Genomic DNA, 72,089 nt, shown 5'->3' with positions numbered 1-72,089 from the left:
TCATTTTCAAAATTGACAAGGACCAAAACAGTATTTATACTAATATGTTATTCAAATTATTCGAGTTACTCGAATTGTAAAAATTCAATTCGACTCAAACTCGAAATCCAAAATTTCTTATTTGATTTGACTCGAATAACTCGATTCGATTAATTCGAAATTTGAATTTTTTTCTCGATTTTTCGAATAAAATCGAATTTTACTCACCTCTATTTAAAATAACAACATATTTCGGGTTTCAAATATTAAAAACGTGATATTTCAATAGTAAAATACAATTTATTCCTTCAATGGTTAGCAAAAAAATCATTACTAAAAATTAAAAAAAGCTTATAAAAAGAAAAGAGATTTTCAAATAAAAAATTAGTAGACCTATTCAAGATGAAATACAAATCTCATTTGATATTGATTTCTTTCTTTGACGGTAAACAAATCTAAAAAAGTTGAATGAGTTAGTTGTTGTATGGTTTAAGGTTTAGCTTTTGAAAGAAAAGGCGATTAATTTTTAATTAAGAATTTAAAATTTAAAATTTTTATGTATTTTCCATGTCTGAAATTGTGATGGTTTCATACATCATGTGTCAGCCACACATTGTTTATGTGTGCCACCTCATAAAAAAATTAACACCGTTAGTGTTTTGGGTAATTTGTGTAACAGTTGACCAGTTTAAGTACTGAATTGCATCAAAAAAAAGTTTAAGTACTGAATGAGGAAAAAAATACTAAGTTCAAGTACCAAATCTTATATTAAGCCTTCATTAAAAATTTAATTCTACACTTTAATACAACTGCCCACATTTTATACTTAAATAGTCTCTTCTTTTCCCTTGAAAAGACTATTAATGTTTTATGGGTTAGTTGCATCCCTTAAAAAAGATAACTAAGGTTAGTTGCACCAAATTCCCTTAAACCATGGGCTAAAATCATTCAAATCAAGTTTATTCAATAAAGTATCTGTTAATTTTCTCGGTAAATGTCTATTACTCACACATGTCACCTTCTAGTTGCAACATTTGTCCTTTTTTTTTTTCATACTTCACTTTTTATTCTTTTCTAATGTTTTTATTTTTATTTTTCTTTCATAGTAAATCAAAAGAGTTAATTACACCAAAATCTCTAAACTATGACCTTCATTCTAAATTGGTTCCTAAATTTCAAAACATTCTAACTACATCATTAAACTACCGATGCTATATCAATCAAGTCCTTCTATCACGGAAAATGCTAATTTAATTTATAAATGACACCTAAAATCTTATATAACATGATTTAAAATGAAAATTTTAAAGAAAAGTAAAATGTTGCCACATAACTTTTAAAAATAAAAACTAAAAAATAAAGTAAAACTAAAGAGAGAGGGAGTGTGTGTGTAAGTGAATGATAGTTTTTGTAAAAGCTTTGACAACCTTAAAACCAATATTTTTACAACATTCATTTTTACAATATTCATTTTTCTTTAAATTGTTTATTTTAAATTATGTCACATAAAATCTGACATCTCATTTTTACCATTGTCACCATTGTCATTTCCATCTTTCTGGTGGTCTCCCCACCATTGTCCGTCTCTTTAGGCTTGGAAGACTCAAACTTGTCTTTCCTTGGACCAAGCTCGATAAAGGATTTTGCCTTAGTGATGGATACAGTAAGCTTAGTGATACATTGTCAATGCAACTTTTACTTCGCCTAAGGCTTCAGCCCGTCTTTGAACCAGTAGAAAGTTTCTTTCTTAGTCAAGTCGGAGATTTGAATTATCAATTCACTAAAGCCTTTAACATACTCTCAAAAAGTACCTTATTGCATAAACTGACACAATTTTTCCCGAGTCTCCTCCTCAACATACTACGAGTTAAACTACTTCTTCAGTCCTTTTTGAAACTCCTCCCAAGTCCTAATTTCAGTACCACTTCGTTTCTCATCTGTGGACTTATGACACCATCATAAAATAGTGACATTAGTAAAATAAATTGTAGCAGTGTTTACCTTAGAGGCATCATCCTCGATGCTTATCGCATGGAAGTATTGTTCCATTCCCAAAGAAAATTATCCATATCTCTTATGGACATTATCCCCTTGAACTCTTTCAGCTTAGGGACATCCACTTTACGCTGCTTAGGGACTACAACCAACATCTATTTTCCCATGGTAGCTCTGCATAGAGTAAGCTTTCCTTCGAGCTCTTCAATTTTTGCCATCATGGCCTCAGTTTCCCCCATAAAATCCATGATCATCGCTTTGAGAGCATCATCCCTCTTAAAAAGCTTCTTGTCTAATCCTCCATGGCGAAATTGATGCCCTCTCTTATTGTACCCCGATTGGAACTAATAACCTCTGTCACAGAGTCCCTGAGTTGCTCTCTTATCAAGTCTAACTCACCGATGCATCCCTCAACTACCTCGAGTGTTTCCTTCACACCACCTATGGATTTCTCGAGATTGGTCACCCTACCTTCCAAAGCCGACAGCATATCCCTCAATCTGCTATTTTTCTTGGACCGCTTAAGAGTTTCTATCGGAACATTTTGCTCATCTCCTCCTTTCATCATCTTAATTGGTGCCTTTGAACACTGGCCTTAGGCGATTTCTTGGGTTCAAATCTTACCTAAGTCAGCCTACTTTTGAAAAATGAGAATTCTTGTAGAAATTCTCTAAGACACCGAAGCAAAGCGAAAGTAAACTCAAAAGACAAAAGAAGCTATGAACTAACAGACAAAGCCACAGAAAAATAGCGCACACCAAGTATTTGAGTAAATTCTCTCAATAATATTTAATTACTATGAAAGATTGCAAATGAGTGAATATAAATGAGGAGCAACACCTCTATTTTTAGTTGATTTCCCTCAAAACCAATGATACAAGTTTAGTTACATCGACTATCGAGATTAGAGTGTATCTACAATTGATTTACACTATTTACCCTGATAACTCTATTTGTTCTAGAGTGTTTCACTGCACTACCAAGGCTTCAAGTAGATGGGCTTCTGGAAACATGAAAATATATATACTTTTTCATGCCTTTTTTAACTCAAATTCATGCAGTTTCGTAATAATTCTTGTCGAAAAATATAATTATAAAATAATTAAATTGTACTTAAATTATTAACATATTTAATTTTGATTAATTTTATAATAAACTTTCATAAATTTTGATTTATTTTCAACATATTTGCACAAAGGGTGAAAATTGGCTTGGCAAACACTGCTAGAAGCTCAAAACCGTGAATATTAATACATAATATAATTAATTTTAATTTTTCAACATATTTGCACAAAGGTTGAACATTTTGATTTATTTTTAACATATTTGCATAAAGGGTGAAAATTGGCTCGGCAGACATATTTGCATTAAGGCAAATTACTTTTTCAGCCTAAGATGATCCAAATTATGAATATTAATACATAATATAATTAATTTTAATTTTTATCCAATTTATTTTAGGTTAAGTAATTATTATTAATTATATTATGGAAAGGAGACCCAGTTGTGCTCAAACGAAAGATTGATCCAACCGAGCAATCGAACTGTCCAAACCCGTCCTAAATACTGACCCAATCAGCTCAAATTAACTGATTTGTTGACTTACAAAATAGCCCTTAAAGTCTCCATGAAATCGCATTCAAACCCCTCCACTTATTATGCTTTTATAGATTTGCCCCTAACTAAATATAGCAAGTTGAAATCTTCAACTTGTGCATGAGTGGTGGCCGGCCATGGGGGGAGTTAATGGCTGCTAATTATTTTCTATTTTTAGCAGTCACTCCCACCTATAAACACCCCCTTCACCTATTCATTCAACACACCTTTCATTCCACACATCTCTCTCTCTCTTTTACTCACTTTCTCCTTCCAAAACCTCCATTTGTTTCCCATTTTTCCCTTCTATTTCCATTGCTAATTTCCCTATTGGAAAAGAGCCTTCAACCACCTTGGGTAGTAGCATTCAAGTGCTTATAGAAGCCATGGAACAACAAGAATGAGCAGAAAAGGAGAGGAGCAAACTAGTCTCACTTCAGAGAAACACAGGATTTGATTCTAGTTTCCTATCCTTTAACTTTCCTTGTTGTTGTTATGAATATTTTACGCTGTTATTCTAAATTTAATTAACATGGCTTAAATTTAATTCATGTCAGGTTGTTTGCATTTCGTCTACTTAAGTTATTAAAATCATGTTTATGTTATACTTGCATTACAGTTGTGAGGTAACTAATGAATTAATTATTAATCATATTGAAATTATAATTAATTGACACTACTTAATTAGTGCATGTTTAATCTTCTAAGGTAGCTGAAGGTTAAATTAGCAACGATATTAAACTGTACGTTAGCCTTGCACAACTTGCAAGATTATTGTGATTAAATTGTTTCAATATAGGAATATATCGTTACTCCACTTAATCGCTTACTTGCTTATTAAAATTGATTAATTGTTTGAATTGACATAATAATATGTTCAAGAGATTAGTTAATTTTGTAAGTTTGTATGTGCTATAGTTAACAAATTACTAAGATGCTGTGAATTTATTCGTAACAACATGAACATTGTTTTAGTAATATTAAGTTAAGAAATGTAATTGATCTAACACAATTATGTCATATTGATTAAACTTGTTTTTCAGCAATCGTGCATTAGAATTTCTACCTTTTAATTTTCTTAGTTAAAATCTAGTTTTATTAAACCCTTTTTCAAAACAAACGATTTTCCTTCACCAAAGTGTTTTTAATTGCATTTCATAAATATTTTCTTACACAGTTCCTGTGGGTATGATAACTCGACATTTACTTGTCATTTTATTACTTGTTGTGATTGTGTATGCTTGCACATTTCCATCGTTCCATCTTCTTCATGGGTTCGATGAGTCGAACCAATTTATGTGGGTCAAATGAGCACCACTTAATAAGTTGATCTCTCTAAGACATTCTGTGCGCAATGATCATGGGTGTTGTGGGCCAATTTTGCCCGGGGCCCATAAAGAATAAAACCTAATACAACCCCATTACAACCTAAACTAAACCAATTATAGACCCAACAAAAACCAGACAGCCCCAAAACCAAAATTTCTCAATTCAAGCCCAATTAGCCCAATACCCAAAAAATAGAAAAACAAAAAGAAACCCTAGCCCATGCCACCCGTAACTCCCCTAGGTCTGCCACCGCCTTTGCCACCTCTGTCAGCACCTCCTTCTGCTTGGACAGCCACCTGCAAAAACCAAAAGCAGAAGTGCCAGCAAATATACAAAAATAGATTAAAACTTTGTAAAATGGCTATATAAGCCATGAAAAACCATTGTAGTTTTTTCCACAAGATTTTTTCTTGAATACAACAAAAATAGATTCAAGTATACAAACAACAAAAAGAAACAAAGCAGATTAAAGAAAAACAAAGTTAGAAACGTGCAAAGGTCATTTTTATTTTCTTTATTTTCCTGTTTTTGAAACTATTTATATTCAAAAATTTCTATTTTCCTTTTGTTTTAAAAAATTGTATATATATCAAATATATAATAAAAAGGGGACGAAAACTTACCTGGGGCGTCTGACCACCGTCCACAGCGGAGGCACGACAGAGCCACGGCGGTCCTCCTTTGCCGAATTCTAGGCTTCGGCTAGAGGGAGAGGGGAGAGCTTTTCTAGTTTTTTTTTTTAAAACAAGGGCTAAATGATTTTTTTTGTCAAAAAAACTAACTTATATAGGTCCCCAAAATGACGTCGTTTTGAGACTAGCCTCAAACGCCCAAAACGACGTCGTTTTGGGGCGACCCGATTACTCGACCCATTAACCCCTAGGATCTGCGTGTTTTTTAATGAAAGGGCTAATTGCGCCTTTAGTCCTTCTGCATTTTTATTTTTTACAATTAAAGGTCTGTTTGATTGGCAGTAAAATGTTTTCCGTAAAATGATTTCTGGAAAATGTTTTACTTTTCTCGTAAAATGACTTCTTGGAAAATATTTTACGGTGTTTGATTGAATCTGTAAAATATTTTCATTGTTTGATGATTTCTGAAAATATTTTCCGAAAAAGTTGTTTTTACATATATTAATATATATTAATAAATTTTTATATTTTAAATTGTTTTTACATATATTGCAATGATTTATTTATAATAATAGTCAATAATAAGCTACAATATTGATCGTTATAAATTGGAAAAATATTATCCACAATGAGTACTAGTAAGAATATTGAATAATTATAATTTGCTTCAAAACCATAATGAGTACTAGAAATAATATTATCCAAATACATAATTAGTAGTACAAATACATAATTAGTAGTACACCACATAGTAACAACATTGTCAAAGTGCATAATATTACACCACATAAAAGTATCAATATCTTCGACCACGAGAAAATTTTTGAAGCCAAATTTTTCTATGCTTCTTACTTTTAACTAAAACATTTTGGCCTCGACTCATGACTCCTAGATAATCACACACGAACACAAGAAGTCATCATCAAATCCTTCTTCCTCCATCGACATCACTTGTTAAGTAAAGTCGTCTTTGTCTTGTCGTGATAAATTGTTTCAAAGCATTAGCAATTTCGCCAAGTTGCTCACCCACAAATTTAATTTGTTCATCAACGAAACTTTCTTGACCACTTTTTTTTTTATGTTTGGATGTGCCAGATGAAGATACATTTGTTCTTACCTCTTCAGCCTCTTAATTGTCGCATTCTACAGGCATTGAATCTTCATTACCATCATCCAAATCTATGTCAGCAAATTTTCTGGCAAAACTCCCTGTTGCCATATCTTTGCCAACAACCACAACCATTTCATCATAATGATCAATGCTTTTATTCAAAAATGGTTCATACTTCTTGTGTGCCTGTTGGATGCTTATACACAATTAGAATAACAAGTAAAAAACAATTGAAATATACTTAACATATATATACATATATTACCATCACTGTTGCATCGTATGTCGCTCTATCACATGTGATCATTTTCATGTTATCATCCCATCCAAAACCACTTTCACCTCGAATTTTGCATATAATCTGCCACTGGTTTTTTACTGTCCTCAAATGATTTTCCACGTGCTTCGTATCGCATTGGACTTGGAATCTAGAAGAAATGGCATCGGCAACTCGATTAATAGAAACTGATTTGAAAGTATTAGAAGGCTTATTTCCTTTTCGAGCCTCCTCTGCTAGAATTTTAAGGAAAACATGTTCCATCGGTTTTGTCCACCTGAATTGCTTGGAGGTCCCTTCTTTGTTGCCCTTACCCATTCTACATTAAATAATTGTCATTGTCAATAATTCAATATCCAACAAGCTTAAAACATAATAATCAATTCAATATCCAACAATGTTAAAACATAATCAATATCTAACAAATTCAAGACATATATCAAAATCCAACAATCTAAAATTTCAATATCATTATCCAACCAACATTTACTAAAACATACATAACATAGAAACAATAACCCTAAGCCCTAAATCTACCTAATATTTCTAGCCATATAATCAGTCCATATAGTTTGTGCAATTTCATCTCTCTTAGCAGACCATTCTCTTGCTTCTTGTCTTTCTTCTCGCTCCGTGAGAGTTTGTATTATCGAATCAGACTCAGACGCCTCGTATAATCCTTGGTTAAGTAAATCACTAGGATCAACTCCCATTATATGATTATGAATGATAGAACAAGCCAAAACTATATCTACTTGAGTTTGAAAATTCCAAAATGGTTCAGCATCTAATACACGAAACCGTTTCTTCAAAATCCCAAAAACACGTTCAACAGTGATCCGTAATGATGAATGGCGAAGATTAAAGAGTTCCTTTGCATTTTCAGGCCCTTCAGCAGCAAACTCTTTTAAATGATATCGGACACCACGATATGGGGTAATACATCCAATTCGGATTCCATATCCAGCATCAGCAAGATAATATTTACCTGCAATTTTACAATACATAATTAATACTAATAAACTATGAGCTTACTAGAACTATTTGTGATAAATATTACCTTCCGGAATTCTTAATCCTGTTGGGCGTGAAAGTGCATCATTTAAAATATGAGAATCATGTGCACTACCTTCCCAACCAGCTAGAACATAGGCAAATTTCAAATCAAATGTAATGGCAGCCAATACATTTTGTGTCGTCCCCCCTTTACGGCTACAAAATCTTCCTTGCATGCTAGGTGGAACGGATGCACGAATATGAGTTCCATCTAATGCTCCAATACAATCTTTAAAATAAGGATAAAACCTTGGATTGTTTCTAATTTCACTAGGAGTTGACTCATCAGGTAATCTAATAACTAGTCTATACAATTTCAAAATAGCTCTCAATACAACCCTAAAGTAACGGTGAACTGTCTGAGTTGATCTATAATATCTAGATCCAATCACTCGAAACCTTACATTATGACCAATTATATGTAAAAATATAACTACTTGCTCCCTAATATTGACAGATTTAGACGATTGTAACAAATTATTCCTACTAAGAATATCACATAAATTAAAAAAAGCGATCGGTCTCATCCTTATCACATCAATACAATGCTGGTCACCACTATATAAAATACTATTAATATAATTTTCTCTTTCATAATCTCGATTCACACGAGGGCGAGAAGCAATTTCCTTCCTAATTTCTAATTTTTTAATCCAAAGAGCCCCAAAAGCTAAAACTGAAGCCACGACTCCGGCAATTGCCATTTGATGTTGATTACAATCCATCTACACAAAATTATGGCACACAAATATATGATCATTACAAAAAAGATGCCAGATTTTCATAAGATCACATAAAGTTGCCATGACTATGCATACATGCATATCAAGCTAATTGCCATAATTAATACAAAACTTCAATAAATGATTTGGTTAATATAATACTTCAACATATTTGATAAGCATATGAAAATGAAAGCATGACAAATTAGTTTTATTGTAGGAAATTGCAATTGCTCCAAGATTTTGTTTTATATTATTAGGATTTCAACATCATGTATAATTAATTAATTAATCATGAATTTGAATGGGAAATTGCAATAGTGGATGGTAATGAGTTGAATAAACATGGAGTATTAGTCTTTGCCCATGATTATTGTAGTTCAATGATTACTATATAATATGTTGTCAATATTTAGGTATACTTGAATATTTTATATACATAATTAATGGTGAATGTATTAAGGAAGCGTGTTTATTATAACGATTTGATTAAATTAATTATTTATTATTAAATAAATTAATTTTATTTATATATTATTAAGAAGAATCAAATAAGTAAAATTGGAATAGAGTTAATATTTCTTGTTTAAAAATATCATTCATTAATTTAACAAAGTTAATATTTTTAAAAAGGATTTATGGTTACGTAAAAGAAATCTTTTGTTTGAAATGAATTGCAATCGGAAAAATAAATGTTAAGCTTATTACAAATTGGACTTATTTAACTTCTTTCTAATAATATAGAGATTAAATTAATTCATTTAATAATAAAAAATTAATTTGATTCGATTCCTATAATAGAAAACCTCCCAAATACTTAACCTAAAATCTTAAAATATTTTAGTTGACTTGTTATAATAATTTGAAACTTTTATATATTTGATTTTTTTTTAAATATAGTATCTTTTCATTAAATTAATTAAGGTTTGATGAATTTATGAGTAATTTGAAAACCGTATTAAATATATATATGCCTTTCTAATCCCCACAAGAATTTAAAAAATAAAATTCAGTCAAGCTTATTAAAACCTCCAATGGACTTCTGAGACAATTCAGTATCCTAAACACTTCAAGTCTGTAATTACAGCAGGCACTCTATATTAATCAAAACTCCCCACTTCCAAAAAGGTTTCAGTTAGAGTATTCTACAACAAAAAATCCCTATATAAAGCATCCATTAATTTTATGCCCTTCTAAAACTAAAGATTAACTCCTAACTACTTCACACAAATGAATTAACATAAAAAAAAAAGGTAGTTTCAAGTCTCAGCCACTACAAAAGTAGAACCTTATCAAACTGGACTTAACTTTCTCCACAAACTCATTATTCTTAAATCCAGCAAAAATTTGTTAATATATTTGGGAGATAAACATGTTCGGTTAACTTGAAAGGTAAAGAAATTCTGCTGATGATTGATCAGACCATCACCTACAATTGCTGCAGATTACCAGTAAGCTTGAATTACAATTTTTGACCAAATTTATTTAATACCTTAATTTGTTATGCATTATTTGTTACCCATTTTCAGGACCACGTGTAGTTTATATAGGAAAATAAAATTTGGGACCATTACCAGGAACAACAGAACAACAGGAATGGCATTGAATCTTTTTCAAGCAACAGGAACAACATTGAAAAAGATGAAATTAGGGTGTTAGGGTGCAATTTTTTTCAATTTTCCTTTCCATTTAACATTATTCACTCATGTAAATTTCTTTTGTTTTTTCCAGCATAATACGAACTGTAATCATAATCTTTGGACTCTTAAAAAGCCAAACATTTTGTTTTTTCAATTTTCCTTTCCATTTTGCAGGCAGAGATGAAGAAGCCAAACATTTTCTCTCTTAAAAAGAATCATCCTTTAGTAGCGAAAATTGAAAGAGAAGACATAACTATCTCTTTGCTAACTGATTTGGCCATGAAAGTATCCAAATTACCCATTTTCCAGTTAACCTAAAAACTGTTTGCAGAAAACTACCCATTTGCAGAAAACACATCTACAACAAAAACTTGCAATAAAACTTGCAGAAATCAACAGATCCCATAACATAGAGCTTGCAATTTTACCTTCGGTAAACCAGCAGAGGTGAACCGGCACGCTAACGAGGCAAGCAAAGAGAAGAGGTGAACTAGCAGAGAAGATGAGGCAGAGATGATGATGCTGCAATCGATAGGGTGAATAGAGGAGCTGTGGAAAGGGTGAAGAGAGGAGCTGTGGAAAATGTCTTACCGATTTCTAAGGGGTAAGACATTTTTCGGAAGGATGAGAGGATTTTACCCGTGTTGCGGAATTGACTTTCCAAAAGGAAAATATTTTCCTCCAATCAAACACCGGAAAATGGGGAAAACCAATTTCGAAAATGGTTTTCCCCTATCAAACAGACCCTAAGTTTCTTTCATTTTTAATTTTTGCCCTATAATTTATTTCGGCTTTCAATTTGGTCCACCTTGAAGCTGTGCATTTTGGAGGGTGGGCATTATTGCCCATTTTGGTCCCTCCTTGTTATTCGCGCATTCTACTTGGTCCTTGCCCTTTTTATTAATTTTTTATTTGCCCCAAATTTTTGTTTTAAAACTCAATTTAGCCTTTTTTTTGATATTTTTACTATTTTATTATTAAATTAATTAATTTAATATTATTACTACTATTATTATTTTCCTTTTTATTTATTTACTTGTTATTATTATCATATTATTAAATTAATTAGTTTTGCATTATTATTACTATTTTTTTCTTTTTATATTTATTTACCTAATATTTTAAATCGTCTATTCTATTTTATCATATTATATTTATTTATTCACATTCTTTTATATGACTACAAACCTTTGATTATTCATTATTTATTATTTTATTATCATTCATATTATTCTCATTATTATTAGTATTATTATTTTTAAAACCATTGTATATCCCATTTATTCATATGGTTGTTTTCTTTTTTTTATTTTATTTTTAGTTTGCTTGTTATCTTCTTTTATCTCGTAATTAGCTTGTTTGTTTTGTTAATTCATTCTCGCTCTCTCTGTTGTTTTTTAACGTATTTATGTTGTTACGCATATTATCATCGAGATTTATTTCACAACAAATTTGTGATACATTAATTTTACTCGATACATAATTTATGATTTTAAAATAACTAATACTTCGTATTTTGGGATTTGAAAGGTCGTACCCTAACTTACGGGGTTTTGATTTTCTTGATAAATCCAAATAAACGAACATTTAAAAAAAACTAAATTTTGAATAATCTCTGGAATAAAAAAATCGTGTTCTAACTTACGGAATATGATTTCTTTCTAAAACCGAGATAATCGAATATTTTTCAAATAAGTAAATTTTTTGGCTTTTATTCTCGTATCGAGAATTTAAGACATTGTGTCCTAACTTACGGTATGTAATTCTCTTTCTCGATTAACGTGAAATATGCTCCCTTTCTCGAAAAATTTTCAATATTTTAACAAAGGATCGTATTTTAAATCTCTTCAAGATTTTAAATTCTCGATATTAAAAAAATACGAAGTAATCAACTAGGTACCAATTTTGGGCGTTACGAGGGTGCCAATCCTTCCTCGTGCGTAGCCAACTCCCGAACCCGTCTTTCTAAATTTCGTAGACCAAAATCGTTGTTTTAATAAATCAAACTGTTTATTAAAGCCAACCACTTTTCGAGGTGACCCTATCCTACTTCATCAAAAAAGGATTGGTGGCAACTCTCATGTTCGTTTTTGTTTTCAAAATCAAAGTTGACCCATTTTACAAAAAAATGGTTTCGACAGCTTAGCGACTCCACTGGGGACCCAAAATAAGAGATTCAAGCCACGAGTTGATTACTTTTTGTCTTTTTGACGAAAATTAAAAACTTGGTTTAAATTTTTGATCCTTTCATTGCATTTCATTTGACTTTGTTGCGATCTTCATTATTTTGGTTTATAATTGCTTTACTGGGTTGAGTTTTTTATATATTTTTGCATATTGCTTCGCATAATCAGTCGATTTTACCTTTTTAAGTTGGAGTGACAAGTTATTCATTCGTAAGGTCTTCACTTCCGCATAGGATAATGGATTGCTTTCGGAATACATCCGTACCTATATCTTCGTAAGATTTTTATCTCCATATAGCCATAGGGAAATGTATTTCCTAGAACTGAACTCGGTCCATATGAGTCTTTAATGGGTGAGGATCGAGAAATCTACTGGTTTAGGTACCTTTAAGTTAGAACCGAACCCCATATAACAAGCCCTAAGAGCCCACCTTAGGTAGAGCCATACCAAACCCTAGTGGCTACCCGAGTAGGTGTTTTACTTATTATTCTTCGCTTGCTTTAAACTGTGTATGAAGTACTGACTTGTTTTACTTTTATTATAATTGTGTGGCATTTTCATCAAAAAAGCTGTTGATTCACATTCGATTGCTAAATAGATAACTTGTCATGGAAAAAGGGTTTCTTGATAAAGTGGAGGATAATGCGGCCGTCAGGATATGGGCTGAGACAACACAGCAAGAGAAGGGTGATAGTCTTATAGAGGGGTATATGTCAGAGTTGTGAGATTTTACTCGTACTAGCGTAACCCAAAATAATCTTCAAGAGATGAAAGAAATATGGGATCAATGGGATGACTAGATCGAACAACTATTCTACTGTAATTATGGTAATTTGCCCTATCTATTCTCTATCAAAGTTGACAAGTACTTATTCCGAGCTCTCGCCCAATATTGGAACCCTACTTATAGTTGTTTTACCTTTGGAAATGTGGATTTGGTACTTACTATGGAAGAGTATATGACTTTGCTCCGTTGCCCAAAGATTCAAATTGACAAGGCTTATTGTAGAGCTACCAACGTCCCAACGTTCTTAAAAAAGCTGATGAACATTACGAGAATGAGCGAACAGTGGGTTGCAGCCTGAATCAAGCAGAAAGGTGATAGTAAGTGCATTCCCTGGAGAAATTTGAAAGATTTGATCCTAGCACATCCCAATGTGAAGAAGAGGGTTGATGTCTTCGCGTTAAGAATTTACGGATTGGTTATCTTCCTTAAGGTTTTAGGGCATATAGACGAGGCAATCTCTGATTTATGTCACTAACTTGATAAAAGGGTCACACCCGTTCCCGCAATATTGGCCGAAACTTTCAGATCCTTGAACTCATGCTGAAGAGCGGGTGAAGGGAGATTCATCGGATGCGCACAACTCTGACTAGCATGGTTCCACAACCATTTTTGGAAAGAGTTAATAGCTATGCCGAGATGGGATGATATCACGAAGGAGAAATGGATGATAATTCTCTAAGATCTACGAGACGAAAACGTCGAGTGGAGAGCCCATTGGATGGTCCCTGACGAGATTTTATATCGGTGTGGAGATTTTGATTGGGTTCCCCTACTTGGAATATGGGGGCCTGTTAGGTATACTCCACTGCTCATGTTAAGATAATACACATCAAGACAGTTTACGCCAGTAACACAAGGATTAGCTCAATGTGAGTTTGTATACAAGGGAGATAATTACAAAAAGAAAGTTCTTGAAATATCGAACGCCTGGAACTGAACTCGTAGAATGAAAAGGTTTACTGCTAACCCGATGACTACCCCTAAGTATGATCGGTGGTGGGGCCAGAGAATCAACGACAACATCCCTACGTCAAACCAAGAAAACACTCGTTCAATAGAAGAAAACTTGTAGGTGATCCCATCTGAGCTAGAGATCATCAAACAAGATTTTGAGAGAAAGAGTTTGGAACTAGAAAAAATGATAGAGCAATTGGAGGAGGAGAAAATGTAGCTGGGACTGGATGTCAACGTCCAGAAACTAGAAGCTGAGAAGCTGAGAAAGGGGAAGAATAAAGCTGAAGAGGATTTGGATAGTTTAAAAATGGACTACAAGAAGTTGTGATTGTCAATAAGAACTGCTGGTCTGGGAAAAACGTCAGAACAATGCGGTAAGAAATTAAATAGGAAAATAGTAGACTCAGCCAATGGGAAAGGAAATTCTGAGATGCTCAAGCGCGAAAAGATGTTCTACAAGAGAGCTTGGTAAAAAGTCAAAATGAGAAGGTAGGGTTAAAAACTCGGGTGTCAGAGTTAGAAAGATCCCTACATCAGTATCATAGTCGTAACTCTATAATCGAGTTGAAGGCTAGCCGGAGCAAAATTGAATAGTTAAAATGAAAGATAGAAGAACTCAAAACTGTGCTACAAAACTACGAACTTCTAGTTGAACTCTTGGAAGTAAATAATGAGCAGTGGCAGGAGCAGCTTCATCAAACTCAAGATCAGGTCAGGGATAGGGATTACGTTATGGGTACAGCTTTGACTCAACTACGAAAGGTGGTTGATCATTTACAAATCTTAGTAGTCCAGGCTGATGTACTGAGCCTGAAATACGAGTCAGAGTTAGATTGAGGCCGAGAGTTATCTTTGCTTCTTAGGAAGGTCAAGGCCTTAAGTATTAGGGGGAGGTCTTATATGTGACCCGTTTTATGTAAAGAAATTTATTTTCTAAAAAAGTTATTCTAATGAAATTTAATCAGAAGCAATGCATTTTTTTGCATGCATTTCATGCATTAGCATTACATTGCATCATGTGCGTTAAAACTCACAAAGAGACTTTAAAATCATGGTAGTTACCCTGGAATATCGTCACGGTACACGAAGGAAAACTAAAGCAATGGACCAAAGATTGGAAAGATTAGAGCAAATGCAAAAAGAAATGCAAGATCAGCTGCAAATACAGATGCAAGAACAATTGGCCAAATTCAACAATACATGAAGGTTCAGATTCTAGAATCCCAAAAGAATATGATGAGCCAATTAACCCAGTTGCTGATTAGAGGGCTAGAAAAAGGACAGAGCCCTATGCTCAATTCCGGGAACGATAACGAGGACCCTGCTTATCCTCCAGGTTTTACCCCAACAAACACCCAAGCACAACTAAACGCATATCCACAAAGGGTGTACGTTAACATCAGGCCCCAATATCATACAAGTACCTCTGCACCGACAAGCTTCCCTATCAGTTCAGACTCTAACCCAGGAGACAATCCTGCAAATCTCGTTGTCCCTGATCTTGATGATATAAAAGAAAAAAAATGAGAGTGGAGCTCTCAAAGCAACTTAAAGACTGATGCAGATGGCTCGAAGAAAAATTCAAGGTATTGGAAAGCGCTGATTACCATGGTGGAATTGATGCTAAAGACTTGAGCCTGGTTTAAGACCCCGGAGTTTGAGAAATTTAATGGGACCAGCTGCCCCAAAGTTCACATTACGATGTTCTGTCAGAGGATGACAGGATATGTTAATAATGATCAATTGTTAATTCACTATTTCCAAGACAGCCTGACTGAGGCTGCGACCAAATGGTATAATCAGTTAAGCCGTGCCCAAATTAATTCATGGAAAGACCTGACACAGGCCTTCATAAAACAATATGGACACATAACAAATATGGCACCCGACAGAATCACACTACAAAACATGGAGAAAATCCAAGTGAGAGCTTCAAGCAATATGCTCAAATGTGGAAGGAAGTCGCCATGCAAGTCCAACCACCTCTACTAGAAAAGGAAACGACAATGCTCTTCATTAATACCCTGAAGGTTCCATTCATTAATCACATACTAGGAAGCACAACTAAGAGCTTCTCGGACATAGTAATGTCTGATGAGATGATACAAAATGCAATAAGGTGTGGAAAAATAGAAGCCAGAGAAAATGCTAAGAGAACGGCACCAAGAAAGAAGGAAAATGAGGGAAATAATGCAAGCGTGTATCACAAGGGTTATTCAAAGCCGAATACTATAAGCCAGCCAAGGGTAGTGGCTACTAACCATCAAGGCCCCCCAAGGTAAGAATCTAACACAAGGCAAAATACGGAGAAACTCTAGTTTACGCCCATCCTAATGACGTATAGCAAGTTGTACCAAAATTTGTTTGATGCATACGTAGTATCCCCTTTCTACCTAAAACCTATGCAACCTCCATTCCTCAAACGGTACGATGTGAACGCCCAATACGAATACCATGCAGGAACCACTGGACACTCGATCGAGAACTACACCGCTTTCAAAAAGTTAATCGAAAGACTCGTCAAAATGGGCTTTGTGGGATTCGATGATCCATTTGGTGTAGAGAATCCATTACCCAACAATTCTGACAAAAGGTTAAACTTGATAATCGAGAATGCGAGGCACAGAATCAAGATGAATATAGCAGAAATGAAAACCCAACTAAGAAGGGTTTGGAAAAAAAGGTAGAAAGTGGATTAATCACACAGAATTTAGGGGAGAAATCCCGACAAGCAAAGAACTACTGTGAGTTCCATTATAAAGAAGGTCATAAGATTCAAAGATGTAGTGAATTTAGGGCCCTAGTACAAGGTTTGATAGACAATAAGGAGCTAGAATTCTTTGAGTATACCAAAGGCCCAGAAGGAGAAGGTGTGTGCACCTCAGAAAAAAAATCGACAGAGAAGGTCTATAGGGCCAATCACCCGATGGTAATCATCTCACGACCAAGAATCAATAAATTCAGAGCACAAATTGCACTAAGGGTCACAATCCAAAAACCCGTAGCTATTTCCTATAAAGACACTAAAAGGGTTCCTTGGAATTATGACTGTAATGTAACGATTTCGGGGGAGGAGAACCCAATTAACACTTTGAAAGAAGGACAAGACGTGGGTTTCTATACACACAGTGGAAGACGCTATGATACCTTGAACATAAAAGTCAAACTTGTTAAAAGAAAATCATTGGCAATTGAACAGAAGAAAGAAAAGCCAGCCAGACTTGAATCGCCTGTTAATGAGCCGGTAACTGAGAAAGAAGTTGAGGAATTCTTAAAATTTGTAAAACACAACGAGTATAGTGTCATAGAACAACTACACAAAAAACCAGCTCGCATATCAGTACTAGTTTTACTCTTAAACTCATAGACACATCTAGCGCGCTGATGAAAGTATTAAACGAAACCTATGTCACTGATGATATCTCCATAAACAAGCTAGACCGTCTTGTCAATAACATAAGTGCCGATAATTTCATCTTTTTTAATGACGATGAAATACCGATAGGAGGCATGGGATCAACAAAGGCTCTACATATCACCACCCACTACAAGGGGTATTGATTGACAATGGATCTGCACTGAATGTCCTGCCCCTATCCACACTAAATAGGTTGCCTACGGACAGATCTTATATGAGGACGTGCCAAAACATAGTGAGAGCATTCGACTGTACCGAAAGAAAAGTAATGGGAAGGATTGAGATTCCTCTCTTGATCGGGCCAAACATGTACAAGGTAGACTTTTTGGTGATGGACATCAAGCCTTCTTACAATTGCTTATTGGGAAGGCCTTGGATTCACTCAGCAGGGGCAGTACCGTCATCACTACACCAAAAGCTAAAGTTGGTAACGAAGGGATGACTGGTAATGATAAATACGGAAGAAGATATTATTTCATATGTTACCAGTGATGTACCATACATAGAGGCAGATGAAGAAGCAATAGAATGTTCCTTTTGATCGCTAGAATTTGTTAATGCAACCTTCATCATCGAAGGAAATAAGATCCCAATGCCCAAAATATCCAAATTTACGAGGATGAGCTTACAACAGATGGTAGGAAAAGGAGCATTATCAAGAAGGAGACTTGGGAAATAACTCCAAAGAAGAGTCGAGGTACCAATCTTGACAGACAAACGGGATCGCTTTGGCTTGGGGGATAAGCCAAATGCGAAGCAAAGGAAGGAGTTAGAAAAGAAACAAGATAGGAGAATAGCATGATTAAGCGAGGCAGAGGTCAAATAGGAACCAATTACCTTTCCCCATATATCTAGAGCATTTGTGTCAGGAGAAATTATTTACCCTGAACAGAAGATGATAAGAAAAGAAACTACTGATGAAATGATAAGAAATTTAAACATCAATGTCATATCTAAAAAGGGAATTTGGGAAGGAAATTTATCGGGCATTTGCCCTTATGTACCTAAAAGTGTTCTGAACAATTGGATTGCGGAAGAGATTCCTATAGTTTTTAGAGCTAATTCAGATTAATGTTCAAAACATACTTGTTACTCTGAGCCTAGGAGTAATAAAAATCCTTTTGTGAAATAGGCATATGTCTAACATCTTTATTTCAATAAAATGCATCTTTGCGTATCGTTTTGAGAAAATATTCTTTTATTCCTTCATTTCATTCATAATCATACTATACAGATAGTTATTCTTATATTCTTTTATTCTTTAGATCTTCTTTCGTTCCTATAATAGGTCTCAAGATATCAAAGATATGAGCGACGCTGCTACTGACTCGGAATCTCCTTGTGAAAGAGATATGTGTTTAAAGGAACCTTAGGACTTTGGAGATGACAGAGATTGTAACATATCTCCTTATTTGTTAAGAATGGTAGAACAAGAGGAGAAACAGATTCTACCTCACAAAAAGTCAGTAGAAATTGTAAACTTGGGAGACGAACAAGAAAAAAAAGAAGTGAAGATCGAAGCTTGCATTACCATAAAGACAAAGCAAGACCTCATCGAGTTACTCCAAAAATTCAAAGATGTCTTCGCATAGTCGAATTAAGACATGACTGGTCTAAGTACGGATATCGTAGTACACTGGCTCCCCATGAAGGAAGAGTACAAGCCAGTTCAATAGAAACTCCGAAGGATGAGACTCGATGTTGTGATAAATATAAAAGAAGTCAAGAAGTAATTCGATGCTACTTTCTAACAAGTGGTTAAATACTCAAAATGGGTAGCCAATATTGTCCGTCCCTAAAAAGATAGAAAAGTACGAATGTGCGTAAACTACAGAGACTTAAAAAAGGCCAGAACAAAAGACAATTTCCCATTACCTTACATCGACGCCTTAGTGGATAATACGGCAGGTTACTCACCGTTCTCCTTCATGGATGGCTTCTCAGGATACAACCAGATAGAGATGTATCCTGAAGACATGGAAAAGACCACATTTGTAACCATGTGGGGAATATTTTGTTATAAAGTAATGCCATTTGGACTGAAAAATGCGAAAACGAATATTAGAGAGACATGGCAACCCTGTTCCATGATATGATGCACAAATAAATCGAAGTTTATGTCGATGATATGATTACCAAATCCCGAAAAAAAAGAGCATGTACAAGTTTTGAGGAAATTGTTCTTGAGATTGAGAAAATTCCATCTAAAGCTCAATCCAACAAAATGTACCTTCAGGGATAGGTTGGGAAAGTTGCTAGGCTTTGTAGTCAGCGAAAAGGGAATCGAAATTGACCCAGATAAAGTTAAAGCTATATATAGGAGTTGTCTCTGTCGAGCACTCAAAAAGAAGTCTGAGGTTTTCTAGGAAGACTAAAGTACATTTCCTGATTCATTTCACAACTGATCGAGAAATATGACCCCATATTCTGTCTTCTCAAGAAACAAATCCAGGTGTATGGGATGACAAATGCTAGAAAACTCTTGACAAGGTTAAACAATACCTGTCCAATGCCCTAAAGCTAACGCCACCTAGTCTGGATAAGCCATTGATACTGTATTTGGTAGTATTTAAGAATTTTATAGGATGTGTGCTTGGCCAACACGATGAGTCAGGAAGGAAAGAAAGGGCGATATACTACCTCAGTAAGAAGTTCATTGAATGTGAGACAAGGTACTCGCCGATTAAAAATTAATGTTGTGCCTTAATCTAGACAACTCGAAGACTGAGACAGTACATGTTGTACCACACAACTTGGCTCGTTTCAAAATTGGACCCTCTAAAGTACATGATGGAGTCGACTACTTTGAATGGAAGGATGACCCGATGGCAAATTCTCCTTTCCGAATTTGATATAATCTATGTGAATCAGGAAGCTGTAAAAGAGAGTGCAATAGCAGATTTTCTAGCCAGTAGAGCTTTAGAGGATTACGAGCCCTTAAACTTTGATTTCCCAAACGAAGATCTAATGTATGTTGTCACCACTGAAGAAGACTCTCAAGAAAGCCATCCTTGGAAATTAAACTTTGACGGAGCCTCAAATGCTGTGGGTAACGAAATTTGGGCAGTCTTGGTATCCCCAAATGGAGATCATAATCCCTTTACTAGTAAATTGGATTTTGATTGTACAAATAACATGGTGGAATACGAATCATGCATCATGGGTATCGTGCATCCATAGAATGCAAGATCAAAATACTGGAGGTATATGGGGACTCTCCGCTAGTGATTTTTCAACTTAAAGGTGAATGGGAGACAAGAGAACCCAAGTTGATCGATTATCGAAGGTTGGTCCTTGAATTAATTAAAAATTTTGATGAAATCACCTTCTGCTACCTCCTGCGAGAAGAAAATCAGATGGCTGACGCCCTAGCAATTTTAGCTTCCATGGTCAATGTGAACAAACAAGAGGATGTGAAACCTATCCAGGTAAGTATTTATGAAGCTCCAGCTCATTGTCACAACATCGAAGAAGAAGAAGAAGAAAAGGATGATTACCCTTGGTACCATGACATATTGCAATATGTGAAAAATCGTGAATATCCTAACCAAGCAACTAAGAATGATAAAAGAACGTTAAGAAGGCTAGCCAGTGATTACGTCTTAGATGGGGAGATCCTATACAAAAGAAGAAAATATCAGGTGCTACTAAGATGTGTAAACGCTGTCGAGGTTAAAAAAATCTTAGAGGAAGTCCATGAAGGTGTCTGCTGAACACATGCTAATGGGTTTACGATGTCCAGGAAAATCATGAGATTCGGGTATTCTTGGTCCACAATGGAAGGGGATTGCATCAGTCAAGTGCCATAAGTGCCAAATTTATGGGGACAAGATACATGTGCCCCCTTCACCTCTTCATGTTATGACTTCTCAATGGCCTTTCTCTATGTGGGACATGGATTTCATTGGGCCGATCTTTCCAAAAGCTTCTAATGGGCATCGATTCATCTTTGTGGTCATCGATTACTCCACCAAGTGGGTAGAGGCTGCTTCATACGCCAATGTCACAAAGTCGGTAGTCAACAAGCTCATAAAAAAGGAGCTCATATGTCGGTATGGCATGCCAGAAAGGATCATATCGAACAATGCATTGAAGTTGAACAACAGCATGATAGCAGAGCTCTACAGTCAGTTTAAAATTAAACACCACAACTCGTCACCATATCGCCCAAAAATGAATTGTGCAGTTGAGGGAACTAATAAGAATATCAAGAGGATTGTAAGAAAAATGACTGAGACATATATAGAGATTGGCATGAGAAGTTACCATTTTCTCTTCATGCTTATCAAACATTGGTCAGGACCTCTACCAGAGCAACTCTTTTTTCATTGGTTTATGGAATAGAAGCAATTTTACCCATTGAAGTTACAATTCCTTCCCTTCGAGTCTTGTCGGAGCTGAATTTGGATGAAGCAAAATGGGTCCAATCTCAATATGATCAGTTAAATTTGATTGAAGAGAAGAGGTTGAAAGTTATCCATCATGATCAAATGCACCAAAAACGAGTAATGCGGGCTTACAACAAAAAGGTTCGCCCTAGAGAATTCCATGAAAGGGACTTGGTATTAAAAAAGATCATTCTCATACAAAAGGACTTCAGAGGAAAATGGATGCCAAACTGGGATGGACCATATGTGGTAAAGGAGGCCTTTTCTGGAGGAGCATTGATATTGACCGAGATGAATGACAAGAACCTACCTAATCCAGTGAATTCGAACTCACTCAAGAAGTACTTCACCTAAAAAAAGGGAAAGGCCAAGACAGAAACTTGTAAAAGAGCACCTTGAGACCAAAGGGGTTTTGGATTGAAAACTCGTGAAAGGGCAATTCAAATTTTGATCAAGGATGAGGCATATGGTAGTCTTGCTTTCTCCGAATTAATAAGAAAGAGAGATGCTACATCTTGGGGCATCAACAAAGTACTCTAGACTCCCTAAACACATGTTGAACTCAAAATGGCCTTCAAGAAATTCGGGTAGAAAAGCTCATGCTGCGATATTTGGGGCACCTATTTCTTCTTACTCATGTTGCATTTCAGCAATGTTTACTTTCCTTGACTAGTTTATTCTTCTCAAATTTTGTTCTTGATAAATTTCAATTTTGTCTATCATTATGATCTTTTTCAAGCTTTTTGCGTTGAAATAATGATTAATGGGCTAAAAATACTTTCTTAAAAGGGTTTTGCATATTGCTCTGAAAAGTTTTCTAAATAGTACAAGAACCTTAAACAGGACCATTGGTCAGGACTACCCAAATTTAAGAGTTGGAAACATGTGGAGAAGAATAGCCTAAATTGCGATTATTTTTTTCGATTTCCTGACAAAGATACCAGCTGAGCAAGAAGGTAGCGTAATACGTCAGTGATAAAACCTCGATGAATAGCGAGCAATGTCAACCCAAGCATTAAAAGGTGATCATCCTCGAAAAATGACATTTTGCATTCATCATGCATACACATCTAGTTAGGAGCATTTGATTCATTCTGATCATAACATTCTAATCATTTGCCACGAAATAGGCCCATGAAATGAATTTTACAGGTCATGTTACCTAGAGAATGGTATAACAGATCAATGAAGTTACCCATACATTGAAGTTGCAGTGGGATGGATTAAAGTCATTATGGAAAATCTTATCTCCCTGAAGTTGCAGTAGAGCAGGTTGAAGTTACAAGTCTTATCTCCCTGAAGTTGCAGTGGAGCAAACTGAAGATAGCGAATCTTATTTCCCTAAAGTTGTAGTGGAACATATTAAAGCTACAAATTACAAATCGTATCTCCCTGAAGTTGTAGTGGAGCAGATTGAAATTATAGATCTTATCTCTCTGAAGTTGCAGTACAGCAGACTGAAGATAGTGAATTTTATTTCCCTAAAGTTGCAGCGGAACAGATTAAAGCTACAAATTACAAATCTTATCTCCCTGAAGTTGCAGTGGAGCATATTGAAGTTATCGATCTTATCTCTCTGAAGTTGCACTAGATTATATTAAAGCTATAAATCGTATCTCCCTGAAGTTACAGTGGAGTCTGAAGTTGCAGTGGATCAAACTAAAGGCTACAAATATTGTCTCCCTGAAGTTGTAGTGGAGCAGGTTGAAGTTATAGATCTTATCTCCCTGAAGTTGCAGTTGAGTAGATCGGAGATAGCAAAAATTATCTCTCTGAAGTTGCAGTAGAGTAGATTAAAGCTATAAACCTTATTTCCTTAAAGTTGTAGTGGAGCAGGTTAAAAATAAACAAACCTTATCTCCCTGAAGTTGCAGTAGAATAGATTGGAGAAAGCAAATCTTATCTCTCTGAAGTTGCAGTAGAGCAGATTAAAGCTATAAACCTTATCTCCTTGAAGTTGCAGTGGAGCAGGTTAAAAATAAACAAATCTTATCTCCCTGAAATTGCAGTGGAGCAGATTGAAGACAGGCTACAAATCTTATCTCCTTAAAGTTGCAGCGGAGCAGATTAAAGCCGCAAACCTTATCTCCCTAAAATTACAGTGGAGCAGGTTAAAAATAGCAAATCTTAACTTTTTGAAGTTGCAGCAGAGCAGATTAAAGCTACACACTTTATCTCCCTAAGGTCGTAGTGAAGCAGATAGAAAACACAAATCTCATCCCCCTGAAGTTGCAGCGGAGCAGATTAAAGCTATAAGTCTTATCTCCCTGAAGTTAGAGTGGAATGGATGGAAGCTACAAGTTTTATCTCCCTGAAGTTACAGTGGAGTGGATCAAAGCGACAATTCCTATACCCCTGAAGATACAGTGGGTTGGAATGAGGCTACCTGAAGAAGAGAAGCACCCAAAAAATTCAAGACTCGGCAAGACCAGGCAAAATTGGCCCTTCAAAAGTCTTTGCTCCATTCTCGTTACACGACAATAAGCAAAGAGGGGCAACTGTTGTGGGCCAATTCTACTCGGGGCCCATAAAGAATAAAACCCAATACAACCTCATTACAATCCAAACTAAACAAATTACAGACCCAACAAAAACCAGACATGCCCAAAACCAAAATTTCCCAATTCAAGCCCAATTAGCCCAATACCCAAAAAAATAGAAAAACAAAAAGAAACCTTAGCCCGTGCCGCCCCTAACTCCCTTAGATTTGCCACCGCCTCTGCCATTTCTGCCAGCACCGCCCTCCACTTGGACTGCCTCTTACAAAGACCAAAAGCAGAAGTGACAGCAAATATACAAAAATAGATTAAAACTTTGTACAATGGCTATATAAGCCATGAAAAACCATTGTAGTTTTTTCCCCGGGATTTTTTCTTGAATACAACAAAAACATATTCAAGTATACAAACAACAAAAAGCAACAAAGTAGATTAAAGAAAAAAACAAAGTTAGAAACGTGCAAAGGTCATTTTTATTTTCTTTATTTTCCTGTTTTTGAAACTGTTTATATTCAAAAATTTCTATTTTCCTTTTGTTTTAAAAAACTGTATATATATATATATATATATCAAATACATAATAAAAAGGGGACGGAAACTTACAGGGGCGTCGACCACCGCTCTGATAAAAGCGCGCAGAATACTGGCGGTCCTCCTTCATTTGGATTCAGGCTTGGTCAAAGGAGAGGGAGAGCTTTTCTAGTGTTTTTTTAAACAAGGGCTAAATGATTTTTTTTGTCAAAAAAATTAACTTATATAGGCCCCCAAAACGACGTCGTTTTGAGACTGGCCTCAAACGCCCAAAACGACGTCGTTTTGGGGCAACCCAATTACCCGACCCATTAACCCCTAATATCCGCGTGTTTTTTAACGGAAGGGCTAATTGTGCCTTTAGCCCTTCCGCTTTTTTATTGTTTACAATTAAGTTTATTTCATTTTTAATTTTTGCCCTATAATTTATTTCAGCTTTCAATTTGGTCCACCTTGAAGCTGTGCATTTTGGAGGGTGGGGATTATTGCCCATTTTGGCCTCTCCTTGTTATTCGCGCGTTCTATTTGGTCCCTGTCCTTTTTATTTATTTTTGATTTGCCCCAAATTTCTGTTTTAAAACTCAATTTAGCCCCTTTTTTATTATTTTTTCTATTTTATTATTAAATTAATTAATTTAATATTATTATTACTATTATTATTTTCCTTTTTATTTATTTACTTGTTATTATTATCATATTATTAAATTAATTAGTTTTGCATTATTATTTCTATTATATTTCTTTTTATATTTATTTACTTAATATTTTAAATACATCTCTTCTATTTTATCATATTATATTTATTTATTCACATTCTTTTATATGATTACAAACCGTAGATTATTCATTATTTATTATTTTATTATCATTCATATTATTCTCATTATTATTAGTATTATTATTTTTAAAACCCTTGTATATCCCATTTATTCATATGGTTGTTTACTTTTTTTTTTTAGTTTTCTTGTTATCTTTCTTTTATCTGTAATCGACTTGTTTGTTTCGTTAATTCATTCTCATCTTTTACATTGTTTTTAACGCGTTTATGTTGTTACGCATATTATCATCATGATTTATTTTCACAACAAATTTGTGATACATTAATTTTACTCGATACATAATTTATGATTTTAAAATAAGTAATACTTAGTATTTTGGGATTCGAAAGGTCATACCCTAACTTACGGAGTTTCAATTTTCTTAATAAATCCGAATAAACGAACATTTTTTAAAAAAAACTCAATTTTAAATATTCTCGAGAATTAAAAAAATCGTGTTCTAACTTACGGAATATGATTTCTTTCTAAAACCGAGATAATTGAATATCTTTCAAATAAGTAAATTTTTTGGTGTTTATTCTCGTATCAAGAATTTAAGACATTGTGTCCTAACTTACAGGACGTAATTCTCTTTCTCGATTAACGTGAAATATGCTCTATTTCTCGAAAAATTTTCAATATTTTAACAAAAGATCGTATTTTAAATCTCTTCAAGATTTTCAATTCTCGGCACTAAAAAAACACGAAGTAATCACCTAGGTACCAATTTTGGGCGTTACAAGGGTGCTAATCCTTCCTCGTGCGTAGCTGACTCCCGAACCCGTCTTTTAGAATTTCGTGAACCAAAATCGTTGTTTTAATAAATCAAACCGTTTATTAAAAACAACTACTTTTCGAGGTGACCCTATCCTACCTCATCAAAAAAGGATTGGTGGCGACTCCATGTTCCTTTTCGTTTTCAAAATCAAAGTCGACCCCTTTTACAAAAAATGGTTTCGACAATGGGCTTTGATCTGTGACCTGTGAAACTTACATGTATAAGTTCAAAATGCATATGTTATGACATTCTCATGAATACTGAAAAAAAAAAGTGACAGATTTTATCACCAATAAGGTTTGAGAATTTTTCGAACTTGGTATACGTACTTGTACATACACTTGTATCCTTGGTATCAAGATTCTTGTTCAGTAAGCTTCAATGACAATGGAGAAAGTTGTTTAATCCATATATATCTAATATATGTGTTGTGGCAGATATATTTTGGTTGTTGACGAAATGAACCTTTGTTGAGTTCAAATGTCAATATTGGCTCCCAGACATGGCTTGGTAGTGAATAGGTACGCATGATTTTTATGTGATTGATGTTGTCATTGCCCACAATGTTTGAAAAACATGAATATAATATAAAATAGTTTGATAATAACTTTTCATCAAGAAAGTTTCAATTATTGCTCTTCAGTAGTTATATATACAAATAATCAAGGGAACGAATAGGTTAGGTCCATGCTGAGGTTGAAGGATCGGGACGGCTAATCATCAAGAAATCTGGGTGAAATCGGGGAGCTGACTACGTGTCTAAGTTGGTATGTGTATTTATATCCTTGGTACCAATATTTTAGTTCACATAATATATATGAGATGTATTGTGGCAATGATATTTTGGTTGTAGACGAAATGAACTTTTGTTGAGTTCAAATGTTGGTGATATTTTGGTTGTTGACGAAATGAATCTTTGTTGAGTTCAAATGTCAGTATTACCTCTTGCATGTAACATAAGACATGGTAGTAAATAGCAGGGGTGAAGCTAAAAAAAAATTTTTAGAGAGTCGAAATTAAATTATATTTTTTACGATAGTAAAAATGAAATTTTATCATTTTAATAGTTTAAATTTTTTATAATTTTTAAAGAATTAAATTAATTTTTTATTATTTTTAGGGGGACAAAGTATAATTTTACCTTTACTAATTTAAATTTTTAAAAACTTAAAGAACCTAAATGAAAAATTTTCCATTTTAGGGGTTAAGACTCCTATCAACCCCTAACAACATCCCTGGTAAATAGGTACGCATGGTTTTCATGTGATTAATGAATGCTAGCATTGCCCACAATGTTTGAAGAAAAATGAAAGATAATCTAAAATAATTCTATAATAATTTACCATCAATGAAGGGTGTGTTTGATAAATCATTGAAAATTCATTTCATTGAAAATGAAAGTTTTCAACATTTAATACTTTAAATGTATTTGATAACCATTTTCTTATTTTTTAACTTAATATGATTTTTTTTAAAAGTGTTGAATAAGATAAGTAGATAGGTATATAATTATCACTTAATCTAAAAATATTAAGTTGATTTTATTTTATTAAAAATTGAAACAAATTATCCTTCTCTTAAAAGAAAGAGATATTTAAATTACTATATTTATCTCTTACCCAAAACTATCCAAAATATATAAAATAATATATTAATAAGATTAAAATTAAAACCAATATTTACTTTTATCTAACAATATAATTATATTTAATATTTATATTTACTAATTTATCAAACAATTTTCTAATATAAATTCAACTCAACAGTAAAAATTCAATACTTAACTTTTCTAACTCTTAAACTTTTCAATAGTTATAGATAAAAATATACAATAATTTGTTAAATCGAACGAGGGATAACTTTGAATGGTTGAGCTTTCTGTAAAATAAGACCGTAAGCTTCATCCATGTTTAAACTTTAAGGTGTGACTCCATCTTCAAGTTCCCAATCAAATGAATGAATAAGTGTACCCAACAATAAGGGCAACATTCTAATGGCCAATGGTAATCCAGGGCAAATTCGTCGCCCTCCCCCAAATGGAACCAATCCAAAGTTCGTTCCTTTAACATCAATTTCTGATTCTATGAACCTCTCTAAACGAAGTTGTGAATCTTGATATCTACTTCAGCTTTTCGAGGGAGTAAGAAAGGAAGTGGAGGATGCAATCTTGCAAATAAGGTAAACGAGTAACATTAGATTCCTCCACTACGTTCCCTTCGCCAATTATTTGTTGTAGTTCTCTTCGGACTTCCTGTAAAGCTTTTGGGTTATGAAGTAACTCCGCCATTGCCCATTCCAGTGTACTTGTAGTTGTATCCGTTCCTGCAGTGAACAAATCCTGTTTCACAAATTGTTACCGAGTTATGGACCAAAAAAAAAAGAAGAAGAAAACAATTGAGAGACTGAAGAGAGAAAAAAGTACAAAAAACAAATGTTTTATCAGATTTCTATCAAGCTCTTCGTTATCATCTTCACTGATTTGGAGAAGAGTATCCAAAAATTCTTGAGCTGGTATATAATCATTCATCTTTCTCAACTCCGACCGGTTATCAATCTCTTTATCAAAAATATTCATCATCTTCTTAGAATGAATTGCCATGCGACGCCTTATGCCTTGCAAGTCAAGTTTAGCAAGAGTAGGAAAAAGATCACCAAAATTGGCTTTTCCCAACTCTTCCTTGATAACCTGTAAATTTTCTCTGAATTCCAGGGCAGTATTAGAAGAAGGGTTGGCATAATCGACGTAGAAAATAGTATTGGATATAAGATTAAGCGTAGTTTTGAAAGCAACTGTGGATATCTCTATCGATTCTCCAATGCGGGAACTATCACCAACATCAGCAAGGAGTTGTTCTACTTTGTTACGCCGCAGGTGTTGGTTAGCGTCAAGTTTCTGAGTAGCGAAAATGTGCAAGTTGCAGATTTTCCTAAGATTTCTCCATGTGGTTGAAACAGGCATCCAAGCTATTCCGGCTTCGTGGTGTTGAAGGGTACGAAGGGCATCGGGAACGGTTCGATTACAAGATATTGCGTCATGCGTTTAGAGGATTTCTTTGGCCATGGTTTCAGATGACAAAACTATAGTAGTTGTTTGGCCAAATTTCAGAGTCATGATGTCCCAATGAACCTTTGCAAGTTCTGTAAGGGTCCTATGGGGTTTACCACCAAGCTGGAAGAGGTTTCCGAATATTGGAATTGCAGGAGGACCAGGTGGAAGCCTGTTGGTCCCCCCCAATTTCCTGTAGACTTGGAACAAGACCAAGAGCAAAACAAGGCACACTAACCAACTGAAAGTATCCATCCTTCGTTGTGGAAACCTAATCCGTAAGGAAAAGGTTACACTAATTTTTAAAATTGTAACTGCATTCTTTTATCTAAAGTGAAGTCATTTTATGTTATAGCAATTTTAAGCATCATCTCGACTATTTTATTTTTGAGTAGCCTTATTTGAAAGTTGAAACTGAATGAGTTCACTATTGCTAATTAGGGCCGAGCAAAATTCAATTCGATTCGAAAAAATAAAAAAAAATTCGAATTTTAAGTTAATCGAATCGAATTATTCGAGTCAACTCAAATAACTCAATTCGAGTTTCGAATTCGAGTCGAGTTGAATTTCACAATTCGAATAACTCGAATAATTCAAATAACAAATTGGAATAAATACCCTTTGGTCCCTGTTAACTTTGAAAATAAGCAAATTGATCTCTCTTTCCACAAAAATTACCAAAATAACTTAAAATAATTTTCAAAATTAAAAATTAATTTTTAAAATTCAAATTATTTATAAAAATTTCAAATTTTATATTTTTAAAAAATTTATGTGCTTTAACATGGAATTAATTATCTTGTAACAATATTTTTATTTGAAATGTTTATTTTTTTAATTTAACTCGAACAATTTTACTCGATTTGACTCGACTCGAATTTCATTTCACTCAACTCGATTTGAAAAAATTTCAAATTGAGTTAGGATGATAAATAGGACTCGTGAACTTGATTAACTCGAAATTTTTTTACTCGATTCAACTTGATTTGTAAAAATCTAGGTAAAGAGGGAAATATTAAAGAACTAAAATAACAATGATACTTTCTTTATATTTTCAAATCATGCCTTCTATACATATGAGAACGCCTATATATAGAGTTTCAAAAATAACTGCTCTTCAACAAACTAAGCAATTGTATTTGTACCCAATACAAACTAACTAACAGCTTCCTAAGCTACTCTCTAATATGCATCCATCTCCTCGACAGGCAAAACCCGAAGAAAACGTCGAAACCGAGTAAAAATCGATACTGACAGAGATTTAGTAAGAACATCAGCAACTTGATCACAGGCTGAAACCTCACCAACCACAACAGAGCCATCAACAACCTTTTCACAAACGAAAAACAAATTTAACTTAACATGCCTAAACTTTGAATGTAGCACAGGATTAGCTGCAACCGCAACTGCACCAGAACTATCACACCAAATATTTGGTGTAGCGATAGATTGAATCTGTAATTCTCGAAGTAACGATAATAACCACGTGACCTCACTCGTGACCGCAACAAGACTCCTATACTCAGCCTCAGCAGTGGACCGAGCAACCACTTGTTGTTTCTTTGTGCACCAATATACGGGAGTATTCCCAAAATAAACACAAAACCCGAAAGTGGATCGCCGATTATCAAAATCCAACCCCCAGTTGGCATCAGCATACCCAACTAACGTCAAACTAATGGTCGGGCGAAAAACAATGCCAAAATTAAGTGTGCTGGCTAAATATTACAAAATGCGCTTCAAGCTGGTCATATGAACAGTAGCGGGACTATGCATGAACTAACATATCCGATTGACAGCATATGTAACATCAAGTCTAGCAAAAGTAACATACTGTAATGCACCAGCAAGACTCTTATACTCGGTCGAATCCTCTAAACGATCACCATCATCTTTAGACATGACAGAGGAACTAATCATCTGTGTATGAACACTCTTTGCATTTTCCATCGAACATCGAACAAGAATACCTCGTATATAATGCGAGTGAAGACATCCTGATGAAGAAAGAGCAACCTCTATTCCAAGAAAATAATGAAGATCGCCCATGTCCTTAAGCGAGAACTCGTTGTTCAACAACTGAACAAACCACTCAATAACAGATGTCACACTATCGGTAATAATAATATCACCAACATACACAAGAACATACAGTGATGAATCTGGCGTGATCCTAACAAATAAGGATGCATCAGACTTCAATACAACAAACCCCAATAGATACTAGAAATCTCTTTAGCTTCTCAAACTAGGCACGTGGAGCCTGACGAAGTCCATATAACGCTTTCTTTAGTCGACACATCAAAGGTTTGCCATGTGAATCATACTGAACATAACCCGGAGGCTGTTGTATGAAAACTTCAGTCTCAAGATCTCTATTCAGAAAAGCATTATTGACATCCACTTGTCGAAGCGACCATCCCTTGAAAACAGCAACAGAAAAAATAACTCTAATAGTAGCTGGTTTAACCACTAGACTAAAAGTTTCCTTAAAATCACATCCCAGAACCTGAGAGTAACCTTTCGCTACTAACCGAGCCTTCTGACGAGAAATGGTACCATCAGAATTCCTTTTGATTTTGAACAACCACTTACATCCAATTATCTTACGATTAGGTGGAGCTGAAACCAGCTCACACGTAGAATTACGAATAAGAACATTATACTCATCTTGGGCTGCAGCTTTCCATTCATCAGTAGCCAGAGTTTCCTCAATTGTAGAAGATTCTACAACTTCATCAGTTAAGACCTTAGGCTTGAAAACTCATGTCACTAGTCGGACTATCAGAAGAGGACGAGACACCTTCAGATGTTCTTGTAATAGACCGAGCATTACCACTTGAAACATCTGGTGATTGCACTAAGTCAACATCAATCGATGTTATTGTGATAGACCGAGCATTACCACTTGAAACATCTGGTGATTGCACCAAGTCAACATCAGCCGAAGAAGTATTGGACTGAGATTGCACTAATTTAACATCTCGTAGAGAAGGTGACGACGTGAAAGGTTCAAGCGATTGAGAAGAAATAGGCCATACAAGAGGAATAATTGTCGTACTAATCTGTCTGGATAACAATACAGGTTTATCGGAGCTAGTCTCAGAAAATAAGAACCTCTGCTCATCAAATACCACATGTCGCGAAACAATAACCTTACCATTTGGTAAAAGACACTAATACCCTTTATGACGAGGGCTGTAACCCAAAAATGTAGACGGCTGAAAGTGAAACTCCAATTTATGACCTACAAACGGACGTAAATAAGGGTAATAGCAACAACCAAAAACCCAAAGATGATCATAAGTAGGATCATTTCTGTAAAGATCCTTAAATGGAGAACGGCCATGACAGACAACCGTAGGAAGTCGATTTATAAGATGAACTGTGCAACAAAACGCATATCCCCAGTACTCCATAGGTAAATTTGCTTGGGCTAATAGTGTAATGCCCATTTCAACAATATGTCTGTGTTTACGCTCAGCTACTCCATTTTGTTCGGAAGTATATGGACAAGTCAGTCGATGGATAATACCCTGAGAGGCTAAAACAGGTATAAGACCATGATATTCGTCACCTCAATCGCTCTGAAACTGCTTAATAGACTTACCAAACTGTGTCTTGATTAACTGATAAAACTAAATAAAACATTCCACTGCTTAAGATTTCTGTCGTAAAAGATAAATCCAGGTGAACCTAGTACTCATTTCAATAAACGAAATGTAATACCACTTATCATCACACGCAACAGATCCAGGTCCCCAAATATCAGAAATAATTAATTCAAAAGGAAGATAGTTAGTGGCCGAAATTGAGAAAGGCAACTTATGTGACCCTTATTTTTGACACGCAATACAAATACCATCAAAACAGTATTTATTTGAAACGACATTATATTGATCAAGAACAGTTTTAACCACAGAAGCAGACGGGTGGCCTAAACGATTATGCCATAAAGCAAACACCGGACAATCTAGAACTTTAGTTTGAACTTGTGAATGAGCAGCAAACGGAACACCATTAGACGAAGTAGACACCATTGGCACAGAAAATTGATATAACCCATCATGAATGTGGCCCTTCAGCAACGTCTCTCGGGTCACGACATCCTTAAGAATACAATGTGTAGAATGAAACTCAAAAAACACACCATTATCATGAGCAAATTGTGAAACCGATAAAAGATTTTTTCTTATACTCGGCACACATAGAACATTAGACAAGCGTAACGATTTAGACTGAGTAGGGAGAATAGCATTACCAATTGAGGAAATCACTACAGGAGTACCATCGCCCATTAAAAGAATCGACGTACCTGAATACAGCGTGACATAACGTAGTGCGGACACATCGAGACAGACATGATTACTCACACCAGAATCAAGATACAAGGAAGTGGTACCAACATGCACAGGAATATATGAACTATCATCACCACCATTGGACCTAGGTTGAATAGTTTTGACAGGAGAGTCAGAAAAATCAGAAGCATGCAAATCACCTAACCGAGGAAGTCCAATACATGGATCTGACCCAGTGTATACCCGAGCGCATGGTTTAGTAGATCGCAAAATCGGACCACCACCAATATGACCAATAGGTCATAGACCTAGACCACCATCAACCGGTCTATAGAAGCCAGATTCAACCTGGACGAAATTAGAAGATGGCATCACATTCGGTCCAGGAGAGACATTTTGCCTATGTCCAGTAACAAATTTATTTTGCCCATTTTTATCATAATCAGGCTGCCACGCTGACCCATTCTTCCATGGCCCATCATCAGGAACAAACTCACGCATAGTGGGCCTAGACGCGTTGGGAGCAAAATGGCCAAAATACCCATCTTGATTATAAAACATGGACGACCCACTTGCAGGAAACCCACTATTCATTCCACCAAACAAAGTTTAACCATCAGCACCATAATAGCCTAGACCAAAATCTTGACCAAAATTAACTCTTGGATTTTTCTTTTAACAAGCAAACTGCCCTTCACCATAACCATCAAAGATCGACGACGAGTATCCTTGATAGGAGATCGGAGGCACTGCCAACGAGCCAGTCGAGTCTTGATGGTACCGGTAGTAGCAGTTCTGAGCCACGTGACCAAAATGATTACAGATCTAGCATTGAATGTGAGATCGAAAACTCTAGCTGCGACCACGACTAGACACACGGCCACCGCGAACAGCGCCTTTATCGGACGGCGTATTTTCAACAAGATTTGCATGCAAAACAGCTTTCTAAAATAATCGCGTTTGACGAGTCTCACATTCAACAAGAGTATCAACCAAGCGCTGAAAAGAGAGAACGCCAGTCAACAACCGTGTGGAAGAAATAACCGCCTTGAACCCCAGCAGTAAACCCGCAAGTATCACCTCAATATTCTCCTCTTCCAAGATAAGAAAGCTAGAAGTCTCTAAAATAGCACACAAGTCTTTAATACGAGCAACATAAGCTTTAATAGAAAGGTTACCTTTCTTTAAAGAATGCAGCTCATGTCGAATCCTGGATTGCCTCACTCCAGTATCGGCCGCAAACAAATTAATCACCATAGTCTATATGTCACACGCTGTGCAAGCATCATTAAACGAAGATTGATGAGAAGGACTTATCGTGGATAGAAGCCAAGAAGTGAGAAGTCGATCTTGCTGCGTGAACACCAAAGCTGTCGGATTCGGAGCACGAGATCCATCGTGCAATTGAATAAACATTGATGGCGAAGGCAACGTACAATTTAAAAAACCAGTAAGTCCATATCCATCAACAATTAATTTTACCTGTTTATGCCATTGGAGATAAGTGCCATCATCTAGCTTAACCACCTCATGCCGAGGAAAAGCATTGGTGACAAGATTACCGGCAAACACAACAGAAACAGGTTCACCTGAAGCAGAATCAGCGGAAGTCATGATACAGGATCAACCTGCGAATGATACTATGTAAAGATCTAGGTGAAGAGAGAAATATTAAAGAACTAAAATAACAATGATACTTTTTTTATATTTTCAAATCATGCCTTCTGTACATATGAGAACGCCTATTTATAGAGTTTCAAAAATAACTGCTCTTCAACAAACTGAGCAACTGTATTTGTACCCAATACAAACTAACTAACAGCTTCCTAAGCTACTCTCTAATATGATTCGATCGAACGCTCACCCCTATTACCGACTATAAATTAGTTTATTTTCTAGCTTTAGTAACATTGGTTTTGAAAGTTTGACCCAATTATTCATGTGCAGTTATGGATGAGTAAAATTCAATTCGATTCAAAGAAAAATTTAAATTTAGAGTTAATTCAATCAAGTTATTTGAATTATTCAAGTCAACACAAATAAGTAATTTGAGTTTCGAGTTCGAATCAAGTTGAATTTTACAATTCGAATAACTCAAATAATTCGAATAACAGATTCGTGTAAATACCCTTTTGATCCATGTCAAATTTGAAAATAAACAATTTGGTCTCTCTCAACAAAAATTACAAAAAAATTAGAATAATTTTTAAAATAAAAATATTTATAAAAATTTCAAAAAAATATAACGAATATGTAAAGTAAGTTAAAAAATTAAAAATTTCTAGAATAATAATTTTGGGACTAAAATAAGTTAATTAATGATTCAAGTTTATCATACTAAAGTATTTTTTATTATTTTGCTTTGAAAAAGTTTTCAAATATATATGGTTTCAAATTTATGTACTCTAACATGGAATTAGTTATACTGTAACAAGATTTTAATTTGACATGTTTAATTTTTTAATTTAACTCTTAACAATTTCAGTCAATTCGACTCAACTCGATCTGAAAAACTTCAAATCGAGTTAGGATGATAAAATAAGCTAATTCTTCATTGTTTTACAAGCACATAGTTGTTGCAAGTGTTTATTTTCTTGTGTATGTTGGTGATATTATTGTTATAGGTGGTGGTTGTGCTAAGTTAGATGTTATTATCTCATATCTTGATCGTCAGTTCTCTCTTAAAGACTTAGAGGAGCTGAATTTTTTTCTTGGGCTTGAGGTGTTGAGATATAAAGATCGGATGCATGTGTATCAACAAAAATACGCTTGTGAGTTGCTAGAACACACAAACATGGCGAATGCCAAGCTAGTAAACACTCCTATGGTGAGTTATTTGACTCTTACATCCTTGGTCAGGTCACCATTGTCAGATGGTACACTTTATCGACAAGTTGTAGATAGTTTGCAATATTTGTGTTTAACTCGCCCTGATTTGTCATTTGTTGTCAATAAAGTTAGTCAATATATGCATAAACCTCATGATGTGCATTGGACAGTTGTAAAACATTTATTGCGGTATGTTGAGGGTACAATTGATTATGGGTAGTTGTTTCAAGTATCGAGTATGAGTTTAACTGGTTTTAGTGATGTTGATTGAGAGAGTTCACTTGAAGATCGTAAGTCTACTTCCAAGTTTTGCGTGTATATTGGTGATAATCTTGTTGGTTGGATGTCCAAGAAACAAAGTGTTGTATCTCGGTCTACTTTAGAAGCTTAATATAAAAGTTTAGCATGCGACATCCGAGTTGACATTTCATTCTTTGTTGAATGAGATAGGGTTAAATCTTACTGGTACACCTATTGGTGTGATAATTCTAGTGTTGTATCTTTACACTTTTTTTCTTTGGACAAAAATCTGTCCCTTTAAAATTGAACCATCCATAGATTTCAATAGCAAGAAACTAACAATAACAACTTTAAATCTTAAGAAACTAACAGAAGCAATTTTTTATCTCCTTTTCTTTGCCATTTTTCTTTACTTTTCAATTTTTCACTTTACAAACTACTTGTGCCCACACTTTCAGTCAAGCTCGAGCCTTGACATTCCTAAGATTGTCATCTAAAATTGTTGACTAAAATCTTCAAAAAATTTACATGCTAAACATGCTATCAGATGGATTGAAAATTTGAAAACGTTTTTGTTCTATATTAATCAGGCAATTACAAATTAAAAGTAATCCAAAGAGAGTGGGCATGTTTTGAATAACCAAAGCTTAGGATATAACAGTTGGTGATGGAAGAATTGCCACCAGTACAAGTGGAACCAAGAGTGGAACCTGAAGTGAAACATGAATGGCACTAAACATCTCTAACATGAACCATGTTCTAACTCAAGATCCAGGTCTGTACATACCTTCAGTTCCTCCAAGTTCATACACAACAATCTCTTGCTGCATTTTCGCTCGATAATCTCCGCCACATCGGGACTACTCATTTATTCTCTTTTTGTAACGATGTTTAAACTTCCATTGTAATCTATATAACCCACAATGAAATTGCCATCTTTCTTTTTGTTATTATTTTTATCCTCTTTGTCTGCCCATCTTTGTTAAGACTTGTCACACTCCTTCGCTACTCGGAAATGTGTCTACACCAAACACACCATTTACCCACACGTTGACTCCATCTGTAGTAACATCTAGGTTACCCACTCCCAACACCTTTGGGTAAGATCACTCGTTCTAGTTAGAGGGAACCACCCACCCGCTTTTAAGTATGAATGCTTTCCTAATGTGAACACACTTTTGATACGATAAGAAGTCCATTTAGGCACAATGACCTTGTATTGATAAGGCCTCCTGATATACACTTATGAATATTATTTACGCATTTAGTGTGACTGAATGTTTATTCAACAACATCACATCAATGGACAAAAGGACATTCTCTATAAATGCCCTAAGGAACGATGTGGAAGGAATCGATCTTTTAACTCCCTAAAATTATTTTGAGTAATTGTCTTTTCAATTAGTTTATCCTTTTGTTTTTGTTCCGGTTCTCGACCTCTTCAAATAAACCGACCTCCATTACTTCACTTTGTCCTTCTTTTTTATTGTACTCCATAATAACAAAACTGAAACTTAAAAAGTTTGAAATTAAAATGAAACTTGAGCCGTCCATCTTTGTTAAGACTAAAACTTGAAAAGTTTGAAAAAAAGCAAAGAAACTTGAGCAGCCCATCTTTGTTGAGACTGAAACTTCAGCGAAAGGAAAAAGAACACGACATTAGCAAAAAGCAAAACATAAAATTTAATTGTACACGTGGACTAATAACATTGGTGAGACATAGGTAGGGACAGGCAAAAGGGGCAGAATAATTTTTTTTATATTTAATAAGTATGGTATGCTTTGACCTCCTTTTGGCAATTTTTGAACTATACTCTACTATGGTTCCACAAGTAAATGAAGAGTTGGAAACTTCAAATTTTACAGCAACATGAAGGTGGAAACTCCAAATTTAGAGTCGGCATTTTTTTTCTTTTTAAAGGAAAAAATTTATTTAAATAATATTCAAGCTTCATTTCTAAATTAATTATCTTGTAAAATTTTATGATAATATTTAATGCACCGTCAATTTGTATGCACTATCAATACACCACAATTCACATCACTAATAAGCAAAATATTTTTTAAAAAATTGAAGAAATTTCTAATAAATACTTAAAATTTTATTTAAGCCTAATTAAAATTAATTATAATTCTCCCTTTCCTCCTTATGTATTAAGGTATAAAAGAAAAATGCTTTCTTAGAAAATTTATTGAAATTTATATGATTAAGGTTTGGGTTTGGAGTTTTTCTGCTGTGGACTATGGTTTATCTGGTTCAGCAGAAACCAACTCGTATATGAAAGAAGATACATGTCAGGAACTGAAATTGCAAGGAAAATTCGAAACTATATTACAGAACTAGAAGCAACAAAAGAGAACTAGAAGCAACAAAAGAGAAAAAACTTACTCTTCATTCTACTGGCAATATTCAACAGGTATTCAAAAGGGGAAGGGCCACAGTTCATTTTAACGCAGCCTTCAACCGTCAGTCGTTTAGATCGGCTTCAGGGCTAATAGTATGGAACGGAGAAGGGGAAATCCTTGCAACACAGGCAGTTATTCACTCCAAGATTGCAAATCCATTTACAGCAGAGGCATATGCAGGATTACAGGCAGTAAAACTAGGGATTAGTTTGGGAGTCAACAAAATAGAAGTTGTGGGAGATTTTAAAACTGTCACCAAGAAATGTCAAAGTTCTAATACTAATAAATCGGTCATTGGAGCAATCATCAGAGATATTCAAAACCAAAAAAATAGTTTCCAGGAGATTGAGTTTATTTTTGTCCCAAAAGCGAAAAATATCTACGCTCATGCTATTGCAACGGAGGCCCTAAAGAGAAGAGAAAGCTTTTACCTGGTGAGGGGAATCCTAGAAATGGTTCGTCACGCGTTGGATAAACTCTGGCCAAAACCTCCGGACTAAAGAAGTGAAGAGTTTTTTGCAACAAAATGTAGCAGAGATAAAGCATTTAATTGGAAACCTGCTATCATAAAGGATGGGACGGTTGATTTGAAAGGAAAAGACTATTGGCATACAGCTATTTGGATTTGACTGGTATAGGATAGGACTAAGTTTTATTTTTAATATAGTTTAATTTGAATGAGATGGGCTAGTTAGGCCCGATTTGTTTTCTGTTTTCTAGACTTTTCTTTTTGTGGCCCTAAGCCCAATTTTCTTATGTATTTCCTTATTATATGAATAAATCCAGTCAAATTATTTTAAAAAAAATGGTTTGGGTTTGGAGTTAAAATTGAATTGAAGTGAAGAATTAACTAAAATCCTAAAATTTTATTGAAATTTACATAAAATTTCATATATTAATTGAAGTGGGAGGTAATTATCTTTAACAATTCCTTTTTTCAAAGTCACAATTTTTTCAAAGAAGCTCATCTATAATATGAATATTAGAAGTTTTTTAAGTTAGTACCCCGTCATTAAAAGAGTTTAAACTTTAAAATATTTCTTAAATTTCTCAAAATCCATAATCATATAAACCAAGTTTAAACAGTGTAATAAAATCATATAATAAAATTGAATTGCACCAATAATAAGAAGAAGAAGAAAAGAAAAAGAGCCGTCTTTGATTGTTAGAACTCTAAGTTAAAACCTCGGTATTGTTATTAAGAGATAAAGATGAGAAATTATAATTAATTTTAATTACATTTCAATAAAATTTTAAGTATTTATTAGAAAAATCTTTCAATTTTTAATTTTTCCCTCGTTAATGATATGGAGAATTATAATGCATAAGATTTATGCACCAATTTATTATATTTAGTTTACTTAAAACAACTTTTGAAAATCCTTTAAAAAAACCGAACCACAAAATAAAATATCAACTCTTTTAAATGATAATCTATTTTAAAAAAAAAAAATTTAAAAATACCCAATAACGATACAATACTGACCAAATCCTCTGCAGTTCCCCCGTCCATGTGAAGGTTCAAAACATTAAGGTGTCGCGCGCTCACGCGTTGTGATTAAGTACTAATTGTTATGATGAAGTGGTGCATGTTCGTGACTGGGAGAAAACAAGGGACGAGAGTTTGTCATAACGCGGGCCCCCCCCCATAGGCTCTACTTGTCACGAGTCATGACCCGACAACCGCGTTTGTTTCTGCAAACACCTGCACAGCTCCTGACATGTCAGATGACTTTCAGTCTCACTTTCATCTCTATCCATCTCTCCAACATTTCTTTTAAACACAACTCGGGCGTGCTTGGTTTCTGTCATTCTTGCATTTGTCTCTTTTATAAGTCTCATGGCTTTTCCTTTTGTTACAGATACACATTTAGGAGGATACCCCATTACTCTGCCATCAACTGAATTTTTCTGACTTTAAAAAAATCTTTTAACCTTTACTGTTAATTCACTGTTTGTTGCAATTGCATCTTTTTGTTTGCCAATGAATTGTGCCCATACTCAAGAGATGGAGCCCCAAGACTCATCACCTCTCAAGACTGCAAATTTTTCAGACCTGGGTAAACTTTCTTTGTCCCTCTTGCTCTCACGCCCACATTACATCTTTTTCTCAATTTTTTTTTATTTTCAGGGATAGGACTTACAAATTTGGGTGATTCGTGGAACAAGGAGAGTAATAGATTGAGTGGAGGAGAAGGGTCACCTCCAATTGGGTTAGGTCTCGAGCTTGGATGTGGGTCCGGTCATATACCAACTGGGATCACCAAATCATGTGGGTTCACAGTCTTTCAACTCCAGGAGTTACAGCTTCAATCTCTCATCTACAAGTACATGGAAGCTGGCCTTCCTGTTCCCCATCATCTACTTCTTCCTATATGGAAAAGTGTTGCCGGTTCTCTTGGTGGCCTCCACGGCAGTCCTTATCAACTTTACTACGGTTGTAAGTACCCCCAAACAAACAAATATCTCTCTTGTCCCTACAGTATTTTTCTAGCACTAATAAAGTTTCCCTTTCTGGTCCAGTTTTGGGTTGTGGACCCTTGCAGTTGGGGTATAAGAATGGGGTAGATCCAGAGCCAGGAAGATGTAGACGAACAGATGGGAAGAAATGGAGATGTAGCAAAGAAGCCGTCCCAGATCACAAGTACTGCGAGAGACACATGCATAGAGGGCGTCAACGTTCAACAAAGCTTGTGGAAGCTTCTCAAGCAACTAGAACTAGTATTAGCCGCAACAATGCCAATACCAACCTCTCCATTTCTCTTCAAGTGGATAGCAGTAATAATAGTGGTAATGGCAGCAATCTCTCTTCCAGTTTTACTGGGTTTTCTCCGAACATTGCTCTGCTGCGAGGGGGTGATTCGAAAGCTGTACCTCATTCACTACAGTTTCAAGAATTATTATAGGAGGGGGAAAAAAAGATTTTAATATGACAGATTTTGATAGACATTTGTTTGTAGGTAAAATTTAAAGCTTTAGAAGATTTTGCCAGAGTTTGGTGATTTTGTTTTGATGTAATGCATTTTCAGATGTGAGAGACATTAATGGTGATTGTTATTAGTTTTGCTTGGTAGAGTTGTGAACCCACCTGGGTCCATGAAAATGGTAACTTGATCAAAGAAATTGGATCCACAGCTACAAATTCAACCTTGACTACTATTTTCTATTAATACGAGATCAAAAATAAGAAGCATATAAATTATTTTATAAGCTGATTTGATCAATTTTGGATAAGATAAAACATATGAATAAAATAATTTAATTAAATTTTAAGAAGATATTTAAAGAATCTAAAGCATGTGCTTAGACTGATAAAGACTAAAGAGCAAGATTTATAGGTTCTTCAAATTTCAAATGCTTGAACGTAAAGGTTTAACATAAAACTCATGATGATTAGACCTCTTTCGGCTAAAGCATGGGTCATGGATGATGAGCCTACACCCTTTGAATTTGATTGACCCTACCCTACTTTTTTTTTTTATCGTAAGTTTTAATAGTTTAGTTCAAAAAATTATAAAATGATTATTGAATCATTCGAAAGTTATTATTTAAGTCATTAAATTATTAGAAAGTTTTATTTAAGTCATTAAATTATTAAGTTTTTTTCTTAAAGTCCAAGTAGTCAACTTCAAGCAACAATTCAACAATCAGTCCGGTGAATTAATACTCATTGATGAATAGAAGAACATACCTTAGACCCAAGCCAATATGACTGTCAATGTTGGAGATCTGAGAATAAAGTTGTTTGGATTTTGGTTCGTAGGTTCATAACATTCAAAGCTATTTCGTGAAAAAACAAAAGAATTGTAGAAGAGAAAGGGAATGAGAGCTTTCAATTGGTGCAGGCGGTCTAAACAGAGAAGGCTATACAATAATGATTTTAAATAAAAAAACTTTCGAATAATTCAACAACTATTTTGTAACATTTTGAAGTTAAGTGACCAAAGTGCAAATTTACTAATAGTTTAGTGACATTGGATGTATTTTACCTTTTTTCTAAATTATCAAACTAATTGCCTTATACTTCATTATTTCTCACATTTATAAGTCAAAAAATTGGTGATGGGATGGAGGTAACACGATTTGAACTTGTACTAAACGGGTGCCTAACAATAATTTTAACTACCACTTTATACAAGTTAAAACATAAATAAAAAATTTAATCCTAGACTTTCCGATCATAATTAAAATATAAAAATAAGCAGTTCCTAATTAAGCATTAATTATTTCTAACAAAATATTATTAAACTATTGTTAATATTAAATAAATTAAAAATATGAATAATTATTTGGTAAATTTTCGGTGGAGTATTTTAATTTTAAAAGTAAGGAATGTATCTTTTATTGATATTTTTAAATAAAAAGTAAATAAATGAAGTATATAATTGTAACATCTCAACCCGGCCTAAACATTAGACTCGAATCTAGAAGACCACATCAACCATCGAGATGGCCTAACAGGGTTATTGGAGTTTTTAAAAAAAAGAGTTTTTTCAAAACATTTATTTAGTTTCATAGAAAATATTATATTCTCTTAAGTTTTTAATAAAAATCGAGGTTCATACATTATCAATTAATAGTAAAAATTTAATGTCCTAATTAAAATCATAATTAAATGTAATGCAACAATAAAAACAACCTAAGTTCTAAATCCCATGTCACAGATCAAATAAAACCTTACAATCTTTGAATGATAAAATAAAGCAAAAGATTACGCCTAAAATAACTGAAAATAAAATGGGTTGTGCTGAGACCATTTGGATTTCGTGCATGTGCCCTAACCTGATAAGTTATCTGTAAAGATGAAATTAAAAGGGAAGTGAATTTTGACGCCCAGTATGAATCCATTTACAACAAAATCAATGTGACACTCATTAAGACACATTTATTAACATTCCATAAAATAATCAAAAATAGCAATTCAGTTCATAATATCAGTTTTTCAAATGCAACCAGCACTAGTATATCAGAAATCATAACAATAGATTTCAGGATAATCAAATCATCATAATTGCCACAATAATCATATTCCATGCATATATAGACATATAAATATAGGTTCACGCATATGTATCATAACATAATTTTCAAATTTTTATGCACATGAGTTAAATTATGTCATACAATTTTAGGTTTTAAAAAGAATAATTTCTACCCCACCGCTACACCTCATAGTAGTAGTTCCCCATAACTCCTCTACATTTATGTCACATTGTGGATAAACCACTATTGGTTCGCAAATAACAACTATCATATCGATTGTGGACACACAGCAAGTCCTCGTGATTAGAATCCGTCTTTGGTTGTGGGTTCACAATAAAAATCCTGCAGATAAAACATACCTTTTTTTGTTGTAGATTCTACAACATAAACTTGCCGTTGAAATCGACCTTTGGCTATGGATTCACAACAGTACCCACAGATGGAATCTGTCATTTGGTTATGAATACACAACAATTTGCAAATAAGAACTGACGCATGGCTATGCTCTACACTTGCCATTTTACTTGCAGATAAACTAATTGATCTTCCTTCGCACATATGGTCCCTGCAAAACCCCCTAACCCCAAGCCGTCGCCGGAACAGGGTTACGAGACATTACCAGGCATTTCAGACAATTTACAAATAATTCTTAAATAAATAACAAACATATATAAAAGAATCATAAATTCATATAAAATTTATACTAATTGGCTTCATTTTTTTTTAATTTCAATATTACCTCTTTATAATTATTGAACATTCCCTGCAAATTTCAAATCGCAACCAAACCAATTCTAGTATTTCAACCAATACATTTATAATTATTGGTGTTTTTTGACATATTGACTTAACAACTTAATTAATGAAAACCCTATTAACATTTCTAATTAGTTCATCAACTATTCAAACCATTCCAATTCAATACCGATGCCATAAACAATTTCTACCATTTTACTAATTTAATCGTCAAAACATCAAATATCTTTCTTTACAACAAAATTATATAACATACTAAAATAACCATTATAATCCCTATGTACATGCCACTTTCACTTAAAGGAAGAAAACATCACCAAAATCTTTATGCTGGAGTCGGGATTGTCCTGAATACTGAACCAAGACTCTGACTCCTTTTTAACCTGCGCACGAAAACAACCGTACGCTGAGTATTTTATACTCAGTGGTATTACCGTAATACAAATTATAATAGCAATAAAGAAATAGAATTACCAAGCATGTAACTATCCATCTTCTTAATTATCAATTAATTCTTAAACTTTCATCAATTAGCAATAACAATAAAATTTATAGCTATTCTTCAATTTCAATCACATATCACATGTGACAATTTCAATCACTACTTGAACATTAAGTTCATGCCTTTTGTTTTCAATCTCAATTTCAATCCACAATTTTAAATTTCCTCATATTCAATACTACAATCGATCAAATTCATTTGATTTTCTCATTTCAATTATTCACCCTATTAACAATCTGGACTTTGACGGATACACGGATTTCAACTCAAACACACCAGTATGGCACATTGTGCCTAAAACGGTACATAGTACTTGATCAGTATACGACACATAAAGTGTCTGATGTATGACACATAAAGTGCATGATCAGCAAAGTCGATAAATCTCATACTCTTCCAAATCCTATGGTATGCCAACTATATCCAACTCAGTCCGACTAGTTAATAGGGTATTTCAATTTCACAATCCAATTTTCACCTTTATTTCAAGAATTCATTTTCAATATCAATTATACTTTTTCATTCACCAATCAAAACACAATTCAATACCAACACATACTTTTCAAATTCACATTTCAATTAAATTTTACTTTTCCATTTTCAAGTCAATATTCATTTCAATTCCACACATATATCCATTATTCAATTGAATTTCTGTCTACTTAATAATAATACTTACCTTATATTTCACTTACCTTGTTATTTGCTTACCATACACATAATTTAAATTTAACATTAAAATAATAAATAATTTGAATTATAGTAATACAAACCCGAATTTCACAGTTACTCCTCGACGACCTTCTCCTTCCCTTTTTGTGTCGATACCTCGAATTTTTTATTAGCTACGAAAATTAAATAATTAAATTATTAATTACAGCACAAGTTTTACAATAATAATAAATTTTCTATCTAATTTTATACTTTAATTCCAATTTAATCCTAACTAGATTTATCTACTTTTCTAATTTAATTCACACTCTATTTCTATTCAAATTTTATCTAAACTCAAATTTAACTACTAAAATTTCAGCATATTTCACTAATTTCGAATTTTCCTCAATTTAGTCCATACAACATAAAACTTATAGCTTACTTCACAATTTAATCCTTTTATCAATTCTAACTAGAAATTCTATCATTTAAATCCCTAATTCATTTTTTGTTCAACATGAATCATATTAAAAATCTAAGAACTTACAAATTTGAGCTTAAATTCAACAAAACTTTGTTCTAAGACTTCTAAAACATCAAAATTAAAAGAAAAGGACTTGATTGACTTACCAAATTAAAGCTTAAATCCTTAAACCCTAGTTTTTCCTTTTTCTTTTCTTTCTTTCTTTTCCTTCCCTGTTTCTAATGGTCTCTGTTTCTTTTCTTCTTTTGTTTCTTTTATTATTTTATTTTATTTCTTTTATGTATTAGTTAATAATAATAATAACAATATATAATAATAATATAATAATATTTAATTCACAAATATCTTTTACTTAAATTATAAGAAAATATTTTATTTTATTACAAGTGTGTTTTATATATTTTATACATGTATTATTTTTATTACCATACAATTGTCTATATCTTATTTATTTCCTATAATATAATATCTTAACTTTAATTAATATAATTTATAATATTTTAATTAAATAATAATTTTATAATATAAATCAAGAAAAATCTAAGATTTTTCCATGTTTTGCCGCCTAATCTTAAGCCATTGGTTTATTTACGTATTTGGTCCCTATTTCTTCCTTCTAATCTACAATTAAACTTTCTCTTCTTACTAATTACTCTAAATTAAGATAAATTTACTTAATTAAAACATAATTAGACACACCACTAGACTCATAAATATTTCTAATAATTATCTACAAGTTCAATTTTCTAAAACGGAGGCCCGATACTACTCTTTTTCAATGCTCGTAAATTTTGGTTCATTACAGTCCCAACCCATGCAATGCATTAAGACTTATTCAATATAATCTCATATAATGGCATTCGATATGCTAACACATGGAAAATCAATAGAAAATTCAGGTTTTCATGTACTCAATTTGACAATAATATAGGGCATGTCATCAATACGATGGCAAGTATATAGATACAAAGGTAACATATACTATTCATGATTCATGCAAATATTCATGAATATCACATTAAATCGACCAATTATGGATTCTAGCATATCTTATATCATCAGGGACCTATTTGCATAATTTAATTTACTAAAACTAGTTTAGAACTTATGTAGGGACTAATTTGATCAAAACATAAAGTTTTGCGTCAAAATTGTAAATCCTTGGTTCTAGGGGACACATGGCCATGTGATCGGACTGTGTGGGAAGCCTTGGGCCGTGTGGAAGGGGTACACAACCGTGTGGCTAGGCTGTGTGCCAATTCAAAAATTCACCCTACAAGGAGACACAGACATGTGGTAGGTTGTGTAAGGGGTTTTAGGCCGTGTGAGAAGCATAATCCTAGGGTTTCAGGGGTGGCATGGTTGTGTATGGGGTCATGTAGTCCACACTGGTTGCCCACATGCCTGTGCGGTAGGCCATGTGATTTAGGCCATGTGATTTCGCACGATGATCCTCACTTCTAAGTCTGGCTTGGGATACCTACAATGAGTCTTTCGATCGATAAATACACAAGAATTAATATCGACTTTCAAAATTTATCAAAATTATCAAGATTTTGAGGAAAATTCGTAAAAGATTCGAAATCGATTTGAAAGATTGTCAAGAACGATGTTATTCCAAAATTTTAGGGTTCTACGTAATTAGAACTAGAATGCTTACCAATCTTTGATGGAATTTCAAAGATTATCGATGGTAGATTCGATGATTGATAAAGAAATAGGTTCAAATGGGAATTGATCTTGATTTGGATTTTCAAGAAGTCAATTTTCAGCAAAAGATTGTAGAATTTTTTTATGAAAAGGAAAAAAAAGGAAATACAAGAAGATGAGGGTTTTAAAAGGGAAGAAAAAAATTCAATTTAGGGTTGAAAAGGAATTGCAATTAATGTATGATTAGGAAAAAATATTAAGTACTTAGGGTTTCAAATTTTGAGGGGTTGATTGGGCAAATAGCCCTTTTTTCCGTCCAAAATAAAGAAATGGGAAAGAGAGTAGCATGACTTGAACAAGGGAAAATGAAAGACCTTACCACTTAGGCTACTACCCAGTCTTAGTTTATTTCCACCACATTTAATATATGTAATAGATTGAGTTTGTTCCTTAGTTGTTGAAAAATAATAAAGAAAAAATAGAAAGAGTAGGGCTTGGACCTTGGTTTTCTAGGCAATATCTTAAGCTCTTAACCATTAAGATTAAGACTTATTTATTGATGATTCATTTCGTCTAACCCCTAAATTTTGGGGCGTTACAATAACGATTTTCTTAATCCCGCTTATGAAATTAAAAGAACTCCATCATCCATGTATCAAATGATAATCCATATATTCTATAATATTTTCTAAAATAGATAGAAAATGAATGTATGTAATTAAATTATCATTATTTTATAATTAGAAAATAATAAGAAAGTTAATAATTTTATAGTTTGTTTTATTTAAAATTATATTAATAAATGAAATTATTAAAATATTTTTAACAAAAAATTTAAAAATAAAAGAGTAATTTTTTAAAATACTAGCTTCTAATATCACATGTGTTGTATGTAATTTTATGCGTTTAATATTTAATCAATCTTTTAAAGTGTTGTATTTTAATTGAGATAATTAATATTTTTTATTTGAATTATTGAATGTAATTATAATATATTAAGTTATCAATTCAAATATTATAGTAGAAAATTTTCAAATTATAATTAAAGCATTTTTAACATATTCAACATACAATATTGTTTTACTTTATGTAATTAATGCAAAGTAATATTATTCAAAATAATAACTAATTGACTCTAATATAAATTAAGTGATCATTAAGATGCTTAAAATTCTATTTAAGTAATAACTCTACTTTATATTAATAAAATTAGCGCAATTTCTTTTTACAATAAAAATTTTCTAACTAATCATTGTATTTTAAATTATAACTATAATAATCACAATTTTTTCCTAGTTTATGCTTAGAGTTCTACTCAAGTTATGACTCTATTTTAAAATTAGCACAATTTTTAACTAAAATTTAGAATTTAGTATTTACACTTTAATTTAATATAATTTTGTTTTAGTCCTTCTATAATATCATTAGCTAGTCAATATAGTTTCTTTTTTTTAAGGTATCCTTCATGTACGCTTTACGGTCCATGAAAACTAATCCTTTTGGGGATCATGGCTACCACTCCCAACAATAGCATTTTCAATGTTTGAACTCAAATTCTTTCATTGGGATTGCAATGTGCCTTACCACTACAATCAACACTTGTTAATAGTTAAACTCTTAATTATTCCAGTTAAAATGCTCATGCTGAAATTTTTCTTAAAATACCCTTTCAAACTTATCATATCGAAATAGATTTTTTGTGTATTAGAAATGTGTTTTTAAGAAAAATTCACTTCAATTTTGCCAAAATAATTAAGAAAGTTAACTCTTTGAACTAACTAATGTCATTGTGAAAGTAGAAGATCAAATTATGTCAAAGTAAATCCTAAACATGAGAATAGTAGAGGATTAAACTTGTAATTTAAAACTTATTTTATAATGACCGAGCACCTTAGGGAATTCCTTTCATATACAGTTAGAAGGAATTCTTCATTAATTAGATTATTGGAACAATTACAATTTATTAAATTATTCTTTTATGATACTAAATTACTTTTTTTTAAATATAAATATATTAATGGATTGTTATAAGCAACTAAAATTTTGTATTAAAATGAAAATAAATTTAGGTAATGAATATTTCTTGACTCTCATTTATAGCCTTATGAATCAATGTTGAATGATAAATAACAGTCGGCAATATATTAAATCCATAAAAAAAGATTGAATAGTATCAAGTATTTAATTTTTATTATACTAAATATATAATAGGGATGAGTGTGTTATCTATAGCTTGGTTTCAGTTAGATTTTGGGTCTAATCACTTTATTATGAATATATTTGTGGTTTAATTTCTATATTTTTATTTGGTATAATTTGTGTTGGTTATAGAGTGTTTTCAATCATTTTATGGTTTTGATCCTTTAGTATGTATAAATTTTGAGATTTAGTTCCTATTTTTTTTGAACAAAATCAGCATAATGTCAAACTTAGCCCTTAACGTTTACTTTTTTTTTGTCAATTTAACCCTTAATTCCTCTTTTAATTAAATTTAGCCATTAAACTTTCGAAAGAGTTCAATCACTTGTTTTTAACGAAATGTAAACTAGATCATTATTTTTAATAATGTGTTGCAACTTGCATGGCAACCCATGTGTACTATTTGTCTTCTATGTCACATCAATAAATAATTTAAAAATTATAAAAAATCAAAAGAAAATTATAAAAAACTTCATAAAATTTTTAAATACACGTGGATTGTTATACAGTGCCATATTTAAAAGTTTAACATTTTAGTTAGTATTTCCATTAAAATAATAATTTGTCTCTTTTGAATGGTTGATGGTAAAATTCGATTACTTTTAAAAGGTCAAGGGCTAAATTTAACTAATAATAATGGTCAAATTAACAAAAGATGTAAACGTTAAGGGCTAAATTTGGCACTATGTTGGCAAAATTTGGTCTTTATACTATTACAATGACATTAGTTAATTCAAATAATTAACACCCTTGACTATTTCGATTAAAATGTTAATGTGGATTCAAACTCATCTTAGTAAAATAATTCTTTTTGTTGAAATAATATTCTTAATAAAAATTGGTGTTTGGATTTTAATTGAAATAGTTAACAATTGTGATTATTTAGATTACTAATGAATTATAAAATTGAAATATATAGATTAAATTTAAAATGTCAACATAGCATAAGGACCAAAACTGAAATTTACCATTGTATTATAACTATAGTAATATAGATAATCAAAATTAAACTTCTGAAATACCTAAAATCATTAACCCTCTACACTCATTTTCCATTGAGTCGTTAAAATTATTCAACATGTTATATGTTATCAGGTTTAATTATCAACTTAATCCTTATACTTTATAAAAATTGAGAAGTTAATTTATTGAAATTTGGTCATAATAATTTACAAAACTAAAAATTACTTTAACTAGATGACATTGTTAAACTTTACCACTAAATTGTTTACCTAAAATCAATAATGTAGTAATTTGTATACAATAAATTAACAAAAATCAGCGATTCAACATTTATATGCAACAAATTAACTAATATCAACTATTCAAGTTCATGTGCTTACTAATAATTGGTCTAACCTCGGTTTTCAACTAAGTATGAGGATCAAATTCGATGAGCTAACTTCTTGGTTTTCGTAAATTAGAGGGATGAAATTTGTAATTGAATTTAACAATTAGATCCACTTTAGTACACGTATTTTTCTTGATCCACTTTGCCACTCAAACTTAATAACTGTCTATTCTAGTTCTTAAACTTGAAAATATAAAAGTTTGACGATGTGGCACAATCTTTAAGTGTCACATCTAGTGTTTTAATAATTGATTGGTTGAGATGGCCAAATAATAATTAAATAAATAATTAAAATTTTATAAAAATCTAAAAAAATAAAAAAATTTGTTAAACTGATTCAACTTGTTCAGATGTCGATTTTTGTCCTAGTTTTTTTTTTTTACAAATTTTTCAAGTAGTTTTTGATTCAATCGATTCAATCCCTTTGTTCAGGCTGTTATATCGATTGATTGTTGACCCAACCAATCCAACCGACAGATCTAATATTGATCTAGTAACACTAGTCACATCATCAAATTTTGATAGAATCCGAGTTCATGAACCAAAATGGATCTAGTGACTAAGTTCAACTACCAAAATGGACCAAAAAAGTATAAGTATCAAAGTCAATCTAGTTGTCAAGTTCAGGGGTCAAATTTTATATTATCCCTTTAAAAAATTATATCGGGAATGAATCTAGACAAACAATTTTTTAATTTTATTATGGATATGAAATTTCAAATATTTTTTTTATTTTTATTTCTATTTATAATATTTGTCCAAGTTTATTTTGAACTTGAAATTTAAAATATAATATTTTTAAATTTTACAAATTTTTTATTTTTGCTCACGTGGTGATATCATGTCAACAATTGTTACTAACATAGACCACCTCCTTAGCATCATGGCTAGCTCAATGATCGTTAACAGTCATGTAAGGAAACTAATGGCCGATGACGGAAATAATTGGTCAAGAGGCCTAATTGATGAAAAATTTACAGTGCGTTTGGTTCGCTGTAATGGAATAGAGGCGTAATGGAATAGAGGCGTAATAGGTAATTCTTTTGTTTGGTTGAATGTAATGGAATAGAGGCGTAATGGTATTCTTGTGTTTGGTTGAATGGAATAGAGGTGTAATAGCATAAGGAAAAAAGTTAAAATGACTAGAATACCCTTAGCAGAATTTTTTTAAAGTAGATGATTATTGTTATTGTTATTAAATTTTAATAAGATTATTAATATAAATAATAAATAATTTAATCATATTTTAACATAATTGTTATAAAATATAATTTAATAAAATATATAATTTAATAAAATTGTTAATAAATATTCTTATATAAATTTACTAATAAAATCATAATATATAATACTAAAATATAATTTAAAATAATTATTATTAAATATAATTTAATAATAATAAATAATTAAATAAAATTCTTATTCTTATATGAATTTACTAAAATCATAATATATAATACTATAAAATATAATTTAAATAATTATTATTAAATATAATTTATAATATACTTTATTATTATTAAACGCAATACATATTTAATGTGCTAAAATATCATTTGTGGAACAAATAAGTTAATTATTCTACAATAAAAAATATTAGCAGTAATAAATAACTTTAGAATTGTATTTTGCATAAACATAATAACAATGAATATTAACAAAAGGTTAAATGAGATTCATGAAATTCTATGTCACAATCCAAATGTTATACGCTTTTGCCACATCAAAAGTTATATGACATACCATCCCAAATATTACAAATGAAAAAGTTACGAAAATGTCATCAACAAAACCATAAATTTTAATGGTTAGCAAGAAATCTTGACCCATTCCAACCGTACATCGAAGGTAAACTAAAGAAAACTACCATTTGAGTTGGATGATCCGGAATTTTAGTCAATGCTTGAAACCGTTCATCCACGTTAAACCTTCTATTTCACATAAGGTTGGATATAAATTTGCGCTTTTTCTTGGATGTGCTGGTGAACTACCACATCGGAGGCAATACTCCTACTAATTTGTTCGCCAATGGCCCGCATGTTTTCAGCCAATAAAGTGGCAGCATCAGTAACTGAAGAAGAAAAATGACCAGTTGCATCAGAATTCTTTTTTTTCCTCTTTGAAGATGAGGAACCCCCTTGGTTTTTGTCTGTTTGCGGCTCCGTGGCAGAAACATCCATGTCATCCAAAGAGACATTAGCATCGCAATCATAGTATTCGTTTCTGTCTTCATTAATATCTGCAGAAGGTACATCCTCAGCATTTATTTCTTCAAGAACGTCAGCGGCTGTTTGAGCGTCTTTCCCAGTCGCTCGATCTTTTGCGTATATGGCAGTAAGTTGGTCGTAGTAGGGGAAACTACGATGTCTGAACTGACCGGCTTCTTTATGACTCTATAAAAACGAGGAAATCATATTAGTTATAAGTTTGGTAAGAATAGGATAATCAAGAGTTGAACTCATTCTTACCTTTAAATAAGAGTCCCAAACCGCATCTTCAGCAACAACGACCTGCCTATGGTCGTCCCAACCAAAACCGCTATTGTTTTGGCCATTAAGCATGTCATACACTATTGACCAATCTCTTTTCAGTAACCTAATCCTTGACTCGATATTAGGTCTTGCCTTCAACATCGCATTGGGTAAAGCCTTCTAACATTTTTCTAACTCGTTTAAGTAACGGCTTTGAACCCAGATCGTCGTTAAATGTCCCAACATTGTGCAAGTCCACCATGCAGAAACCAAGTCTTGCATCTTCTTCGGAACCCATTTCCTTTTGGATCCTCGAGATGATTGGGAAGGAACATTTGATTCAAACACCGACATAATTATCTTAAGAAAAAAACAAATTAAAATTAAGTTTAATATCATGAATCAAAAGGTGAACACTTTATAAAATTAAAATTGAGTTCAATATCATGAATAAAAACTCAACATCTGTATAAAATTATAATACATGATGAATGAAAAGAAATCAAATTATATTTCAACAAGTTTGGTACAATACAAAAACTCAAAACACCACCAAAGTTTCACAAACTAGATACATAAAATAACATAAACAAATGAACTCAAACTAATTTTCTCCCTAAACCTAACTAGTTTCTAGATGCTTGCCATTCATCGAACATTTGGTTGGCTAGCTCCATCCTCCAAGTAGCCCAAGCATCCGATGGATGAATATTGACGATATTCGGTTCATCGTCATCTACCACATTAGTAGGTAATCCTTCTCCTATCTCCGCTTCAATAGGATCAATACTCATATGGGTTCGAATAAAATTATGGAGCAAACAACATGCAATAATTATCCTATTGTGCACCCTCACAGGATAGAATGATGGACTCTAAGTATTCCCCATCTCATTTTAATAACCCAAAGCATCTTTCAATAACATTACGTTGAGGCATGTTTCATATTAAAAATTCTTATGAGTACTTGGTCGATAACCCCGACGCCAATCATTCAAATGATAACGTTGTCCTCTAAAAGGTGCAAGAAATCCTCACAATTTGTGTATCCAAGCATCAACTAGATAATAACAACCTATAAAAAATTCTTAATTATTAATTCCCAAGAAAGTTTAATCTTAATGAATAATTCAAAGTCCTCTAACTATCCACTTTACCGTGAGGAACTTTTAGTCCATGCCTCCTACTAATGGCATCTCAAGAACTCGTCCATCAACAATGTAACCTTCCCAACCGGAAGAACATAAACAAATTGCATTTCGTGTACAAACACCTAGCATATTTGTTGCTATGTCACCTTTTCGCGTTCGATATCTAGGTTTATCAACTGCTGGAACCCTAATCTTTATGTGGGTTCCATCAAGAGCACCTAAGCAATTCTATATCACATGTTATAAAACCTTAAGTTAGGATACTAAATTTAAATCTAAATAAACTAAATTATGTACAAGCTATATATAAAACTTATTCCAATACCTTAAACCATTTCCACCTTGTGTCTCAAGAATCATCTGTAATTGGCTCGCTTTTTAAATAACACATCTTGTAGCGTGTATGACAAGATTTAAAACACTATGAAATGATCTCGCTAACAGTTTCCGGACCTATTGAAGTGATGCTTGATAACTCGATTTTTAAGGTGATGGGAAATTATATGTAAAAACATTGCAACTTGCTCATCAACAAGCATGTGCCTTGACGACTTCAATCCCCCTAACGTTTGTAACATCTCACATAGTTTGAAAAAGGCAAATCTATTCATCCTAACTTGTGAAATATGGTCTCGTCACTAGCATGTACAAGCCTTTTCACATAATCCGTTGTGCATAAAAATCTAAAATATAGGACCTAATCCTTGGTCTATAAGTATGAAGGCTATCGATGGCACCTAATGTAAGTATAAACCAATGACAATGTTACAAATTTCCAACCATATTGTCACCGCAATTCCAATTCTTTTACGCCTCACGGTTTGTGCAATTAAAGGCGATTGAGACATTATCGCAAGATATTAATGTGTTCCATATTGTCAAATTTATTTAAAAGGGTCACATTTCTCCAATCATAATTTCAATAACGATAAACTAAAATTAAATAATTTAATTGCCAAAGAACTTACAGTGATTGCGTGAAAAGAAGACGCTCAACTGTGGGTGGAGGAAGCAATCAAACAAGCCGCTTCAATAGAAAGCAATATCACACTATCAAAGAAAAATGAACAATACTAGTTTAGAATCTTAACCGTATTTTTGACAACAATGTTACAAATTTAATATTAACAAACCACATTTTCTTTAAAGAATTTTTAGAAGCAACGTCAATCATAATAATAATGAATATTTGTTTTCTTTCAATCATAATTTTAGAAGCATTTTCAAGCATTCAACCCTTCATTTAATTACGATTTTAACGGATTCACCTTTAAGTTGGTAATAGTTTAAAATTATGGATTAATTAACGTAATTAGATTTTCGAAAAAGTTATAATTTAAGTTATAAATTTTGTTTAGTATATTAATTAAAACTACATAGTGAATATAATTAGATTATTTGATAAGATAATATAATCTTAAATGAAATATAATAAAGAAATGGAATTTACTCTCTATTAAATACCTATAAAAATTATCCAAAATAAAAAAATTCTTTCATTTAACACATAGAACTTAATTAATGAAATATCTTATTTCAAAGATATAGACGAGAAACATGCAGGTATGTCCAATGATATGATGTTAACTCAAATATATGTCATTGTTGTGAAATATTGAGAGTTGAGAAAAGATTTTCCAATGAGAGTATATAAATGGGAATCATATTGGACCTTCTGAACCAACGGCCATGTTTTCGACACGAGAGATTGAGAATTGTTTCAAATGTAGATTACTCGAAAACCAAAACTCTATTACCACATTTGGGTGTTGGATAAATAAATACGAATAAAAATAAATAATAATTTATATTATAATTAAATTAATTTTAAAATTTATAAATAATTAGAAATTATTTATTTGTATTAATTCTATAAAAAGATTATTTCATTTTACTTGATATAAATAATAATACTTTTATACTAATTTAAATTTTTTAGTAAATAATTTATTAAAGTATATTCATTTCAGAAAATTCTTTTTATTTTTAATAATTTCCTAAAAACAATTCAATAATTTAAGTTATAAATTTTTATGGAATATAAAAGCTTGTTGACCTTACTTAATTAAGCAAATATAGAATCTTATTTTTAATAAGGAAATTATTGCAAATAAATGTTATCATTTGTTTATATTTATGTATAAATAGGTAACACAAGAAGAAGAAGAAGAGGAGTTTTTATTATTAAGAAAGGAAGTTACGCGGCAAACCTCTCATTAAAAGAAATACATCACTTTTTTCACAAAACATTACTATGGAGTAAACCATAAAAAAAACAGTCCAATTTACTGGAATTGCAACTATAAAATACCTCTTGAAATGCAACTAGAGATTCAGCTTGCCAACGATTTATGTCTCGAGCAAATCGGTAGGTAACAGTCCAATACCTACAAAGGAATCACAGTCAATCAGCCAATCCACCTAGTAACAGACAGCCGCATTTTAAGCAAAAGAACGAGCCAAAGCACGAGCAAAAGAAAATAAATAACAAATAACAAGGGCATAAGCATGCAATTCATTCAACAATATGAGGTCCAATTTTTACATGGAACGAATTTTAAGTACAGTTTTACAACTAAATAGAAATTGATGAAGGTAATACATGGATTTCATAACATAGACAACGCCAAAGCACATTGATATATACCAAGCCACAAGCAGAATAAAATAATTAAGAAAGGAAGTTCGAGTGAGTTTGAGAGAATAAATGGACTCCATTTTCTTTTCATATGACTCCTGCCGAAACCACGCTAGCAATAATTATTTGAAGGAAGATCTTCCTACATTTTAAGGATGTTATTAATTATTATCTCACATCGGTATTGGATTGAATCAACTATTACTATAGTATGGCATTTAAAACTATATATGCTAGTCTGTCTCAATTGTAGTCTGTAATTCATATTAGTAAATTCATAGTTAACAAGAAGGAAAGAAATGTTAGAAGCTCTGAACATTCGTTGTCACCATTCTGCACCAAAATAACCACACTAAAGCAGCTTAAACTGCAATCATCAAAATGGCATGTAAATATTTGTTCAGTATTACTGAAGTAGAACTAAAGAATCACATGCAGTAAATACACTTTAATTATATTCATAATTAGAGAGCAGAAAATAGCCTAATCAAAGCTAATAATTTAAGCAGTGGTCATTTGCTGCACTAAAGGACAAGTTATTTTTGTCTCACTTCAAATTAAAATGCAAATAGACCATGAAAGGAAGAAGATTCCTATAACATTTCAAACCACCGAAGACCTATAACCAAAATATACTATACCCTCTAAGTTTAGAAATCAAGTATGCCGAGAATATTTATCATCAACTACATGCACATATACATAGACATAAGGAAGCAAAGAATCCAATTGTTGCATCTAAAACTAAAAAGAACAATCTAATCATCTTCTTATGAAAGAATTAAGTTCACCTATAGAAACCACACAAACCTGAGCAGTTTATTAACTTTCTCGAAAAAAACTGCTCATTAACTTTCTCGAAACCAAATGGAAAATAACTAAATTTTAAGGATAAAAAATCTATTTAAAAAAAGGTCAAATTTTATTTAAAATAAAGGAAATATTTCCACTTTGACAAGCATGGAGTTGGAAATTAGTAAACATACATTTCTCATTGTTTTTTCCTCCGTTTTCTTTGAAAACAAACAGAAAACACTGAAAAGAAAGCTAGAATTCAAGCATAACACAAGAAACCTTTGATGCCAATTGAGCTTTTAAAAGTGAATCATGATACTGCAGCAATTGAGCTTTCCAAATAGAAACTCAATGCTCCAATAGCAGACAAAGAAAAAGCAAACATACCTCTCATTCTTGCCAAATGAAAATCGTGCACCAAAATAGAAAGCAACTTGGTTGACATTGCCAGTGAGATTGACATAGTTCATAAGATAAATGAAACTAAAGACCCATACACAATTTGGTTGAGATCATACAACTATTCGATAGCATTACAACTCCATAGTGCACTGGAGTTACTAAGGGCCAATTAATGTACCAAAAATACAATCCCATTGCGTAAAACCGCTAATAACAATGCATTCAGCTAAGGGTACGCATGAGTATAATCAAGATGCAAATCACATGAGAAAAAAAACAGAATGATAATCCTTCAATCAAAATGTTCAACAAAGCCCTCAGATCTCATAGCTATATCCGTGTCAATAAGAAGATAAATATAATTATAGATAGAAAGAATAGAGAAAGAAAACAGGGAAAGAGGAGAGAGTTATCGATAGGAACCAGAAATGATAAAGAAACAGATGGTGAGGAAGAGGAAGAGGAGAAAGAATTGAAAAACAGATGATGATAGTAAATGCTCTAAAGCGAAAATTGGGCAAAATCCAGTAAACCAAATTAGTTCTAAAAATAAAAAACATTCGGCCAGTGGGAATAATCGGTGGGAATAAACAAATAAAAAAGAAAATCATGAGGAAGAAAATAAAAATCCGAGATGAAAAAAAGAGAAGAACAACTTACCGAAACAGTTGGGCTGGAGATCTGAGACGATGGAGTGAAACGGGAGCGGCGATTTCGGGAGGGACGGAGAGGGAGAGGGTGGAGGTGATTTTGCGAAAGCTTACATTGATGTTGGTCGATTTCAATGATTTGGAGAGAGGAGAGGGAGAGGTGCAGTCGATTTTGGCGAGGGTAAAACAGAGAAGGTTTTCGGGAATGCGTCCGTAATAGGCTAATCAGCGTTTTTGGAAGGGAATGCAAATCGGCCAGGAAGCGGAGAATATTGCGTTTACATCCGTAACCGCATAAGCCCGTAATAGGGCTTTACAGTGAACCAAACGCAGGAATGGGTGGGACGCGCGTAATAGAGGCGTAATCGCATACCCAACACGGTGAACCAAACAAGCAGTTAATTAATTATTTTTTAAATTAAAGAATTGTCGAACCCTTTAACCTTTATTTTTTGTATTCCCCATCTCAATAAAATTGTTACATATTGAGTTTTACTGGTAAGATTTTTTCTAACTTTGACATTTTATTTTTAAAAATTAATTATGGATAAAAACTGAAAAAAAATAAATTATGAGTAAAATAATTTTAAAATATATTTTTTTTAAATTTAATTAATTAAAAAAATAAGATGGGATGGAAGAATATAAAAAGAAAAAAAAAAAGCGGGAGACGGTAATAAGTTTGAAGTAAATATAAAAAATAATAAAATATGAGAAATGTGGTCAGATTCAGACAAGAGTCTTGCAAGCGAATCCATCACCAGCACTCTCCAACCTGCTTTCACGAGGATATCTAATCTAAACTAATATTACTTTTATGTTTTTTATTTTATTCCCTCCATTACCCTTCCTTCCCATCCAACGCTTCCTATTTCTCCATTTTCTCAAATCTAATTATTCACCGTCCGATCAGATCACCTCAACGAACATATCTTCCTCAACATTCCCTTCCCTCCTTCAGATCTAACCAGCTAAGTAACACAGAGGGAAAGAAAAAATCATTCTTTCTCATTTTTGAGACTTCGGCTCAAAGCTACCATCTTTACTGTCACTCCCGAAGGACTCAAATGGTAGAGGCGCAAACATGGACTACAAGGAGGATGAGCAACCCAAGATTGGAATCAACCGCCACTGCCGACCACCAACTTTTGGACATCCCGGCAACACCAACAGCTGAGGTGAGAAACGGCATCTACAGCGTTGGATCACATCTCTCTCCTAATCTCTTAACGGCACTGATCATTGCTTCATGGTTCATGTCCAACATTGGGGTCCTTTTACTCAACAAGTATCTCCTCAGCTTTTATGGCTACCGTTATCCAATCTTTCTCACCATGCTCCACATGATCTCATGTGCTTGTTACAGTTACGTAGCCATAAACTTTCTTGAAATAGTTCCAAGGCAACATATTTTGTCGAGGAAGCAGTTTTTCAAAATATTTGCTTTGAGTGCCATTTTTTGTTTCTCCGTCGTGTGTGGGAACACTTCTTTAAGGTACATTCCAGTGTCGTTTAACCAAGCTATTGGCGCCACGACCCCTTTTTTCACTGCAATTTTCGCTTTCTTAATCACTTGCAAGAAGGAATCTGCTGAGGTTTATTGTGCACTTTTGCCTGTGGTTTTTGGGATTGTGTTGGCTAGTAACAGTGAGCCTTTGTTTAACCTGTTTGGGTTCTTGGTTTGTGTTGGTTCTACTGCTGGTCGTGCTTTAAAGTCTGTAGTTCAAGGGATCTTGTTAACTAGTGAAGCTGAGAAGCTACATTCCATGAACTTGCTGCTGTATATGGCTCCTATGGCAGCAATGATTTTGTTACCGTTTACTCTATATATTGAAGGAAATGTTGCAAGAATCACACTTGAGAAAGCCAAGACTGATTCTTTCATTGTTTTCTTGTTGGTTGGGAATGCTACGGTGGCTTATTTGGTGAACTTAACAAATTTTTTGGTTACCAAACATACGAGTGCCCTTACTTTGCAGGTTTTGGGCAATGCCAAAGCCGCGTTAGCAGCGTTCGTGTCGGTTATGATCTTCAAGAATCCGGTGACCGTGATGGGGATGGCTGGATTCGCTGTTACAATAATGGGAGTTGTGCTTTACAGCGAAGCAAAGAAAAGATCTAAGGTCACTACACACTGACAATAAGGTCACAAACATGGGTGCGACTCCTTTTTTATTCTTCATTATAATTTCTTGCTTTTGATTAGATTTAATGGAAGGAAAAAATGAAATTTGTGATTGGAATTGTATAGGAAGAATTGAGAAAAAAAAAGGGAAAAAAGGGTTAGATGCTCTTTTTTTTCTTTTGTTATTGGGGGTGGTTTAAGAGAATAAAATTCTCTTTTTCACTTTTTCCCCTGTTTGTAATCTTATAGTATGCTTTTGCTACATTGATATGGACAGATAAAATTAAAAAAAAAAAAAAACCTCTATTCAAACATTTGTGATATTTGGGAGAAAAAGTTCTCCTACTTCTTTATGTTGGATTATTATTGACTTCAATCTTCTGTTCATGCCATACTCATTTGCTTAGCAGCTTAAATCTATGCATGATTCACATTCTTCAGCCTTATATCTGAGTTTGTATGAACTTTCATCTTTGTAGATTGTGATTTATAATCTGTGTTTCTCCATCCAATCATAATTGATCAATTCTTCACATTTATTTCTTACCATGGTGGCCATTTTCTGTATGAAATATATCATCTTGAAAAAGCAAAGGGGTTAACTTCAATTCATTGATAGGGACAATGGTTCAGCCCCTAATTGTTAGTCAGTTTTGGGGTAATTGACCAATGATGCTTGTTACTCATATAAAATAAAAAAGCTGATGAACTTTAGAATCTTTTTAAGGACTATTGCAATGCAGAGTTAAAAGCTGGTCAGATTCCATATTTCAATTCCAGGAAACTAACTGCGCCTGATGTTGAAATACCAAGTTTTGTATGTCTAAAAGTTGGCAATGTAACATATTGTTGATTAGAGAATTTTAGCTTTTATTTCATCACTATGACGAATGATTTTCAACGGCAAATCAATGTCGATCCATCATGGATTCTTGTCTTGCTAGGAAATTACGTGGAAATGGAACTGTTAATGTATGAACGGTTGAGAAGCCGACAATTATGTCAAATATGAACCACATTGCCTGTTCATATGCTTTAGCTCTATCCTGTTTAAACCATTAGGCATTGCTGGTTAGCCGCCCCAATGCTGGTTGCCACGTACATGTCTCTAGGCTCTAAGCTCTAGAGGAACCCACTTGGTATGGCTTGATTGGGAATTTACAATCACTAATCAGCAACTTGCATCAGTGTGGGACATATAATTAGGGTAGGTTCAAAATTTTTGTGGTGGTTGGAATATCATTCTCTTAGTGGCTGGCTTTAAAAAATTTTCATTGAGTTAGTTGAAGGGTAAGATTTACAATGATGAGTTGTAGGATACACGGCTTGTCTTTGTCGAGTTAGCTGCGTATTAAGGTGTTATATCTCTCCATTAAGAAGACATGTGTCAGTATAAGAGGCATAGTTGACTCTATATTGATCTCTTAGCCATCCATCTTACTTCAAACGTAATCTACCAACGTTTAAATTAAGATTATACTCTTTAAGCTCGGATGATAGATTCTATTTGAAATCGGATGGTTGACTAAACTTAGGGAATCAATGTAGAGTCAATCTTATCTCTTATACTGACACGCGTCTTCTTAATATAGGGATATAAGATAACGATTTGGGGATAAGGCATTAGAGAGGAAGCAATTGCTAGCTTCTCATTTCCACTTTCAGAACTCTCAATCTACACCGAAAATTGAACCAAAATTTCATGCAACACATGGATTCCATAAAACGGTGTGGGCTCCTTTTTTATATATATACTGCTGTAGTGGAGCATGCAAATTTTTCCAACATGTTAACTAACGATCGCACTTTTCACGACTCTGAATCTGATGTTATGATGACGTTAGGTCCTTGACCTTTTGGCCCACATTCATTTTCACCTAAAAACCTATATGTATAGAGGTTTAGGAATTTAAATCAGAAGTGAAACAGGTAATATATTTTGTTTTTATTAATTGAATCAGTTGAACTCCTTGATAGGGGTGAGCAAAACTCGATTCGACTTGAAAAAATCGAAAAAAGTTTGAATTTCGAGTTAAACAAATCGAGTTATTCGAGTTAATCGAGTTAATAGAGTTATTCGAATCAACTCGATTTTTTTTTTTCGAATTTCGAGTTTGAATCTAGTTGAGTTTTCGAATTCGAATAACTCGAATAATTCGAATAATTCGAATATCAAACTATAATATTTTACATTTTTACCCTAAACTCCCAAACTTTTTTACTTTTCCCTCAAAACTTTTACTCCTTCCCACTTTCCTCCCAAAACTTTTACTCTCCTCCCCTCCCAACCCCCCAATCTAACCAAAATCCATTTCCAACCAAAATTTTACTCTTCCATTTACTTTTTCTCAAAATTTTACTCCCAAAAACCCTCAAAACCTTTTATTTTCCCCCAAAATTTTTACTCCCTCCCAATTTCCCCCTCAAACTTTTATTCTATTCCCATCCCACCTCCCATCTACCCCAAGCCCTCCCCCCTCCAATTTTTTTTTAATATTTTTCCTCCAAAATTTTACTCCCCCTATTTACTTTCCCTTAAACTTTTATTCTCCAAAACTTTTTATTTTTCCCCTAAACTTTTACTTCTCACCCTTTACCCTCAAATAAAAAATCAAAATTATCCAAAAAAATTCACTAAACATAAATAGTAATAAATTTATTTATATCTACTATTTATATTATTAAATTAAATTTCACATTTTATATTATTTATATTATTGAATTGTTTAGTCATATTGAATATTTATATTAAAATTGAATTATTAATTATATCATAAAATATTCGTGTTAAACTTTTATATTGGTATCAATTTCACATTTTATTTTTAAAATAACTTTTATTTAAAAAATCATATTTTTACATTTAATATATTTTTAATTCCAAAATACATAGTGACAAGAATCAAGATAATTGAAACAACTAAGCAAGCAAAAAAGCTAACCAATATATAAAAAATTAATAAATAAATTATGACGTGATGAAAGTTAATAAAAAATTTGATTAAGGTGGACAAATTTTATTATGATGGGTGACAGTGGTTACAAGGACCCAAAATTATTTTTTAAAATTTAACTCGAACAAATATATTCGATTCGATTCGATTCGATTCGAATTCCATCTCACTCGACTCGATTTGAGAAAACTTCAAATAAAGTTAGGATGATAAAATGAGATTCGAAAACTTGATTAACTCGAAAATTTTCGATTCGATCGAATGCTCACCCCTACTCCTTGATGCTTGTGGGTTTGTGAGAAACTTTAGAATAAAAAGGGAAAAATAAGACGAGAAATTTTCCATGTTTGGCCGGCTGAAGCTTGTTTGGTGACTGCCAAAAAACACCGAAACTTGCAGAATTTAAGCAGGCCTCTCTAGCACAGTGTTGCTGCTGCACATTGGACCAAAATTTTTAATGTTTTAGTCAGTAATTTTAGCATATAAAATTTTCTTTTTTTTTCTGTTAGGTTTAAACTTCAAAATTTTTTTTATCAAATGGGACGTTCAATTTGTAATAATTAGAGGTGAGCAAACGATTAGTCAATTAAATCGAAGTGAATTCAATGGATTTAATTGATTTAGATAAATTGAAAATTTAAGTTATGAAAAATTAAGTATTAAATTTTATTGTCAAATTTTGTAAGTGCTGAATTTATACTAAAAGCTTGTTTGATAAATTAATAAATATAAGTAATGAATATGATTATATTGTTTGATAAAAGTAAATATTAATTTTAAAATATTACTTCTTTTTAATTTTAATCTTATGAATATAATTTTTATATAATTTTTGAATAAAAGATGGATATGATAATTTCATTATTTCATTTAAAAAAGATAATTTTCTTAATTTTTTAATAAAATGAAATCATCTTAATAATTTCTACAGTAAATGATACCTATTTATTTCATCTAATAAATTTTTGTTGAAAATTTATATTAAGTAAAAATTGAAATAATTATCGAATACATTTAAAATATTAAGGGAACATGATAATTTATACTCATTTGGTACTATTTTTTTTAATGATACTTAAACTTGGAAACCGTAACTATACCTGTTATTTTTTAAATTAAGTTAAAACATGAAACTTTTTCGAAAAAGCCCTTTCATCTTCACCCAAAATTTTCAGCAACCGATTAACCTTGCAAAAAAAAATTGATTCAATCACCCAAATTACTATGGCTTTATGGGTAAAATAGTTTCTTTCAAGGGAAATAGCTAGTGGCGGAGCCACGTTGAGGCCCAGGGCCATGGCCCTCCAAAGTTTAATTTTTTTTAATTTAGTCCTTTGTAAATTTACATTATGGTCCTCCCAAAAATATAAGTAGGTCCCCCAGGTTTAAGATTTTTGCAATTTTTCCTTTGTATATATATTATAGCCCTCCTAAAAATATAAGTAGGTCCCTCCAATTTTTTATAGGATTAAAATAATATTAAAATTTTATTCTTAATAAAACAAAGAGAAAATCTTCTTAAAGAAGCAAAATTACTCATGAAGACTTTTGAATAATATTTTTGTTAAATAATAATAAATTAATATTTATTTAATAGTTTATTTAACATAATAATATTTTATAAGTAATATAATAATATATATATATATATATAAAAAGAAAAGAAAAGATGAAGAGACTTTTATCATCTTTCTTCCTCATATTGGTGCTTAGCAAGAAAAGAAGAAAAATTATCATTTTCCTTCAAATTTGAAGTATAAGGTATGTTTTTCTTCAAACTTTTCATAGATTTTGAATATTTGTAACTTGTTTTACATATATGTGCCAATAGTTTTTTGTTTTATCAAGTATATTAAAAGTTGCCATTAAAGGATATTGATGGAACTTGGAAACTTATAAAATTAAGTGAAATGTGTATATTTTTGGATAAAAATGATTAGAAGATGGTTACTAACTTGTTAGAAGTGTAAAAATGAAACAAAATAGATAGATAATGTTATAGTAAGTTTTGGCCAAAATGATGGGGAGGAAGAAAACCTTGGTCACTTTGTTTAAAAACATGTCAAAATGATAGTTTGTGAAGCGGTCAGCATTCCTATGAAAACAGAATAAAAAATAGTTAACTCAATCAAATGACAGCTGTTCCGTCTTAATTATTTAATTATTGGAATACTGTTTCTTTTGAATATATTTTATATGTTTAAATCAATTGTCATGTTAGAATACTGTTTCTTTTGAATCGATTGTTTATATGTTTAAATCGACTGTTACATAACATTTCTAATTTTAACTTGGCCCCTCAAGAGTAATATCCTGGCCCCACCACTGGAAATAGCTATGGATTCTGTGGTGGGGTTGATTGATTTTATAGAGGTGATATGGGGAAGATGAGGAAGAAGAAGCAAATAAAAGAGAGAGTATGGTGGGTTTAAGATACTTTATAATTTAAACTAAACTAAATATATTTACTAATTTTACAACCAATTTATTAAATATAAAACATGACAGGTGGGGGCTGTTTATTAGTGGAATTGAAAAATCTAATGAAAAATTAAGACTATTTTGAAATTTAGATATCAAATAGATTAAAAGAAAATGTGAAGTAGGTTACCTTTATATATATTTTAAATTGGTGAACTTGTATTAGGTTAAAGATGATATCAAGATTTGACAAATTCAGAAAGGATGTGATTTGAAAGAGAATAATATATCGACTTCATTATATTCAAGGATGTGATTGTTCCAAAACCATTGCCACAACAATAGCAAATTCAAGAATTGAACACTCAAAACCAGTACAATATTTTATCTTAAAATTGACCTGGAACAAAAATTGCAACATTAAACAAGGAGCACACCGACGAAGCTAACCATGAATGCGATCCATCCATAAAAGCTAAGCACAGCACTTCCTCTTGTAGAAGATGATGGCGTTTGTGAGCCTGGAATAGGACCAGGAGCAGCAAAAGGGGATCCCACTTCAGAAAGCACAGTTATATTAAGCTTCATGTTACGGGCTGCACAGTGCCTGGGTACACTACAAATGTACCATTTTCTTCCTGGTGTCAGCAGTGTAATCACATCATTTCCGGTGGTAAGTGGATCAGTGTTATTTACTGCTTCACATCGTTGGAACTCAACTCCACTGACTCTAACCACATTATGAACTCCTGGTGTATACCTGAAAACTGCACCAACAAAATTGTTTACTTTTCATCACCCTAAACAATTGCTTAATGTACATTTATATATATCGGAACGTTAGTTTTACCAAGCTTATCACCAACTCGAAATTCCTTTCCAGCTGCCCAAGCTTGGTAATCAAAATCAAGGCTCCATCCTTTCTCATCACCAACCACAAACTCAGTGGCCAAACTCGATGGAATCGCAAAGACAGTAACAATAGCAATGATGAAAAAGATGTTGGAAGAGGCCATTGATGAGTTTAGTGTGCTTGTGGGAATTAATGCTTGCATTTAAAGAGTTCAAAGTGAAGACTATTTATAAGGTTAGTGTGATGCATATATGGTTAACTACAGCATATGTGATTCGGCTGAGGTCGGCAGTGGAACAACCAAATGGCAAGGAAACATATTGGAAGAGAAGTAGAAAACCTTTCAAGAATCAAATGAGGGTTTAGAATTTTTTTTTTTGGAGTAATTCATATAGGATATTTTTATGGAACAGTTCAAAATGGTGATGAAGTTTCATTTGACATAATGCACCAATGGCCTGCCATTTGTGTGAACATTTGAACCAAGATTTTGCCATGTTGTTGACCACCTCCATATTAGGTTTCCTTTTTAAAATTATATATTTCGATGGTTTAAAGGTGTCACTAGAAATTTTAATATTATTATACATCATCGGGCATCTTAAATCATCGTTTTCTTTGCATTGTATGATGACATCCCAAAAGCTTTTATGTAGAATACAATTTTCCATGTTGTTTTATTTGTTTCTTATCTCTATTCATTTAGTTTTTCTACCTTTCATATCTAAGCTATAACCTCTCCATTGGACTCAAAAGTTGAAACCAAACACTTCAAACATTAACCAATATCACAACAATGCAAATATTTAAACCTGTTTCATTTCTTTGCCAACACAAAAGAAAAAGAAGAAGCTTCCACCTACTGCAGTTTCCATAGCCAAGCCTCGCTTTGTTGTTTCAGCTTTTGAGAAAAGCCACTTGAACTTGCGACACCAGTGAGTGGATTTGTTCCAAAAATGATGTCTGGGTTGGTGAGAATTGCTTTAAAATGTGATATAGAGAAAGAAGTGGGTTTGCAACAGAACTTAGAATTTAGAAGAGATTGTTTCAATAACTTAGAACAAGGAAAGACGTGAGTCTGCAGTGGAGAGGAAAGAGACTCAATAAAGAAGAAAGAAATCCAACGGCGTGGAGTTGAATAAAAAACTAAATGGTGTAGATATGATCGTAATTCTCTTCATAATTACCGCAATATATATCTCAAACCATTACACATATCTTACATTTTTTAGATACACCTATTAAATGATGTTTATATAATATTGATTTAGTATTACCTTATAAAAGTCAAAATAAAAAGATAGGCACACACGCTCAAAGCTTGAGTCTTAGTTCAGTTTTAACGGATCAATTTTTCTCCTTACATATGACATGAGAAAAGTCATCCTCTTATAATCTCAACCCAATGTTTAATTAATTTACTCTTCCTAATTCCTTTTTTTTATTGATTAACAGAAGTACCAAACAACAATTCTAATTATAAAAACTTCATTTTTCTAATTAAATCACATAAAGTACCTCATATTAAACACCATTCATTTTTAAAAAAAAGCTTATCATTCCTACTGTCGAAACCGTTTTTTGAAAACAAAAATTTTAGTTTCGACTTAAAAATAAAAACTGGAATCGCCACCGATCCTTTATTAAGATGTGATCGGCGCACCTTAAAAATAATTTTGGTCTGCGGAATTTGAGAAAAACAGGTTCGGGAGTCAGTTACGTACGAGGAAGGATTAACACCCTCGTAACGCCCAAAATTGGTACCAAATTGATTTTATTTATGTCTTGGTGTCGAAAACTTGAAAAGATTTTAAAAGGAAACTTTTTTTTTATTTCATGAATGAATTAAAATGATAAGACATTCTTATTTCAAAGAAACAAAACACCACACCCAGTAAGTTAGGGCACAATGTTTTTAAATCTTCAAAATACCCGAATATTGCCTTTTGATTTTGAAAATTCTTATTTCGAGAAGAAAATGTCATGACCAGTAAGTTAGGACCCAACATTTTGAATTCCCGAGAATAAGCTTTTATTTAAAATTTGCGAATTTATTGCAAAACAAATACTTGGCTTTCTAAATTCATCGAAAAATAATCGCAATCCAGTAAGTTAGGACACAATCTTTCCCGAGAATCATGAATGCCAAATATTTTGGAAATTTGTAAAAAATATGATGATTTTAATGCTTCGATAAAACCAAAATACACATTTTTTTTAAAAATGATATGCTAAAAGGGTAATGCATAACATGAGATCAACATTCTAATTTCAAGCATATATGAATAAACATTTACGAATATATACAAGTAGGTATAATATACAAATAAATTTATGAACAAAAAGATACATCAAATCAAAAAACCAATAATAAATGCATGTATATATGTGTACGAAAATCATGAAAATAAAATAAAGATAAAAATGTATATGTGTATATATTTACAAAATAAAGTATATAAAAGTTTTAAAAGATATAAAATATACATAAAACGTATGAATAAAAGATATGCATGTATTCATAAAAGCTTTAAAAATATATATATTTAAAAAATGCGTATATATTATATATAAAAATATGTGTGTTTAATACATAAAAAAATGCATATATATATATATATATTGTAAAAACCATGCGTGCATGAATATAGAAATAATGATAATAACCATAATAATAAATAATATAACAATAATAAATAATGGTATAATGATAAATATTTTTAAAAAAAATAGAAAAAAACTAAAATGGACTAAATTGAACTTAAAAACAAAAAAATGGGGTAGATTCGAAAATAAATAAAAGAGGACAAACTTGAACACGCGAGCAACTATGGGGGACTAAAAGGGAAATTAATCCCACCCTCCAAAACGCTGCGTAACGAAAGACCGAATTGAAACAGAAATGAAAGATGCGGCTAAATTTAAAAAAAAAAAACAAAATGAGTTTAATTGAAGTGCATCGCAAAAAAGGAAGGGCAATTGCGCAAATAGACCATGTGACGTCAGAGCGCGCGGATCCTCCCCTTCGGGCCGGGTCACCGCGCGGGTCAGGGTCTTGACGAAACGGCGCCGTTTTGAACGTTATTTAAAACCAAATTTTGCCCTTCAAAATCATTTGAAACGGAATGAAAAAAAAACAAAAAAAATAATAAAATAAAACAAACTCTAGCGTTTGAACGTTATTTAAACCCTAGCGTCCTCGCGCCACCCCACGTCCCATGCCGGTGCTCCAATCACGACGGGTACGGCGACGGTCCGGCAGCTTCGACGACAGAGGTAAGATCCCTCCTTTTTCTTTGTTATTTTAAACAAAATAATGATGAAAATAAAAGAAAAAAACCAGAAAAATTTTGAAAAAAAATAAAACAAACGCTGTAAAATAAAAAGCAAAAATCAACTTTGAAAAACAAGTTTAATATCTGTATTTTCTTTCAATTTCCCTGTGTATTTCTCCGTTAATACAATATCCGTCCCTTATTTTACAGATTAAATGGCGTTTTATAGGCCGAAAAGAAAAGAAAAAAATAAAATA

At 32.8% G+C, this 72,089-nt stretch overlaps 6 protein-coding genes and 1 long non-coding RNA gene across 21 annotated transcripts; 4 read left to right on the top strand and 3 right to left on the bottom strand.

Moving 5' to 3' along the window:
• Positions 1 to 20,473: 20,473 nt before the first annotated feature.
• Positions 20,474 to 21,548, top strand: LOC105793419 (uncharacterized). Its single transcript, XM_012622331.1, has 3 exons — positions 20,474 to 20,807; positions 20,927 to 21,324; positions 21,426 to 21,548. Exons 1-3 carry the CDS (start codon positions 20,474 to 20,476, stop codon positions 21,546 to 21,548), a joined length of 855 nt encoding a protein of 284 aa, XP_012477785.1.
• A 5,793-nt stretch (positions 21,549 to 27,341) lies between these two features.
• Positions 27,342 to 30,100, top strand: LOC128043086 (uncharacterized). The gene is made up of 2 exons (XR_008198719.1): positions 27,342 to 27,463; positions 29,407 to 30,100. It is a non-coding gene; the product is annotated as an uncharacterized LOC128043086 (long non-coding RNA).
• Positions 28,463 to 40,134, bottom strand: LOC105792141 (geraniol 8-hydroxylase-like). Of its 15 annotated transcripts, none has more exons than XR_008198718.1 (4): positions 39,502 to 40,134; positions 35,526 to 35,671; positions 35,222 to 35,317; positions 28,463 to 29,034 (listed from the first exon to the last, which is right to left on the bottom strand). XR_008198718.1 is itself a non-coding variant. In XM_052634930.1 (3 exons), exons 2-3 carry the CDS (start codon positions 35,655 to 35,657, stop codon positions 28,816 to 28,818), a joined length of 351 nt encoding a protein of 116 aa, XP_052490890.1. In that variant the 5' UTR covers positions 35,658 to 35,671; positions 39,502 to 40,133; the 3' UTR covers positions 28,463 to 28,815. The 15 variants fall into 15 exon arrangements, 3 of the variants coding, with proteins under 3 accessions (XP_052490890.1, XP_052490891.1, XP_052490889.1); XR_008198712.1 differs by having other exon boundaries at positions 28,463 to 29,018; positions 34,058 to 35,413; positions 35,526 to 35,632; XR_008198716.1 differs by having other exon boundaries at positions 28,463 to 29,018; positions 35,222 to 35,413; positions 35,526 to 35,632.
• Positions 40,135 to 41,160: 1,026 nt separating this feature from the next.
• On the top strand, positions 41,161 to 42,665 carry LOC105792140 (growth-regulating factor 10). The gene is made up of 3 exons (XM_012620557.2): positions 41,161 to 41,578; positions 41,650 to 41,958; positions 42,042 to 42,665. The coding sequence occupies exons 1-3, from the start codon at positions 41,503 to 41,505 to the stop codon at positions 42,422 to 42,424; spliced, it is 768 nt and encodes a 255-aa protein (XP_012476011.1). The 5' UTR covers positions 41,161 to 41,502; the 3' UTR covers positions 42,425 to 42,665.
• Positions 42,666 to 54,028: 11,363 nt separating this feature from the next.
• LOC105785435 (uncharacterized protein At2g29880-like) lies at positions 54,029 to 54,742 on the bottom strand. Its single transcript, XM_052634879.1, has 2 exons — positions 54,566 to 54,742; positions 54,029 to 54,490 (listed from the first exon to the last, which is right to left on the bottom strand). The coding sequence occupies exons 1-2, from the start codon at positions 54,728 to 54,730 to the stop codon at positions 54,029 to 54,031; spliced, it is 627 nt and encodes a 208-aa protein (XP_052490839.1). The 5' UTR covers positions 54,731 to 54,742.
• Positions 54,743 to 60,957: 6,215 nt separating this feature from the next.
• On the top strand, positions 60,958 to 62,643 carry LOC105792138 (probable sugar phosphate/phosphate translocator At1g12500). The gene has a single exon (XM_012620555.2). The coding sequence runs from the start codon at positions 61,272 to 61,274 to the stop codon at positions 62,340 to 62,342; it is 1,071 nt and encodes a 356-aa protein (XP_012476009.1). The 5' UTR covers positions 60,958 to 61,271; the 3' UTR covers positions 62,343 to 62,643.
• A 5,481-nt stretch (positions 62,644 to 68,124) lies between these two features.
• On the bottom strand, positions 68,125 to 68,921 carry LOC105793683 (blue copper protein 1a). Its single transcript, XM_012622532.2, has 2 exons — positions 68,555 to 68,921; positions 68,125 to 68,471 (listed from the first exon to the last, which is right to left on the bottom strand). Exons 1-2 carry the CDS (start codon positions 68,757 to 68,759, stop codon positions 68,125 to 68,127), a joined length of 552 nt encoding a protein of 183 aa, XP_012477986.1. The 5' UTR covers positions 68,760 to 68,921.
• Between the last annotated feature and the right edge of the window lie 3,168 nt (positions 68,922 to 72,089).

Source organism: Gossypium raimondii, chromosome 8 (genome assembly GCF_025698545.1).
Source record: "Gossypium raimondii isolate GPD5lz chromosome 8, ASM2569854v1, whole genome shotgun sequence".
Lineage (NCBI taxonomy): Eukaryota > Viridiplantae > Streptophyta > Magnoliopsida > Malvales > Malvaceae > Gossypium > Gossypium raimondii.
The sequence above is the reverse complement of the archived record's forward strand: the minus strand, read 5'-3'. Positions and strand labels throughout refer to the sequence as shown.

Excerpts from the sequence above, each read along its gene's own strand:
- LOC105793683 (XM_012622532.2), bottom strand. The coding sequence starts at position 68,759 with ATGCAAGCATTAATTCCCACAAGCACACTAAACTCATCAATGGCCTCT. Across the intron at positions 68,472-68,554 it reads TCGAGTTGGTGATAAGCTTG|TTTTCAGGTATACACCAGGA; the intron begins GTAAAACTAACG and ends TTGTTGGTGCAG.
- LOC105792141 (XM_052634929.1), bottom strand. The coding sequence starts at position 39,559 with ATGAACTGTGGCCCTTCCCCTTTTGAATACCTGTTGAATATTGCCAGT. Across the intron at positions 35,633-39,501 it reads TATTGCCAGTAGAATGAAGA|GTGAACCTGTTTCTGTTGTG; the intron begins GTAAGTTTTTTC and ends ATTCTGCTTCAG. Across the intron at positions 29,035-35,525 it reads ATCTCCAATGGCATAAACAG|GATTTGTTCACTGCAGGAAC; the intron begins GTAAAATTAATT and ends TTTGTGAAACAG.
- LOC105792138 (XM_012620555.2), top strand. The coding sequence starts at position 61,272 with ATGGTAGAGGCGCAAACATGGACTACAAGGAGGATGAGCAACCCAAGA.
- LOC105792140 (XM_012620557.2), top strand. The coding sequence starts at position 41,503 with ATGAATTGTGCCCATACTCAAGAGATGGAGCCCCAAGACTCATCACCT. Across the intron at positions 41,579-41,649 it reads TGCAAATTTTTCAGACCTGG|GGATAGGACTTACAAATTTG; the intron begins GTAAACTTTCTT and ends TTTTATTTTCAG. Across the intron at positions 41,959-42,041 it reads TTATCAACTTTACTACGGTT|TTTTGGGTTGTGGACCCTTG; the intron begins GTAAGTACCCCC and ends TTTCTGGTCCAG.
- LOC105793419 (XM_012622331.1), top strand. The coding sequence starts at position 20,474 with ATGGAGTCGACTACTTTGAATGGAAGGATGACCCGATGGCAAATTCTC. Across the intron at positions 20,808-20,926 it reads TAGTAAATTGGATTTTGATT|GTGAATGGGAGACAAGAGAA; the intron begins GTACAAATAACA and ends TTCAACTTAAAG. Across the intron at positions 21,325-21,425 it reads ACAAAAGAAGAAAATATCAG|GAAAATCATGAGATTCGGGT; the intron begins GTGCTACTAAGA and ends TACGATGTCCAG.
- LOC105785435 (XM_052634879.1), bottom strand. The coding sequence starts at position 54,730 with ATGTTGAAGGCAAGACCTAATATCGAGTCAAGGATTAGGTTACTGAAA. Across the intron at positions 54,491-54,565 it reads TTTGGGACTCTTATTTAAAG|AGTCATAAAGAAGCCGGTCA; the intron begins GTAAGAATGAGT and ends TCGTTTTTATAG.